At 40.9% G+C, this 62,675-nt stretch overlaps 1 protein-coding gene across 1 annotated transcript; it reads left to right on the forward strand.

The window, feature by feature from the left end:
• Positions 1-23,625: 23,625 nt before the first annotated feature.
• MTAP (methylthioadenosine phosphorylase) lies at positions 23,626-56,695 on the forward strand. The gene is made up of 8 exons (XM_059834037.1): positions 23,626-23,652; positions 28,299-28,385; positions 35,183-35,241; positions 37,590-37,757; positions 45,715-45,817; positions 49,481-49,720; positions 50,241-50,363; positions 55,790-56,695. The coding sequence occupies exons 1-8, from the start codon at positions 23,626-23,628 to the stop codon at positions 55,826-55,828; spliced, it is 846 nt and encodes a 281-aa protein (XP_059690020.1). The 3' UTR covers positions 55,829-56,695.
• The last annotated feature ends 5,980 nt before the right edge of the window (positions 56,696-62,675 follow it).

Consider the following 62,675-nt stretch of genomic DNA (forward strand, 5'->3'; position numbering starts at 1 on the left):
GACAGGTGATAGTACACCTCACTGATGTGGTTTGCTGATCTCCTCTGAGTCTAAAGGGCAATGAGGGAGAAACTCTGAAGATGTTTACCTGAAAAATGAAATGGAGCAAACTCTGGCACTGTGAACTACTCTGCAGTATCAATCACCTTATTGATACAAAAAGAGAGAGAAAGGTAGAGACTGGAATATGAAGAAACTTGACAGTGACAAGAAGTCACAGAATCACAGAATCATAAAGGTTGGAAAAGACCTTTAAGATAATCAAGTCCAACCATCAACCCAACACCACCATGCCCACTAAACCATGTCCCAAAGCGCCACGTCCACACGTTCCTTGAACACCTCCAGTGATGGTGACTCCACCACCTCCCTGGGCAGCCTGTTCCAGTGTTTCACCACTCCCTCAGTAAAGAAATTTTTCCTAATATCCAGTCACCTGTACTTGGTGAGAAAGAAGAGGGAAGCAGTGTCATGGTACAAAGAGTGAGGTTGTCTAAGCTGCTGTCTAAGAAAGTGATCTTTTGCAGCAGCAAAAAGGAATGGAAAGGCTTTATCTAAGCCCCTGCTTGCCAAAGTCAAGAACAATAATGTTGTGACGAAGGTGTGGGATTGGGGAAGTGGAAGAAATTAAATGTGTTGTTTGGAATGGCCGTATCCATGAGAAAAAGAAAACATTGCACAGCACAAGTGCCCAAGATTTGTAAGAGCAGACAGTGAGACTGTCAATTCAATATTACAGACTGACAGTCTGTGTGGCAGGTAAGCATAAAGAAAGGAAAGTGGGGAAAGCCTGCCAAGACAGAAGGGTGGCTCAAAACCTTGTTGAACTTGACCCAGTCATACAGAAAGAGATGTGAGAGAGACTGGACAAGACTTCACTTCTGAGAATAAAGCTGGCCTGGAGTAGTCTGTGGTTGCCTTGTCTCTCTTATGTAGCCTTGTCCTTGTGTAACCTTGATGGTTAAATAGAAATATCTCTTATAACATTTTAAAGAAAATAACATTCTACAGACTACTAGCAGCTCAAGTGGTCCTTATCAGACACAGGGAGGCCGACAGTGACACTGCAGAGAGGGAACGGCAGATGCCAGTCATCACTTGTAGTTGTGCAAGTAATGCCCCAGGGGCACCCTGTCCTCTGCCCAGGGAGGGAGCGGGGGTCCCATCAGAGCCAGGGGTCTCTCCTCCCGGGAGAGGATGGGGTGCGAGGGCAGGGGGCAAAGGGGACATAGCACCCCACACGATGCAAACTTGGCCTTGATCAGCTGCGCTGCTCACAGGGCAACTACTCCAAAGCAGCAGTTTTACAGCAAGGGTGAGGATCCCCAGGGGGCTTGGGTTCTGCTTCAGGGCTGATATGAACCGTGCAGTGGCCATGTGTGGGGTCTTCAGTTAGCCATCAGGAGAAATAAATAGCCCGTACAGTATGGTTTCCAAGGGCTTCTGAAAGAAGAGGAACAGTTTTCTTACAGCCGTTAAGTCTTCCCATCTTTTGCCCGCTCCCTCTCTACCCCTTCATGTACTGCCAAGTATTCCCTCTTTAAACAGATCCACATCTCTGTCCCAGACTTAATTCCTGTCATCAGCTTCACTTATCTGCAATCATCATGCTATTGAAATCACGTTCTTGGAGGCATGTAGTAAAATGTACAAAGTTCTGTTCAAAGTAAGTTTTACAGCCAGACACGCATCCAGATGGCTTATAAACACAGGCTTGAAAAGAGGAATTTTTCAGCCCATTCACGCCTCAGATTTTTGCAGTACGCAGCAGCTGTGCTGACATCACAGACGCTTATGGCTTTGGAAGACCTGATGTAGCTAGATTATTGACATCAGAAACCCAGGAGTGACTGCCTCAGAGGGCTGAGCCAAGCTCCATGCTGCCCACCACTTGCCTGGTTCAGGAGGTGGTGTTTGCCTCTGGCTTCTGCTCTCCCCTCCACCCTCAATTTGGAGAATTCAGCACCCTTCCCCAGACACAAAGTCATGGAAAAACAAAGACCATTTTTTTTTATTTTAAACATCATTATGGATCAAATTCACACAGATTTGAGAGGTCAGGACTACCTCCAGTCTCCCTCCTCAAAGCCATGTCCCTTTGAGCACTCACCGAACGGCATTTTGTATCTGTTTTCCAGCAGACACACAGGAGCTTTATACACTATGGATATACACCTGGCGATGAGAGAGCAAGGTAAGCAAACAGAGGCAGGAGCAACCTGAGCACGTGCATCAGTTTGTTGTGAAGGTGAAGTGCTGTAATTGTTCTTCAGAACAGAAAATCTAATGCTCATCTTCCTTCTCCCTGGAGGACTTTCTCCCAAGACAGCCAGTAAACAGTGGTAAGCAGCAAGGCGGGGAGTGAATATGTCATGGGCTGAAGAAGCCAGAGGACACTGGTGGCGGTGGAGCTTTCAGTAGACAGCAAACCACAGCACGAGCTACACCCTGTAGGGTGTACAACTCCCAGAAGTGTTTCTAGCCCCTACTCTCTGTTAAGCAAATGTCAAGAAGGTCCAATACTGGAGAACAAGAAAAGGAAAGAAATACATTTCAATTTCCAGCTCATGCCCTAGGCTATGCCAGTGGCTGAGGGACAGGGTTACTGGGGAATGGGTTGTTTAGAGGAAGAAAATAGCTGTGGATGTGACATATATGATACTGCAAACCAACCGATCACGACATGATTTTTAAACCCATGCATACAAAGATAACCCCTCACTTACAGATGATTGTTTTGGTCTGTATGCATTGACACAGGGACACATATATGCTGATGTGTGTACACGTGGCCATCAGGTACTCTTAGGAGAACTATGAAGCAAACTTCCTAAACAAATGAAGGTGTATATTTTGGGCTCTGCTCCTGCCACCCTCTCTACTTATCTGTAGTCATCATGCTATTGGTATCGTTGACTCCAAAGTACCCCTAACACTTCCTCTGAACTGGAAATACATGTATCTCCAGCATAAGCAGGATATAGAATTTAAGTCGATTCCAGTTACTAAATCTAATCCAGCTGATAAATACAATTACTGGTGCTTTTAATTTATGATATACAATGGTGGTGAAGTGCTGCATAAATAAAGATCACAGAAATTTAGACATACAAGGAACAAGACACTTGGGAAATGTGCAGTCATGTATTGGGTTTTATGTGACATATGTTTTGTAAAGTAAAAGGAGACTATCTAATACTTTCAACAAGAGAGAAACTCAATGTCACCAGTTCATAGACCCTCAGCGATTTCAATTTGAAAATAACCTTTTTACAAATCAAAAGGTCCATACTGCTGCTTTTACATACTTTGGCTTAGCTTCTCTTTCCAGTGTGCCCTAGCCATTTTTGCTACTCTGACAGTGCCAAGCACTCCTGAAGTTGATGGCTTGCTGGGAGGAAGCAGATATGGCCATGGTATTGCTGTGTCCTGGCAGTGCTTGCCTGGGCAACTGGGATGTCCCTTGGAAAGACAGACAGAGAGAGGTGAATCCACCCTCTGTGTTGCAGCTGCTGAGCGTAATGCCAAGTCTCCTTCTCACTGTAGCAGAGACAGCTTGGATACGGGTGAGAAGCCAGGCCAGTGCTGGGGTTCATGATAAGGACTAAATGAGTTCTGAGCATGCAAACATATTTGCAAGATGAAACAGTAATTATACCTAAAATGTTTGTGGTTTGATTCACTTTTTTAATCTGTCTGGCAGGAATAGACATAATATCCAGCTCCAGATGGCTCAGAATCTTTCTCTCTCTTTTTATTTTCCCCTCTCTTTTTCTTCTGTAGGCAGAGTGCTGTTCTGTTTTATATTTTCTAGATTACTTTGTGTTCATTTTCAGCTTCCTTTTTCACTGGGTGAGAATTCTTCAGGCAGCAATTTCCACAGTTGCAGCATCTGGTGCATGTTTTGTTTTTGTCCTAATTTTTGTATTGTTTACAAGAAGACTAAAAGCCATAAGCATTCAGGGAATCCTAAATGAAGCTTAACTGAGCCCTTCAGTGTTCTCTGAGGAACCGGAGAGACTACTTAACTGTTAATAGGACATCTTATGTATCCAAGTGAAATGCAAAGGAAGACTTGCTAAGTCAAGGATTTTCCATGTTTGCCATGAGATAGACTTTTCTCAAGCACTCAAAACTGTCAGGAAATTTTGCTCCCTTCTTTTATCATTTAAGAGGAGAGGAAAGCATCCCCAAATGACAAATTGTCTCTTCTCTATGAAAGGCAGACAATGAGGGTTTACTTGTATTTTCAGCACCTCACTACTCCATTATCTTGTTGAAGATGGAGCCAAAATTTCATGCCAAGTATCAGAGATTTGGTTGTGGAACACTTCAAGTGTTGGCATTACTCTATGAAACAGTCTGTGGTCAGCTTTACTCATCCCTTCCCTTCTGATCTGTGTCAGTACTGGAATGGAAATGGTTTCATCCAGATGTCCTTGCGTATTAATGTCTCTCAGGCAAGTGGAAAACTCAGCAAAGACAATTTTGTTGCTGGAGTCAGAACTGTACATTGGCATAAAAAAGTCTCAGTCTGCTACTCAGTGAGCTATGCTACAAGGCCAATGTATTAGCCCCCAAACAGCTATCCCAGAAAACAGTTGGGCTAAGAGTCATTCAGTCAAGCCACTAGGACTGTTAAGATTTCTACCTGGCACATCATAGAAAATTTTCCATATTATTGTAAATTTTTAAGTTATCTTTATGCATCAAGAGGCTCTCTTCATAGATTAAAGCAAATAACACATCTGTCCAGAGAAGAGGCATTTGAGCGTTGTGTTCATGTCAGTATTTGCAACTTCTCCATCAAAACAGGTTTCTCTAGTTACTTAGAATTAATTGGTAAATTTAACCTGCCATGAAACAAAACAGTAAGTCCATCCCTGGTATTCAAAGCACACCTTCTTCTATTAGTCTTTTCACTTAATAAATATATTTTTTTTAGTTTGAGGAGTTTACATCTCCCTTTTTAGACCACCTGGGGCATTTCGGAAAGGCAGACCTTGTTTGCAAATCATCTGCTTACTCTGGCATGTTGAAATGTCACTGCACATGCTGGCACAGTAAAGGGGATAAAATTTACAGGTGCCTTTACGGGTGGGCGGTGGAGGCACAGGCAGAAATTTTTGCACAGCTTGTCCTGGAAATTAACTATGTTGCAGGGGTAGCAAGAGGAGCTCTGGTTGCAGGGAGGCAGGAGCATGCAGAGGTATTACCCAGTAAGAAAAGCGACTGTGACTATGTCAGGTCTGTATAATGATGTTTAATAGCATGTGCAGTGTGATAGTTTATACAACTGTAATATATAAATATAATAATGCAGGCACGACAATAGTGGTCACACTATTATGGTTCAGCAGTATTCGACTGTAAGATAACTATGAGATAACTATGATCATGGCAGTGGATAGCTACAACAGGCTTAGCAGCATGCAGTCATGGAAGAGTTAGCAGCACACTTCTATGGTTATAATGGCTGCTCCCAAATCCCTGGATTCTCCAGGTACTACAAGGTCTGCAAGACCCAGCTTTTGTCCCTGAGCATCCACATTGATGGCACAGGGCCTCAGGGTGTCGCATGCGGTCAGGGTGATCTGGAAAAGAGGACAGCCACCATAGCAGTTGATGCTCATGACCCAGTGTCATCAATGCCGGTCCTCTCCTGCTGACCCCACCCTTGTCATCCTTGGGTTGCCCATTTAGCTGCTTAGGACATGAGGACCTGTGGCCCTCTGGGAGTCATTTCCTCCATTTTCTGGAGAGACTTATCATTACTGAGTCACTTGTTGAGCTGATCCAAAAGTGACGAATCACAGCATCCTCCTGTTACCGTGTCTTCATCCTGCAGCTCTTCCCCAGGGGAGTCCGTTCCCTGAAACAGGCTCAGAGGTGCCAGCTGCTTTCATCATTGCCCTAGGCATCCTAACCATGCCATTATTGCACCCTTTGTCCTAAGTTCTACAAAGCTTGTTAAATGAGCAGGCTGCTAAATCTCTTCATGACAATGCATGTCAGCAGTTTCACTGTGGTCTTAGAAATATTCTAAGGCTTTATAATTAGGCTGGGCCAATGGCACATTAGTATATTAGTCTTTCACGACAGACAATACTAAACCTATTTGTTATGTTTGTTACATAATATAAGCGCAGTTACATTAAGGCCTTATTGTGGCTCAGAGGTTCCCTCTCCCCTACAGCCATTGGGTTTCCTATAAAAATTCATACAAGGATTGATCCTTTGCTTTGGTTCTTCATCTGTATCATTTGCAATTTACAAAGTATGTGTCACCTTAGGTGCTATGTGACATAGCATGGACCATTTAAAGTGGTCTGAATTTCTTCTTTCCTGAGTAAGTATTGGTAATGAATCAGACACAGATCTGATCCTCCGTAAGTGGTAGCTGCAGAATTTTGTAGTCTGTACTAGTTTCTTCATTACAATGTGGTTTTGTCCTATTACATCTCCCATCAAATGCTGAGAATTATTTTTGTGGTGTGAGTTTTCAGGAAAATATACTTTGAATGAATTTTGTTGCAAAGTGTTATCCCAGTGATCTGATTTGTAAAACACTCAAAACAAAGCTTTGGGAGGTTTTCAAATCAGCCATAATATTTGCATGTGCAAATTTACCAGCCAAGGTTGGAAGCCTGAAGAGATGACTAAGAAGGTTACCTCTGCCCTAATGTATGTGCTATACAGAGTACACATGTCCAAGCCACTCATTTGTACCTGTTGTTCTCATGCAGGTAAAGAGCATATTTGCTATAAATTGCCATCGATTGGGATTTGCTGAGTTGTGGCTAAGCAGGGGAAAATGTCTACAGCAGGGTCATAACTCAACAGCTTGGTTTTGTTATAACAGGAGACAGTTGTTGTTGAAGGCTGCAGGAAGCAGGGCTCGGGATGCAGGACCCCCATCCCCGTCACCCCCTCAGGACGCAGCTGATTGATTGAATTCAACGGTGTTTATCTTCCCTCTCACCCTACCTGAACCCAGCGAGGCCCATGGGACTTCAAGCCTGATTTCACCTACTTTTAGGTGGTGTTTTGTATGCACTTATTGATGTCCCGTAACAAGAACAAAAAAACCTCATGTGAATGAAGAATGCCTCCCAGGTGGTGTTACTCAGACACCATGCTTGACCAACTAGTTTCCCGTACATGATCTTCCAGCATTCCCATATTATTTTTCTTGTTCTTCCTAGGCTCTGTAAATTAATATCTTTCCAAGTTGTAGTTAATAATGATCCCTGTGTGAATCTAAATGCAATTTCTAGGACACTAATTGCATATTTGGTGCCTACTAAAATATATGGCATATATTGTATCTAATACATAATTTCCTAAATGAATGCATATGAAGGTGCTTTGGGTTTTTTTCTCACTAGTCTTTCTAATGAAACTATAAGATAAAGAACTGTAAGTTTTCCCCAAAACTAACTGCTTTCCCTCCACCCCTTTCTCCAGAAACCGGAAATCGCATGTTTGTTCCATGCAGAAGCTGTAATTTAGGTGCCCCATATCTCCCATCACCTCTAAGCCATGTTCCCAGGGAGTACTACAGCTTGCATGACTGTCTCCCTCTGTTGCCTAGCTGTTTTTTGAGTCAAATTATCTCTCCTACCCCTTATCACAAAAACTTTTTTTCTTCCCTGGGAAGTTGACTCTTCAAAAAAATTTGGTTAAAAAGAATCATCAAATGAAAAATAAAATTGGTAGAAAAGGCTAAGCCATCTTAACAAAAGGAAGAGTAGAAAGTTAAGCTTATCCTGAAATACTTTCTTGATTAGATTTTGAACTGCACACGTTTCAAATTTTTATTGGTCTAACAAGGTGCATTTGATGGAAGTAGCCAATTTTTCCAAAAATAAGGAATTTTACCTTCTTTTTTTTTTTTCTTTTCAGTTGTAGAGTATTGTAACGTAACTACATTTTATTTATGCTTTTGTAGAAATGTCTCCCTGCAATAATAATTTCTTCTTGGGAACACGGCAATTCCATAGTGTTAAGTACATAAATTAATAGATGGGTATGTGTCCAATTTGCACAGAGACATTAGCAGGTCATTAATCATTTACAGGCACTTACTGTTTTAATTTAATTTATGCCAGCATTACCAGAACGAGCAGTCACACAGCACTGGTCACTTTTTTGCATACATTGGTGGTAGAGGAAGTGGAACTTCTGGGAACTATAGAAAATCCAAAGACATATTAGCGGTGGTGGCAGCTCAAATCCTCTAGCATGCATCTTTACAACTGCACTGCTCCCAGAACCTTTTTCATTTGATGCCTTAGTAAAGAGATGAGCATTTTAATGCGCTGGCTCTTAAATCTGAATTGACTGGGGTTTTTTTAAAAGGTCTTCTACCAGTGCTTTATCCAGTCATTTACCAGACTTGATAGCCTGACCTCCAAGTTGTCAATGAATTGGATAAAATCAACAATATACCACAACTGTCCCCCTTTTACCAATTTGTAAATAGGTGTCCACCGATAATTTCAACACTTCAATCATGTAAGTCCTGCTAATAAATCTGCATAGTAACAACCATATAGCTGTCTCACATATGAAGACTTCCAATTCATCCATATGTTCTTGAGCTTTATGCATTAATACAGAGGTAACTTATATTAATTGCACATGTTGCTTGTATTAGTTTTGCAGTTCAATTATGATGATATTCTTATTTTTCCTTCACAGACCTCAAGTTCCAATGATGCAATGAAATACTTGCTGCCTGGAAAAGCCCTTCCAGATTTGAACACAAAAGCGATCTGTGGAGGAATGGCTTAGTAACAAGGGACATGATCTGATTCCCATGAGCAACCCAGTCTCTGATAGAGGGAAGGCTCGGAGGAAACCGTTAACTGTCCTTGAAAGCCTGTTGTGATAAGAGACAGTGGAATGGTAAACAAGAAGAAGGAGCTACATCCACGAAGAGAAGAAGTGCTCCTGTGCGTGCACAAGAGCACTGTACCAATCACACTCGCCGCCTTGGCGCGTGAACAGAGGCTGTAAGCCAGTTATACAACTGTTGCGGACGCGTGTTCTTGGCATCTGTCTATATATACTCTGTAAGCTTGAATAAAGGGGAGAACGACTATACTCATATTGAGATTTCATCGTTACTCCGGGTGGTTCTCCCACTCCAACATCGATCAGAGTACCAATTGGTAATTATTAGGTGAATGCTTTAAGTAATGTTTTTTGGATACATAAGATCATAAATTAACTCATGTGAAGTGTTAAATAATAGTTCTTTCTCATGGTGGGTGGTTTATCCACGGGGAATAATTCATAGTTAAAAGTAGTGTGACATGCCTTTTATGCCCGTAAAACAATTATGTTCTTCCTGTATGTAAACAGGGTTTCAACAGGTGATCCTGCATAATATACTGCTGCTTTTTTCTGCAGGTTTCTATTTTACAATATGACACCAGTTCTTTAGGGCTGTTAAAAGAATGTCAGTATATTCTGTAAAAAATCAAAAAGATATGGGTCAGACTACCTTGAGGAAAAGTCAGGGTAGGGCAGCAAATGATGCCATACAATACCACCAGCATTGTACTAGTTCCTTAAAAGACATATTTTTCAATTGTAAAGCATGCTGCTAGTTACCAATTCCCCACCAGTGTATAAAGGTACTAACTACACGTGCAGTACTTGTGAAACTTCCTGTTCTGCATCAGCCAAACCCATTTCATTAGGAGTTTCCCAGTGAAATCCAAAGAAGGAATCTGTGAAATTATGCATTCAATAGTAATTTTTTGTAATCACCCAGAAAGGAGAGAAAACAAGCACATACTGTTAGACCTGAGCAGCTGGTGTTTTTCACCATGTGCTTTGGTAATCAAAACAAATGCTCAGAACAATAAAACATCATATAATGCATGAGTACTACCAACCTCTATCACCCCCTATTCAGAATGGCTATTTAGGAAGTTAATTTAAGCATTTTAAAGCACAAGAACAGTTATAACTGACTCATTTAACAGATTTTATTTTAGAGATTTTTTTCTCGTCGTGAATGACAGCATATCAATAAGCCTAGTGGGGTGGTAATACAGGGTTTTTTCTCTAATTCTTGCATGAATATATATTGCTTGAACAAGAGCTGGTTGATTCAGCACATGACTTTGAGTGCTGAAGCTAACACAACTATTTGCATGCTTCACGATCAATGTGGATTTAATACTCATGCAGACTTAGTCATATAAAACAATCATCTGGACAAGCAAGCAAAAAATAATTTGATTCCCATGCTTCTTACCAGTCTTATTTCAAAATCCTTGACAAGTGCCAAATATTTCAGAAAAAAATTAAGACATCTAATCTGAATCTTGTAGGTGTTTATGATTTCAGAGATCTCATAAAAAGAATGATTTTTACAGTGATTAGGCTTAAGAAAAGTAAAGTAAGGCATATGTGTGCAATTTAAGCTGCACAAGAGGTCAGTGAAGAAATTATTCTGCTTCTAATTTGAAGTAATAACATTCTCATCTGCTGTTTGTGATATCAAATCAAAGGAACTCACAAATAGTGCTGATTGCTTTCAGTAATACAGCATTACAAAATTAACGCTACTAATGGATGCTTAGCAAATGTGGTGGGTTGAGCTCAGTGCCAAAAGATGAGGAAGGTGAAATATTTGGGGATTTTTCTTTTTTTGTGGAATAAAATTTAAGGCAACTCTGTCTTTGTTTTCTACTTTGAACATGGCAGACTTTTTGGACAAAAGTACTTCCAATTTATAGAAATTATTAAGTTTTGGAGAAGCAGATCCTGAATGATTCTGCTAATCATTCCTCTTGTAATAAGTTTTTCTTGAATATTAGATATCTTCAGTTCAAAGGCGAAAGACCGTGGTTCTTCTTTACACCAGCTTTCCCTTCTACAAGCAGCTGATGGACTGTGTTCAAAAAGCTTCACATAATATTGTTGCTCTTTGCCCACAAAAATCTAGTCTATTATTAAGAATGGTCTCTCTATCTCCATTATACATGCATGAGACCAAATTACGTACTAAAGAAATACCCTGAAGCCTCTTTACCACAAGTCTTTACTATGGCATTTATACTGTATTTATGTGGACAGGAGCCTGCTTTATGTTCTTTACACCACCTATTTCCCTTAATGCATAATTTGATTCTTTGCATATGTGAATTGAGCTGCAGACGTAAATAGTCTAATCATGCTTCATAAATGAATGGCAGTTATGCACCATAATTGTTTGACTAGATGAGAAATTATTTCTATTTATTGGGAGGATTTGGGTTTTGTGTCTGTTTGACAAACTGTCATTCTAGCGTAAGGAATACAGTCACATTGGCATTACTAAGCAGTATTTAACTTAACTGTGAAATTCATATAATGCATGCTAATACTGGATGGTTGTATGTCTTATTTTGCAAAACCCCAAACATGTCTAACTTCCCTACAACTATCCACCAGCTAGACATGAGTGTTAGGCACCCACTTACCTTTAAAAATCTTAGATTTAGCCAACAGGTAAGTTGTGAGCCTATTAACTGCTTAGGTTAATATTGTTCTGTGTTATAACCAGCCATTTTGCCCAACAATTGCCTTCAAATTTGCCTGGAATTTTGTCATCTTCCATGTTTAACATGAGCCCTTCTCTAGAAGAATTGCTCTAGTATAGCAAAATAAAAATTATTGAGTTTATTGGTCATATAATAATAAAAGAGGCATTTGACATTTTTTTTTACTACCTCTGTAACAAATATCTTGAGAAGAGAAAGCCTCATTTTTAACCGTTAAGCAAAGACCTTATGCCTTGGATATTTTTTTTTTTAAAGTCTGATGAGTGTTTTCCGGGTCTTGGGTAAAAGAAAAAAACCCGCTGAAATAACAAAATGCAATATATGAGTCAATTTCCTTTTAAGGAACAGTTTTCCTTAAAAAGCTTTCCTTAAGAAGAGTTTTTCTGCTCATGCACAAAATAACATGTTGTTATGCACACTTATGAATAAACTTCTATCAGCAGATACTAATTAATCAGCCAAACAGCAGCTCCATATTCTGTTTAGGATGATATCGTGATATTGCGATACAGCTGACAGCTGACTGGAGAGACAGACAGTATATTTAAACAGGATGTCAACTCCATTTCTTCAGCCGAGTCAGAAAAGGTGTTGTGTAATAACAAGAAGTATTTCCCAGGTTGGAAGGGCCAGTCAAATGATGCCAGGTAAGTTTGCTGAAAGCTTGTCAGGCAGCAAGATGTTTATTTAGACTCAATAAGACCAAATATCAACACAGCATTAACACAGAATGACGAAGTTGCAGGAAATTTTTCCAGTGAACAATCCAGACTAAAACTTATTCCACTGCATAATATCTTAGAGAAAGCTTGCTGTATGTATGTATTTGCCACTGTACTAGAAGCAGAGTAAGGCACAGTGACATCAAATAGTTACATGAAGAATTGGGGGGTTTTCTGTGTTTCTTGGGCTTTTACTTTCCTTTTTTTTTCTTTTTTTCCAGAAACCTCAAAATAAAGGTGGAAGAATTCATTAGGCAAATTGGGAAGACAGAATGAGATGGTCAAAACAGGAGCCTAGAAACAAAGGAGAATGAGAAGAATATATATGATCTAAGCTTTACAATGAAAGAGAAGGAAAAAAGTACAAAAAGGAATAAAAAGTAATGTGGTAAATCTGCACTCCTTGTGCCCAAAGATACATTTTTTTCTCCAAGTGCCTCTTAGCTTGTGGTTTAGATCAATAAGAAATTAGATTTCCAGACTTTCCATTTCCTTTCATGTTGTCCAGTCATTACATCCTGCAGAGATGAAAAAGATTACCACAGTTGAGACAGGCTAAAGAGAATTTGGACTGGAAGCATCTCACTAAAACTGAACCTGACCCAACAGGTCCATCCTCTCAAAGAGTTACCCCTATTCTTAATGATGAGCATGCTTATACTGCTGCTGACTTCAGCTTAATGTGTTTTAACTAAGTAAGTTGCGCACTTACAGGTGATGGAACCCTGTTGCTTCTTTGGCCAGTAATAAATAAATAAATAAATAAATAAATAAATAAATGTAGCCATCCGAATAGCAGAAACACTGAAGCCTGGTTTCCAGTACATTACAGAAGGATTTTCCGTTTGACAATAAAAGGACAGGTTTTCAGCCTTTTCTTCTGGAAGAAGAGGTGGGAAAGAGCGGATTATTAACCGGCTCTCCCTCTTCCGCCCAGCCACGTGTTTTCACGTATCTTAAAGGAACCAGTATCTTTGAGACTTCTCTCCCTCTTGGATCAGATTAACATTGGACAGTAATATTAGTCAAAAGTTAATGGGAGGGGGTGAGAAAAGAAGGTGCAGATACACACAAAGGTGAAATGGTTGAATATGTCCAATTCTCCTTAGGAAAATCCTCTAAAATAACTATGTGAAGCTTAAGCATTACTTAAAATTTTTCTACCCTCATGTCCCTCCTTGGTCTTCTTTGTGGAGGAATGTAAAGGCCAAAAGCTATTAAATGGCTATATCTGTCTATAAGGATCACAAGCTGCTTTCTTTTCTCCCTCTGTGTGTGGTGCAAAGACCCTTTCACAGAGAACCAGCAAGCGCTCTGTTTCCATAGGCCTTGACATCTTCTGTTGTGGTCCAGGACATCAGAGCACATACAGTGCAGAGCATCCACTCATCGCAAGAATATTTGGTTTGCTTTCTTTTCAGTTCCTTACTGACTTAGAGAGATAACTAAACAGAAATTTCCCCTAACAAGAATATCAGCTGAAAAATATATTAGGTAATCAGGCCAAAGTAGCTAGACGTATTTGCTGTGTATTCTGGTTTGTTGCTTGGGTTTTTTCCTTCCATAGCCATTATTTTCTGTCTTATATAAGAAGCGATTATCATAAGGCTAACTTCACTCAAAAGTCTATGACACAGCTGTTAATAATACCGAAGACAAAGAAGCACTTACTGCTGGCTTTCAGGTGGGTTTGAAGTTACTCTGTTCCCAATGAGTCAGTAGCTCTTTGCCAAGAGCTTTTGAAATCCCCCACTTCTCTCCTGCCATTTTTTTAAACTAGCACCTTTTTCACAACAATAGTAAGCAGCACATTCAGACCATCAGTATGTACATGCACACAGGATAGCACTGTGTCCTGCCTGCTCACACATCGATTTATATTTATTTTGTTATTCTGCCAATCTTTCTTTATTCTCCGAGTCAATCTTCCTTTCTGCAATTCAAATGAGTCATGGGAACATGCAATCTGTTGTAGTGTAAGCAGTTTTTCTGCATACTTGTTGAAAATGGTTTCCTTAGAGCCCCCCTAAAGGCAGTGACTTTAAGTACTTTCTAAATAGGGCATTGAGAATTACTTCTTTAGATGTCTCTTCATTTAGCAGCTGAAGTATCCCAGCTCCATAATGCATCCTCCAGCAATATTTTTGTCTGTCAACTCCTACCTAAATCCATAAAATGTGGTATATCTTGTTTCAGGACTGCCAAGAAATGCTTTTCAACTATGTGGTCTCTCAGACTCTACAGGTCTTAATTTTGCACAAATCACAGGCCCGCAGTATGTCTATGCAGTGCATTGTTTCCTCTAGCCCTCTCCTTTTTTTTCATGGCAGGACTATCAATACACAAAGTTTCTTTATGGCTGCAGGGTTTTACACTGCTAACAGCTTTTGACAGTTTGCTAAAGCTTGTTAAACTCAAATGATTTTGATAATGCATTGTAGTAACACGGCAAATCAGTTACCCCAACATAACCCTTCCCCTTCCTTCATCCAAAGATTTATATTAGTTGCTTAGAAAAAGATGATCTTGTTAAATAAATCTACTCTTATTAAATCAGAAAACAGGAAAAAAGACATTTTTAGAAGCACAGTGGTGATTCCACAGGGCTCACAAAACTATTAAACAGTTCATTCTATCCACGTGGGGTTTTAGGCTCCTAAAACTATTCCCATTTCACTTAGTTCAGGCTGATTAACTCAAGAGACAACCATGGCTGTCTGCTGCTTTCCTTCTGCGTTCCACAATCGTTTGAGAGTTCTTAGAAGTCATTAAAATTTAAATCTGTTCTTATGCATTGTCCTGAGGAAAGTTGAGGAAGCTTTGGCAAAGTCCTTTTCTCAAGGCAGGAGGGGTACAAATGGTTGAGCTGTTAGGAGGATGGAGGGACATTGAGTGCACAGCAGGATCAGGATGAATTCTTAATGTAAACGAGCACAAAACTAGGCTTTGGACCACTATGACATGTCATTGCTTGAGGAAGCTCGGTGGCTGTAACTTAGTCTGGCTCAGTGGAAGAAGTATGGGATTGGGAGTCAGGAGACCTGGATTCTCTTTCTGTATTTTCATTGCTCAAGTAGCTTCAGTTGCTTCCATTTCTGTCTCATGTCCTCTCTGCCTGTTTGGATCTGTCCAAACAGTAAGCTCTTTGAAGCAGAGACCATCTCAATTCATGCTGCACAGCTGCAAAGCACTGCCCTCACAATGAATAGCATTTTTGCTTGTCTACACTAAAGAGTTTTCCTTGCAAAGTTACACTGGTGGCTACAGCAAGGCACAGTTTCAGAAGAGAGACACCCTGCACAGTGATGCTCTTGTTGATCATGTTCTACTTATTACAGCAGCTAAAAAATAGCAGCGAAGGATGTTCATCCCAAGAACTGTGATTTTTACCTTATAGCTGTCTCTTAAGTCTTGCTCAAGGGCAAGCAGTGGAAATTAGATAGACTTTTCTTCATAGACAAAATTTCAGCTTCTGAAAACTCCTTCTGTCACATGAGCATCTGATGGAGATTCCCTGCCACAATCAAGGAGTTGTTTTCCTTGTGTCCGAGTCTGGGTGAGACTCAGATGCCTGGGCAGTGATGTCTCAGGATACACATCTGTGTTTGCTTGAGACCCAGAGAATTCTCCTGGAAAAGGGTTTTTGGGGAATTCTTTCCCTTTTCTTCACAGACGTGACCGTGGCAGCCCTACTCGCTGCAATTGCACTGCCCTTCTGCTCAGGTTTGCCAAAAGACTCAACCTGTGGCAGGGACAACATCGAATTTACTCCGCAAGCTCTGGGTGATGTCTCCCTTGGCATTTGGGATACTTGGAGCTCATTACGAGGTGTGCAGCTCTCCCCGTTAACTGATACCTCCATAGAGACCTGAGCACCAGCTGTGGTCTTCATATTTTGACACCCTGACCTCTTTCTTTATGAAACCTTTAGTGTATCATCTGTGAGTAGCTTTCCCATCTCATTTGGGTGTTGTTAAGAGGAATACTTTTAAAATATTGCATGTTTCTCAACTACAGTAAGATGAATGCCATACACGTAATGGATACCAGAAGACATGACCTCTTTGTTCAAAGCATTGTCCCTTTACTAAGCTGGAAAGTAATACGTCCTTTGATTTAGGGGTTTTATTTTCCTCCTCTTACTACATTGTGTTAGTCACCCTATAATGAGACCAACTAAAATATTAGGTATAAACTTTTAAATACCTCTTTAACTTCACTCCAAATCTTTTACAATAGTTAATGAATTAAACTCTTTTTCAAGTTGTCACCTTCTTACCTCAAGCCTCTTTTATTTATTTTGGAAGATGGCAATACAAAGAAGACATAAATCTCCTTTTTTTTGGGTAACATGCATGGACATAATTTTTAATTGCTATTTAAAGCTGGATGATGAGCTAGAAGATGACGTATACATCAAGGCTTAACCAGTGTTGCCACACAGGCTACATTAGCAAAGAAGCCACTCATACAAGGAAAAGGAGCTATTCCACTGCTGGAGTGAAATCACATTGCTGAAGGACATAAGCTGTACCTGCAATGGACTCACACGGAAGAGTGATGTGGGTTTTATTTGGCACGGCGTAGCCAGATGTTGGGGAGAAGCACCAGCAAACCTCAGAACGAAGCGTTAGATGCCCATACACCTACCCACCTCCACAGAGGACCTGCCGGACCACGCGTCTAACCGTAGAGAAAAGGGACTTCGAGCCCACCTGATGGGAGCAGGCAGAGGCACGAATGAGGTGAAGATCTGGCCCCACTCCCACTACTCACCATCCACAGCAAGGCTGTGTGGGATGGGCGTGTAATAACTGAAGGATGCATTAGGCCAGCAGTGAGTACCTGCACGCCCGCAGCCGTGAGGAAGTGGGGAGGCAGTCAGGAGGCAGTCTGCGTCAGACGCCTCTGAGTCACCATGCCTCCCAGGCCAGGCCTCTGGGGTGCAGTTTACAATCACCAGGACCTAACTTTTAGTCATGAAAGTCATACAGAAGCGGTGCCTAAGCAGAGCCAAGGAAGGCAGCTGAAGTCAAGATGCAATCAAAGTGGGGTTATGTGTAAACAAAATCCAGCTGGGGTTCCAGTAACTACACCTCAACATACACCAATGGAAAGTTTATGCCAGTCTTTTTCATTCTTCCCCTTTTAATATTTGTGTGATGGATGTAGATCTAAGCTGATGCGTATGTTAAAAAAAATGCTGGAAGTAGAAGCATGTGGTAGATGAGCAAGTTCCAGCAGAGCCACATGGGGAGGCAGCTTGTACTACAGCTACCTAGATTAATTTTATAAGCACTTCTACACGCAGGTGATACGGGTGCATTCATGTACTTCATGCACAAAAACTAATTAACTGGTATGGGGGCAGTATTAGGGAAAAGCATGCACCTCTAATTTCTAGCAGACCAGTGCAGCTATTAATTGAAATAATGCTCATCTTCTGTAATCATTCCCTGCGCGATCTGGAGTTCCCTTTTCTCTGTGGCATCACTGAAGGTAACGTGGACTTTGAGGCTGTACGCTGCAATTGGTAAGAAAAGTACGACTGCTTAATTGCAGTATGGATTTTATTTTCTGAAGTAACTTGTAACATCAAATGTCAAGGTTCCGGACCTCACTATCTTATCTTGTAGCAGATTTTATATACCTGATCTCATACAGTGTGCGTTTCTTTGCATGGAAGGTTTCCAAAACACTACTACATCAGTAAACTACATGGAAGCTGAAAAATTCTCCTCCTTTCACCTGCAATTGGCAGAGTCCCTCTGTCAGAGGACTGTGCAATCTTCACCTCGTTAAGGTTATTTAGTGCTCAAGGAGCACATCACAACTTTGAAGCTGACGAGGTCAGCTTCTTGACGGTTCCTCCTTGAGAAAAAAACATGCTAGGGAAGGGATTTTCTGGTGCTTCTGTGTTGCTAAAATTATCCCCTGAAGATACTTCCACTTGTTGCCAAGTAGGGAAAGTTCACTTTGCAAATGGATGGACCAACGTAAAGTGTTATAGTCCCATAGCAGAGTCAATGTAAAGACAGCCATCTTCAGTTCAGCGATGGATAAAGGTTGCTTGAACTTCCTCGGCTAGCCTTTTGCTGGCATGCTTTTGAGAGTTCTCAGACCTTTCTGCTCCACAAGAGAGCTGTAGAAACAGTAAACTCTAGGTAGTGGATCGTAATAAACAGCTGGAAGCTTAGGTTTTCAGATATCCCTGAATGTGATTCTTGGATGCTTCCATACAGTAGCCTTAAAGTTCATTTATGTTTAAAAATTATTTGTCCTAACACCAAACACAGACATACATTTTTCTCTTAAGTCAGCTGAAATCTTAAATTATTACTTTGGGGACAGGGTCCAACAAATTGTTTCCAGTATACAGGAGAAAACATAGAATTTACATGGAATGCGCAAGAGAAAGCTAGTTTCATAGTAAGATCGTATGATAAATACGGGCTTCCTCTTTGGGTCAAGTCTTGGCTAACATAGGACACAGAGGATGCTCTTCTTTTACCATGTGTGCAATACTTCATCACTATTGAAATAGATTTTGTGAATTTGTAGAACAAAAACAACAAAGTCTACAAGCAGTACAGCATAATGGGAACTCTTGACCCCGAGATGTGCATGAATGAATGCAAAAGGTAAACTTGACTGAGCCTTTATTTTCCCCTCTCTTCAATGCGAATGTTGTTTCTTTGAAGTGACATTAGCAAAAGCAATTCAAAGCTCAGCTGTGTGTACACAGCACTGTTATTTCTTTAAAGCAACTTTTGTTGTAATAAAAAAATAGTAAGACTTTTTACCTTGATACAGTCCTTTTCATCTTCAAAGCATTTTCACAAATACACTCTAGCTGATCTGAACACCCCTTTAACATAGTTAAGGTTGATTATTGTCATGATTATGACTTTACAGGACGGACAGAGTCTAAATTACTTAAATGCACAAAAGTATTTGATGTCAGAAGAGGGATTAAAACTCAAGGGTCACGATGTCCTAATTATCTGCCTACAACATCAGACCTTCTTCTCCCAACCTTGGTTTGCACTGTGAAGAATTATCTGCTTATACATAGACTATTTTCTATACTTAACTAATATACTATTTGTGTAATTAAAGTGCTTCTCACACAAAAAAGAACATTTCAGTTCATTTGGCCAAGATTTCACAACTCTGTCAGACATACGAGAACTGTTAGATAATTGCGGGGACCTTAAATTTTCAGACCTTCCCATCAGTACTTCTAAAAAGGACAGGGTTTCAGGTATTGACTACATGTGGACTTTCACCACGATCCTCTCAAGGCATAAAAAATGACAATTTACATTTCAGCTTGAAGGGCCTTAATCCAGTGTATAAATTACTTTCATCTAAAGGGCTCTTGTATTTTTTGAGTGGTGGAAGGTGAGACTTAGTTCTTATGCGTTATTTTAACTTAAGCCAAGGAAACAGAGCCACTTGAAATACTGAGAAATCAAAGCAGAGAAACTCCAAGTCATTGTGCATTTATTTTGTTTTTGAAAAAGTGAAATGAAACTCCACTAAACGACTCATTTTTATTCAGATAAATGGATTTACATTCCATCATTTAGAATACGAAGTACAAAGTGCACCCTCTGGGAAAATACAAAGCTATAATTTTATTTCAAGGTTTTCCATGATGTCATAAATGGAATTGTGAACTGAAATTGCAACCTCTCCAGTAATCCTGTAACGGGTGTCTTTTCAGTAGTGTATGTTCATCCTGAACATCCATGTTCACAATGTTTTCCTGAATATTATGGTGGTGGTTTTGGCAGCGTGGTGTTTGAATACCTGCTTCCGATTTCAAAAGCTGACTACTCACAACGACAAATGCTGCGTTAAGAGTTTCTAGATTACAATTTACCGATGAACAGCCACTGAACTTGACTCCATCTCTCAGTCCTATAACAGGATTTTAATTTTAAGCATTCAAAACTGAGTTACCAAAAGCATATTGTCTACAGAAATGAAAGCATTTTAAAATGTTTATGTCACAAAGCACTATCTCTTGCCCCTTATTAAACATATAAATCATTTTGAAGGCTTAAATGCATTTATGGCTCAACCAAGGTTATAAGCTGGTGCAGGTAATGGGAATTCACTAGCTGATACACAGTTAGCTCACTTGAAATGCAAAATTTCATATTGATACAGGTTTTCCTTACTAGTTAACTGCTAAATTTAAATTAGCATGGTATTATATTATGGTATTATATTTGAAAAGGTACTTAGTTTGTCTGCAGGAATACAGTTTTTCAGCAACTTTCTCTGATTCTGCGTATAAGCTGTCCACCCACTGCCTGAAATGTGCCAAAACAGTGCCTCAGACTAGACATCTTTGGAAACCCCATCTAATGAAGCTTCTTTTGAGCTGGAAGCTCAACATTTCTTGAAGTATCTATGTCATTAACAATTCAACATGAGCAGGCTTTTCTGCTTGCTGTTCTGTGTTCAAATCTACCCTGGATATATAGAGAGCTTTATATATGGTAACACTCCTACAAAATACATATAGTGCAGAGACTCCATAAGCATGAAGTTGGAAAGCTGATACCTCTCTACAGTATCAAACTCCCACAGCAACAGCCCATGCAGGAACAGCTAACACAAGTTTTAAATGGGAGTAAGAAAGGTCTCTTTTAGCTTATGGTCCCCGAGAGTTCAAAGAGTGAATATTTTCACACTATTTAAACAAAGTGAGCTTTCTCAAATAGAACCAGAAAAGCAAACAGATTGCACGTAGTCGTGGTAAAAGATGAATACTGCAAGACAAGTGACACAGCTTTTTACAAGCAATTCAATGGAGCAAAATTGTAGCAGAATAGAATACAAGGAATTGCCAAAAATTACTCACTAAAAGATTCTGTGCACTGAAAGTAGAACATATACCTTCAATAGAAAGGTCAACCTAGAATGCGAAAAATAGGGTAAATTTCAGTCTTAATATGGTATTATGGCTATACTGCATCACACTGAAGAAGTTAACACATAACTTCACCCATGTCCTTCTTTCTCCCTCTATTAAACTATGATCTTCCAAAGTCCATTTCTCATCAGTACAGTCTCACATTTTGAACTGCAGTAAAAAGTCTTCAGCCTTTGTGACAAACATCCCAGTTGTGTATGAAGATCTCTAACATACACTGAAGACAAGAGGATAAAGTGTTTAAAGCTGCACAGAGAGCACATTACAGCTGAAACACAAGTTCAACACTAGCTGCTACTGCCTTAAGTTATCAGGAATATCCTTTTTCTGGTATACAGTGAACTGCCTCACAGATCTCAGCAGATTTCTCAGCTGCGATAAAATGTAGGACATATGTTCAGTGATGAATCTGAGTCTACATTTACTAGCAGATACGTGACATTTTTTAACAGACAGGTAGCACTGAGTGCCACATGAAAATGGCATGTCTGGATCGCAGAGGTCTTTCCGATAGATAGAAGTTGCTTTAAAGAAAATCTACGACAAATACTTTTAAAAATAAGTACTTCCCATTAACAAGATACTGGCTATTTTTGAAAGCTCTACATTTGATATTTAAATCTATCTATAGTAATAAAATACATAAATATATAAAAACTACTGATGTTTCTCAAAATGTAAGATCATGTTATGGTAAAACAAATGTTCTGCTTCAATGTATGGATCTGTGGCAACTAGAAAAATACCACAAATAGGAAAATTGTAATTATTCATGTATAATGACATCATGTTTACCTTTTCATATCACTTAAAGATATATTTAGCTTGGAGAGCTAAATATATATACTTTTATATATGTGTTCTTCAGAAAGAAAATAAAACTCCTTTTTTTTTTTTTTTTACAAAACATGCTCCAGTTTGTTCTCAGAATAATTTTTGGATATTGAAAAGACCACCCTTAATTTAAACTGTATTAAACCTCTAAATTAATCGCTTTTCAACTGAAAACAAACCTCTTCCCCTTACTTACAAATACTGTAAATCAGGAATTTTCACATAGGTTAGAATTGGAATTTTGGTCTCATTTTGCCATTTCTGGCAACCCAGCGCTAAGAAACACTTTTTGCTTCATGGCGCGGTTTTATAGGGTGCTCAAGGGATTTTCTGGTGCTGTTGACAAACTGAGGAATTTTGGGGGGAAGTCAAATAAATCACAGTGTCTCCAGGAATATGGTAGGTGGTCTGGCTGAAATACGGGCCATCTGAAAGTTAGTTTTCAGAGAGACCAAGCCAATGCTTAGCATTTTTAGCACATGTTTACACATTTAAGTAGATAAATTATTCATATTATATCTCGGTATTTGTGCAATAGTGTTTTCTGGAACTGCAGCATAATGTAGAAAAAGTATTTACACACCATCAGCTGCAGCATCGCTCTGTTTACATGCAGTCAGTGAAGACTTCCGAGAGTCGCATGTAAACATGCAGATCAGAAGTATTAAAAAGAAAGCAGGATGAGTATCCTGGCTGCGATTTCAAGAGGTATTTAAACATAGCAGCATTCTCATTGACTTAATAAAAGTACTTCCAAGATGAAAACTTTTTTAAAAGTTATTAAAACCTTTACTGAGGACACATTTCAAAGATGTAATAAAATTTCAGGGCTTACGGACCAGATGATAGCACTGTTTCAAAAGCACGCTGGAGACATCCTGATGAGGCCACTGGTGAAGTGCAGGAACAACATATTAATAGAAACATTCAGAACTAACGGAATGGCAATATCCACTTCTGGAGAGGAGATATCCTGGGTAAAAAAGGGGGGAAAAAAAACAGTTATGTCCTATGCTGTGACACAAAATCACGACAAACCCGATTTTACTCCAAGGAGCTGTTCTGCATCGTTTCTTCCTAATCGTTTCCTGAAGAATTCCACCTGTGTGACTATCTCTGACCAGCTGTGTGACAGCTACCACCGGGCTCACATGCGGAGACCGGCCCCTCAGGGCCGGGGAGCGGAGTCCTCGGCCGCCCCCGGCCTCTCCCACTCGGGCCGCAGGCACAGACCTGCCGCGACCGGGGCTGCCGGGCCTCCCGTGCGTCTCCTCGGGCCGGCGGCGTCAGGGGAGAGGCCCCCGGCGGCGCTGCCCGGCGCGGGCTCCCCTCAGCGCGGGCGGGCGCTGCCACCTAGCGAAGAGCGCGGGGCGGCGGCGACGCTGCACCCACCGGCCGAGGCCCCGCCAGTGCCCGTCTGCGGCGCCGGGAAGCGGCGGCGGCCCCGCGGGGGCGGGGCGGGGCCGGGCCGGGCCACACGCTTGCGCGCGGCCGTGGCGGGCTGGCCTGCTGCCAGCGGCACCGCCCCACCCTCGCCCCCGCCCTTCCCGTCAACATGGCCGCCGTCGCCGCGGCCGTGAAGGTAAGCGCGGATGCACGCCGCCATGGGCTTGGAAGGAGGCAGCGGTGGCGGCGGGAGGCGGCGCCCACCGCCGCCCTCAACCCCTCCCTGTCTGTCGCCTCCCCCCGTCCCACACCGGCTGCGCGCCTGCGGAGCGGGAGCGCGCGGTCCACGCCGCTGCTCTCCTGGCGCTGCCTAGCGCATGGGCGGCCGCGGCGCCGCCGCCGCCGAGCACCCGCCGTGTCCTATCCCGCTCCCTTCACGCCTCCTCACCGCCCCGCGCGCCCGCCGGCAGCGGGCCCGGGAGCACGGCGGCTCTCGGCGGTGCCAGGCGGGAGAGGGGCCCCCACGGCGGGCGGCGCCGGGCCGAGTGCCCCCCCTCAGGCCGCCGCCTAGCCCGTCTGGGGCCTCTCCGCCGCGAGGCGGCCGGCCCCCGCACGGCGCTCCCCGCGCCTCAGGCGCCACGGCGCTGCCGCAGGCGGCGGCCCTGCCTGCGTCTCCCGGCCCGCTGGGTCTCCCGCGGCCGTCCCGGAAGAGACGATTTATTTTTCTTTAATTGAAAGCCGGAGGCCTGTGCTTCTCAGGGTTTACGACCCGGATGCGGCGTGTCGGATTTGTCAGTGAGCGGGAGCGGGGCGGGTTTGTAACTCTCGCAGGGTGCGTAAATCCCGAAGCTGCCGCAGAAGTCAGCCGGTGCGCAAGTTTGGCGAGACTTGTCCATCCGGTGTGTTTGAAAAGTGGCTCGAAAAGTGACAGCCAGCGTCAGGGCTGGGCAGGCTAGTTAGGCTGAAACTCTGGGTTTGTATTTCGACCAAAATACGAATTAGTTTTCTGAGGTCAAGTAACTCTCCCAGTTGTTTTGGTGTGTAGAAATCGATTATAAGCTGTCTTTATGTTACAGAGACAGTAGGTTTATTAACTGTAAATTGTATGCATCTTGCTGTTTATCTCCTTTTAAGTGAAAGTCTTTTTAATGTCATCCTCTTCTCATTATCCCCAAAACAGAAGAGAGGAATACAGATGTATTCATTGGCTGTTAGCTGTCACAAAGACTCATAGCTGATCGTGACAATGTTTAGCATGTACTAGTGTTTAAGACCCTCTGATGGACAAGCGTAGACTGTTACCGCACTGATACTTCTGTGTCTTCTGCTTGAACCTATTCGAGGAATTTCACCAGACAGCAGGTGAAGAAAGGCATACACTTAAGTGTGGTCATTATTTGGACTCCCATGGAGAAATGCTTTTGATTTTGCAGTTACTGGTGTGATAACTTCTTGTTAGGTTTAATTTTTGTTGCTTTTCATGCCAGTGTTTGAGACTATACCATAGTAAAATACTTCGTTTCATTCCACTGCAATGCCATTTTAATTTAGATTTAATTCTAGATAACCTTAGCTACAGACTCCATTAATTTTTGCAGGTTATGTCCTTTGTGTCCCTTTGTAGGATCAAAGACTAGAATGGAGCATACAGTCTTGCATCTTTCCATTCTTCATGTCACTCCTAGATGTGACTGTCTCTTCCTTTTGAGGAAAGGTGAGACTTTTCTCCCTCAGTCAACACAGAATCAGTTTTTCGGGTCTCCAGTCCCCACGTGCAGCTGATATTCCTGGAGATTATGTAAACTGGAGAAAAAATAATTCTGTTGCGGAGAAGTAAAATTAATTTCAGGGTTGGAGCTACCAGCTCCAAGTTGGCATTACGTGGTTGGAGAAGCAGGTGCTTCAACAAATCTCTGCTGGCCTAACTTTCATTCCACTGTAGTAGGACTCCTGTGAATTATAGCAAGCCCAGCATTTCTCTAGCCAGTGTTGCCTAAGGTGGCTTGAAGGTTTTCCAAACTGCTGCTGAGATGTTTTGCAGGGAAGAAGGCAAAAGCAAAGTCAAGGTAGTTTCGTTCTTCTTCCATGCTGTGGGTTCTCCACCCTGGGAGCTGTGAATATTTTGCCAGCTTATTGCACAACTACCATTTCTGACAGCATGGCCGTCGGTGTAAAAGCCTGCTCTGGAACTGAACTGTGCAGCACAAGCACGTATTGATGCCACTGCAGCAGCAGAAGGGAGCCCAAGAGCAAATCTGAAAGCAACGACACCAGGCCTATGTTGCTATGAACAGATCAAGCTCTGTGCTGCTTTCAGATCAGTTGTGCTGCTTTCTGGTACAGGAGCGGTCTGTTACGCTGCTGGATCTCTGTGCTCATAAGGACCTTAAAGCATTGCAATTCAAAAACAACTTTATGTCATGTAGCTGTAGCTGGTATCTCTAGCATTGCACTGTTTTCCTCAGTCCCAACAACTCACTTTGCCAGACATAAAAATTCAGACAGATAAGCATTCCCTTTTGAGTATTCTCAATCTTAAGTCATAGGTCACTAATTAAACAAGCATTACACCAAACTAAAACTAGGTAAGTTACTGAAGGAACCTTTTTTTTCCTAGGTTAAAAAAAAAAAGTCACCATTTTGATCCTGGCTTCTGTTAATATAGTAATCTTCTGTCTTTGAATGCATGCATGAACAATGTTAAACGTGGTCTTTTGTTGACTTTGAGTTTTATGATTGCATCTGTTGCACACTTCTTACATGATTCTTAAGGCAAAAAAATGTTCTTCCTAAAATTTATATAGTTTTGAGCGCTTTCATGAGCAATCTAACAATCTAAACATCTGCGATAAATAAGCAACATGAGTAACATGGGAACAGACCCATCAGTGCTATGGCAAACAATGATCTAGGTCTTTGCTAATGCTTGTATACCAGTAAAAATTTCCTTTGCACTACTCCTAGTGCTCCACAGGGGGGTAGCAAAAGGAAATAGGAGATCCGTTAAAACTGCTTCAGCTTATCTGCGTTTACACCATCTGGTGTTGAAAGCTTTCTCAGAGAAGTATTTGATGTATAACAAAGAACACAGAGCCGCTGCTTGTTGAAATTAAATGCTTGGTGAGCTAACTAATATAGTGGTTGAACAAATGAGGTGTCTATGAATGTGAAAGTTAAGAGAAAGCTAGAGTAAGAGACAGTTGAGTGTGTGTTATAGAAGGGGAGTGTTTGTATGTTGAAGCCTGGAGGTTTAACTTGAGAAATTTTCTGTCTTTAAAAATAATAAAAAATGGTGGAACCATGCAGTAATAAGTCATGCCAGGATGGTTCCGATTTTTTTTTTTCCATGATAAGCAACTGGGCCTCGATATGAATTCTTTAACTTAAAAGTGAGACAAACTTTGCAACAACTGGTCACATTGGAGGAAAAAAAAAAGCTGTAGCATTTTCTCCGTGTGTGATAAATGGTGACATTATTTTTAAACACCATTAAGCTTGAGGTTGTGGCAGTACCCATTCCATCCAAAGAGCTAGAAGTGTTCTGAACTCAAGGGAGAACTTGACTTGATTGGAACTGGAATTATCTCTAGAAAGACGAAAACAAGATATTTTGCAACGATGAACTAGAAACAAGAAAATTAAGATACATTCTTCTTTAGCTGGAGTATGAAACCACAGGTGAGTTTAGTCTCAGTGAGAATATATGTTTCAAATTACCTTTTTTTTTCTTTCCCCTTTTTTACAAAAGAACTAGAACAGAGGAGCAATGAGCAAGAACAAGATATTGGTGATTACTAAAGCACGACAGATAGGTGGTGATTGTGAGTCACCTCACACTTCTTCATTACAAGTTGTATCAAAACACAACAGAGGCTGTTGTTGAGCCTAATTTCCTAACGAAATAAAATACATTTTATTTAAGCAGCCCTTTGCTTTGCTCTCTCTTTTCCCTTTCCATTATACTTTGAAACTGTTAGTCAATTTAATAAAAATTTAGGAAAAAAGTACTTGAGAAGACTTCATAAAAAAAGTAGGAGGAACAAGAGTCTGTTAAGTTCCTCCTTAGGGAAAGGTGGTGAGTTGAATAAAACCTGACACCAGTGCATCTACACAGGAGACAGTTAGTGACCCAGCTGCAGGCAAAGTTTGAATGAGCACTTGCTTAGGTACCAGATGACCTAATTGTAAATATGTGAAGGAACCCAGCAGTGCTCACAGCAGTTGAAATCGTCAGCAGATTCTTTTTATTTCACTTGTGAAGATGCTGTTGAGCTGTCCTGCTTTTCCGAAGCTGTACAGAGACTACTTACAGAAATGGGGAAGTTCTTAGATCTTGGCAAGTCAACACAAAAACCTAATTTTTGGAAGAAGGTCTTCATTATTTTGGGTGTATAATACTATATAGTAATGCCTGGTATTCAGTATGGCTGTTATGTATAGGACTGTTTCTCCCCATGTAAACAAGAAGCCTTTGTTACAATATGCTTTATACAGGTATTTCTCACTCATTACAGGCATTCCTGAATAACACCCCTCATTTTTGTATTGGCAATAAATGATGAATTGTCACATCTTTGTGAATTTTCCATAGCCTTTTAAATTTGATATCTTTAAAGAGGAGGATCATAGTGTAAGATATTGGCAAGTTAAATATAGTTATTTAAAATCAGTCATTTGACATTTTCTTCTGGGAAACTGCTGGGCATATTATGTTTTGTTGATCTGTAGTCTAGTCCCATGTCAAGCAGAAAACACATTTTGTAGCTGCCTAGTTAGTTTTTCAGACATGCTGTTAAATGGAGTGTAATCTCAAGAAGACTAATACGTACTTTTCTGTGTAAGATCGGAATTATTGGTGGAACTGGCCTGGATGATCCAGATATCTTAGAAGGAAGAACAGAAAAATATGTTGATACTCCTTATGGCAAGGTCTGTATAACCTATTTTTTTATTACTCAAACTTTTTGCTGGTTTTAAAGAAGTTTGTATGCTTTAAGAATTTTCAGACTGTTAAATGATTGCATAAAGGAGGTACTATCACAAGAATATTTCCTTCTGGTTGCTATGTATTGTGTGATTCTTAGCTTGTAGAAACAAGGTGTTACAAAGATGATGTGCAAAGGAGACTATACCTCTTATCGTTTGTAGATTGGATGAATTTACAAATTCAGTCCTGAATTTGCAGTCAAGAGAGATAAACTCTGTCTTTCAAATTTGTGCTGTTGTGTGACCTGTAGTATATGTCAGATCGCTCCAGGAACTTTTCTGAATTGCAGAAAACTGTCCTTTGAGGTATATGAGCCACCATTTTCCTTGTAACCACTGAATTATGCTTTACATACCAATGCTGTCCTTACAGTCATGCTTATAAACACATAATTCGAAACTGATTTGAAAGTGAAGCTCTGAAACTGGTTTTGTGGCACAGGTATTCTTGACCAACTCTCCTTCACATTGCTTCAGCCCTTTTCCTCAGCAAAAGGGAGTCAAGGTTAGGGGTGTTGCTCTGTACACAGTGCCGAGTGTGTTGTGAAGAACAATTCCTGCCCCAAGATATTTATAGTAGGAATAGGCAAGACAGTGGATGAGAGAGCATTTTATAGGCAGGAATTCAAGGGGGAGAAAGGTTCTAGTTGACACAGGAAGTTCATAGAACTGGATCACAGATACTCTGTCACGTCATAAGACCAGGGGAGTCTCGGTGTTTTATAATTGCCATTGGAATTCTGTCTTAGGAAATCTACCAGTGTAAGCTAGTACACACAATATAAAACATCTGGCATGTAGTAGCAAGAGCCGTTTTATGGGTAGAAGCTGGCCAGAAAGCTCAGCGCTGTGGGGTGTGATTGAAAATCTGAATCTGTTCCTCCATTCAAAATGGTTTAAGGGGGAAGTAAGAGTGTAAAGAGCAAGCAGGGTTTGTGTGCGCACCATTCAAGAAGGGGAAGGAGGTAAAGTTTAAGAGAGGAGAAAACATAATCAGAAAAATCATTTGACTTTTCCACCATCCTTCAAGATCTGTTAACAAACTGCAAGAGAATGAAGGGAACTTGCCTCCTGCATTTTCTGTACCATGCTCTCCAAACAGTAGCCAGTGTTGGTCTGAAGTAGAATCCACTGACTAAACCAAACTGGTTGTCATTGTATTCCCTGTTTTTTGAGAGTCATGGATGGTCACAACATGGCTGTGTCTGGAGACTGCTCCAAAGCAAAAATAGCACTATGCTTTTAGCAGATATTAAATGAAGCCTTCGTATCCAGGAAGGATGAAACACTCTTCTCCCTTACAGGGGTCTGTTCAGATCAGAGTTAAGGGCACAGTGGTAGCACAGCATTTGGAGGGCTGTTTTGTCCCAGTGCTGGAATGCAACAGGATTTGTGTGGCCCCAATTCTGCAGTGTGGTGGATGGCCTACAGCAGGGTTTAGTTTATTGAGAAGAGTAGGACTGCCTGCAGGATGGCTCCTGCACAAGAAAGTGGAAAAAGTTTCCTCAGTCCTGCACCTTTGTTCAGTACAGAAGGCTTTTTAAATTTCATTTAGGAAGCAGCTTAGCTACTGTCTTTTTTCTTTCTTCACAGAATGCAGCATGAATAGGGGAAAATAAATGTTGGTTGACTGTTGGGGTTTGTGAGAAACCTTGATCAGTGGACTGGCTGTGTCTGAGCTTGTGTATTATGCATTTAGCGTAGGCTCAATTTAAGGAAAAAGCTTGTGAATATTCTGTATCTGAGGCAGGGTGGGAGGTTATAACTGAGATGTCATGGTAGGAATCCAAGCGTGGATTCCAGATACTGTGGTGAGCTGAACTGGGACTGTTAAGCTGACATGGATGGAAAACTGCAACTTTGTGGAGCTTCTGTATCTGTGAAAGGGAGCACAGCCGAACAGCAAGCTTTTGTCCTTACCCTTGCTGGCCTGTCCCTCTTCTGTCTGCCTGTAGATCTGAACTCCTAAGAACTCAGGCCGTCGGTCTGATGGTTGTTTCATGTAGATTCACTCCTGCATAGAATTGCATTAACTTCAGTGTTTGAATGCAGTTTTTATCCTCGTGGAGCAACTGGTGAATCAGCCTTAGCCTAAGATGTGCAGGGCTCAGACCACAAGTTACAGTGGCATAAAGTGCATTGAGTGAGTCAAGTTCATGGACTTCAATTGAAGCAGAAACAAACCTCACGAATTTAATTGGTATCATTAGGTGGATCAATGTTTGCTTATTCTGCTGCTGTGACTTTTTAGCATTCAGGAAGGAGGTGTTACACAGCTTGCCTCTGTCATTTTAGAGCAACAGAGACAAGCATCTATTGCCAAATGCGAAAGGGCAAATGGGAATTTTTTTTTAAGTGTACTTGGAAAAGTTTAGAAATCTGTGGTTTATGTTAGTATTTTTTTCTAAAGGTATGTCTTGTTCTTGATTGTTACTGAATTAAACACAAATCGGGATTTTTCTGCAATAAAGATGCTTTTTCATAGAGCTGTGACATCAGCGGAGAGAGAATCTGCCTGAAATTTTAAGAGGTAAAGGACTTAATCTAAATAAACTGTACAGAAGTTTGTGGTCTTTTAATTGCTTAGAGATGCAACATCAAGCCTATTTAGTTCAAGCAAAACTAAGAAGAATGAAAATGAATGTCTGAATGCCAAAAGGAAAATGCAAGGCATAGTTAAAAGAATGTACGTCCATTTCATTCGATCCTGTAAAAATGCAAAGTGTACAATTGTACTTTCCTTAAATTTTGGGGTTTAATTCTTAAGTTTTTTGCCAAGGACATAGCCAAAAGACTTTTAGCTGAAAACCTTCTGGTGGTAACGTTCCTTGGCACCTTTGGCAGTTGACAACAGCAAAATAGAAGTTTCTTTAATGCTGTTTCTTTACTTTTAGAAGCAGAATAATAGCTTACAGTCTGTTCATATAGAGTCCTTGAATTGTCATCTGCTTTGGCCTTCTTGAATCATAAGAATCATTTAATAACTAAGTTTATATCATTAGGGAATGTGGGGGTATTTTGTTCAGGTGAAATCTGGAAAAGTTTAAAGGAAACTACTATGAGAATTTTTGCAATTCTCTACATTGGCATTGCTCCTCCCATGATCTTTCAAGTTACATTTGTAATACTGGTGAAAATGGAGTACATTAGTTTTCTAAAAAATAAATATGCTAACAGATGTTAATATTCCAGCCTTCTTTTCTCTCTTGTCTGCTTCCACTACTTTCATTGCATAAAAAAATGCGGTAGTCTATGGAAAATACCCTAAAACCTTTTGGCATTCCATCCCCGGATATGGAAAATACTGTTCTCTTATAGGATAAGAAAATTGCTTGCAACAGCATGTGTCTTCATCATTGAATTTTGAAGCTACTAATAAAACTTTGATCAGAATATACTTTCGGTTAGATTGTTTTGTTTTCTTGAAGCTTTCTGAATCACCTTTCCCCAAATTGGGAAAATATCTTCCTCTTCTAGAAAATGATTTTAGGTGCCCCCCTCTTTTTTTGGTCATAGGTATATCTGGCAAACAAAGCGGGGGGAGGTTCCGCCTTGCAAATGAGCTTTGCATGCTTGCATCAGGAAGATCAGACCATGTGACGTAACCTCATCTGCCTCCCCGAAAAGATGTACGTTGTTTGGTTCCTAAACTAGATCACAGGTTAAGTGAAGGCTTGGGGAACCTGTGAGATACTTTTCCATCTCAAGTTTTCCTTGGATTATTTGGCTTGTTCATTCTATTTTCTGTTCCAGCTTGCTTCTGAGGTGAGACCAAGGAAAAAATTAATTCTGTAAGCACCACATGAACAATACTTTATGTATATTTATGTTGCAGACAAAGGGGATTTATTTCGATTATTTGTTACTGTCATAATTTAGGGTTAACTGCCCAGGGTTCTTTGCTTCCTTTTCTGTTTTGCAATACTGAGTAATACATATCTGACTTGGATTTTGTGGAAGGGGGAAGTATATGTATATGAATTATTAATGTTTGAGAACTTTTTATTGGGCGTCTCATTAAATCCTGCTTTAAAAATACTGTATTACAGCTTTAAATTCAGATTGTTCCATCGGAAGTTTTTATTACTTTATCAGCATTTCAAAGCTCCTGACGACAACTGGGATAACAGTAGAGAGGTACAGCACTGGAAAGAACGTGTGGGAGAAAAAGAGCGGAACAGAAGCATACACTAACTCTGTTATGTGGTTAACACATAGTTTGAAATTTCTGTATCTTTCACTTCCTTGTAACTTTACACATGCTGATTTATCCTTATTTCCTCTCCTTTAATGACCCATGATGCAGTATTTGCAAGCTGGTTTCTTAAATTGCCCGTTCCTCAGTCAGCAGCGCATTCTTTGTTCTAAATCCTTCTTTTTCTCTGCCATGTTTCTAGCAATCATGTGCAAGAAAGGTATCCAGGCAGTCACCTGGCAGATGCCCTGCATGTGTTCTGTGGAAATCTGTATAAAGATGACAACTGGTCCTGTTACATGGCCACCCGTGACTAGGATGGCAGCAGATAGGGAAGGAAACTCTGGCTGCTGCAACTAGGTTTTGAAGCCAGTTGGATTTCAGAGCTGTTACATTCTTGCTGGGTCAGCAGTGTATGCCAGAATTCAGTGGAGTTCTGTGGTGGGGATGAATATCAAATAGCAGTTAAATTGCACCTTTCTACCCCAAATCTTTTGGAAATGGATATAAACTTGAATCTCTCACTTGCAATAAACTTGAATCCATCACTTCTAAAGCAAAGGGTCCAGTCTTCAACTTAACTGATCTTTACTTTTCATTTTGGTAGGAGGCAAGGAATTTCAGCTGAAGTCCTCTTTAGCTTTTAAGAGTATTTTTGTATCCTGCTGTGAGCTAAGTTGCATGTTTATTACTTCACACAGCAAATGTGTGCTCTCTAAACAAAGCAAACGCAAAAAACAAACCCCCAAATGCTAACTGTTGTAAACCGTCATTGTTATGGAATGTTGCAACATCAAAATGCCTTGGCAACTAGACAGCAAGGTTTTCACCCTGTGTGAAATTTCACTTTTAAAGCTATGTCTGGTTTAGAAGAGTATGTCTAAAGTAAGGTAAATAGATTAAACATTTAAATGTCAGTAGGTTGATATTAAATGGGGACTTCTAAAAAGAAGGCAGAATACACTACTGTTCTAAAAATAAATATTTTGGAACATTCCCTTCGTTAAAAAAAAAAGTGGTAAATGTGTGTCTGGCAGAATTTAAACCTAAGTAATTAAGTAAATTGTGGTGTTCTGAAGAGATTTCACATCAAAAATTACCGAAAAGAGCTGTGCAATAGGGAATAGAAAGTGGAGGTTTTATTAGAAATCAGTATCTCTAAAATGCAGCTGTGTAGGACTCGCATCTTACTTTATTCTAGATACCTGCAAATTTTCATGTCTGTAATAGAATTAACAGCTGTAAAACTAAATGATAATTGAAATCATGCAGCTAGCATTAAAATACAAATAAGATTATATCAAGTAGCAGGCCACAGAACATTTCTAAATGCAAATGTGTGAGTCCTTCCAGACACTTGCAAACTTGTGATTAGTAAATAAATTGTAATTTTGTTAATGGCTATTTCAGCTTTAAATCCAAGGGCAGGGAAGGAGCGATTGCCACAGTGTGGCTTCCAGCTTATTTAGTTTCTTCTATGGTGCAAGAAAAAAACTGAAATGCATGCAGTTCTGAATTGGGCAGGAGAAGCAGCACATTCAACTGCACCACTGTTGAGCACAAATGCAATTTAGCATCTAATTAAAGAAAGGCCTTGCATTTTTTAACAAAAAGGGAAACTAGAAGCATTGTGTATTTCAGATCCCTGATGCATATAGCCCACGAGCAGAACATAGCCCACAGAGCAGTTAATTTGTTGTAGGGGCAGTTGATGCCCCACGTGGACAATATGACCATCTCCAAAGCAGAGCACATGTCCCAGCTAGGCAGCTAAAACCAAAATGTTCTCGCTTCCTGACTGGTTGGTTAGTCAGGAGGAATGCCTGTTCTCATTGTACAGCTGTGAGAGGAGGGCACATGCTGTCTCCTGGTCCCTGGGCTGACCAAATACAATACTATTTCTGTTGCTAGTGGACCAGAAATTCTCTGTCATATCACAGTTCACTTTCCAAAAGCGGGACTCTCAGCAGCAGGGAAGAGGGATTTTATCAGGAAGCTGGGGGGGAGTGAAGGGTGGGTTGGCAGAAGCTAGAACATGAGTATGAGCTAGGGGACCATGGTAGAAAGGGGACAGAGAAGAGAATGGGGAGTGTTTTGGAAAGGGACAGATTAAATGTCATTTCTGTTGGGAGGGGGCTATTGGTAGCAAAAAGCAACCAAAGTTTACAGGAGAGAGACGTGCTAACCAATTTAAGGCAACATGTACATGCTGCTTTTTTTATGTTTGTGTAGCACTGTTTGAAATACTGTTTCAAAGTATTGGTATTACTGTTTCAGACCCTAAAGTAAGGAGTTGCAATATTAATTTTAGTATGAACACAGAAAAATTGTGACAATCCTGATGTCAAGTTTGATCTTGCTGTTCCAGACTGTTTTATTAATCTGCCTTATCAAATTACAGGCTTATTCTAAGCTGAAGAAAATATGAGACTACAGTGGTGACCAGTATTTCCTTTCATAACTATCCTCCTTACTTTTAAGTAACAGTTAAGGTTTCCAATGTGATTGTCAAGCTGTAACTCATTCTTACTTGCTTGTTTTGCAGCCATCAGATGCTTTGATATTGGGAAAGATAAAAAATGTGGACTGTGTGCTGTTGGCAAGGTAAATGAGCATTTTAAGGGATTTTATATGTCTTTATGTGTCTTTATATGTATTTATGTGTCTTAAAGTTTTCTCAAAAGTGTTTTTACATTAGGTGAACTGAATTTTTACTCTGACTTCATCTTGCTCTGTGTGGTTGCTGGCAAAGTCCAGCAGAAGTCTGGGTTTTTTCTTGAACAAATTTGATGCTGCAGGGACTGCAAGTATTAAAAATACCATCTAGGTTAAGAAAGCGTAATCCAGTGGGGGGTGCTACCCTAGTAAGAACAGCAGCCTGCAAGGTTGCCTGCTCTGGTGGTGGGTAGGTGGCGCCTGTTAACCTCAGTAATCTGTCTGCTCCCTGTGTTTGCAAATCTCCTTTGTGAAAAGTTTCCTGTTTCCAGTTGAACTATATCTCTGTTACCACTGCAGACTCTTCCAAATCATTCCCTTTGATTATTGAGTCCTCTGGCTATTACCTTTATTGGTTAGGAGGCTGCATCCCATGTAGTTCTTCCTCCCTGGGTCATTTTTACTCAGATATCTCTTACCACACTCAGAAGAGACTCTGGAAGCAGGATCTACAGATGAGTGCATGGAAATTTCACACTAATGTAACCATGGATATCTAGGATCAATGTGCTATGAGATTAAATATATGAATACTAACACTTCTTAGCATCTGAACAGCATGGGCAGAGCCAGGTGCTGATAACAGGGTCCATCACCAGTCCCAGACAAATCGAGGTGATGAATCAAGTCCAGTATCCATCCAGGGAGTCCAGGCAGGAGCAGTAGGAGGTGGGGCCAGAGACAGAGTTGGATACAAGGCTGCAGCGTGTGTACAAAGTCCATCCAGAAAACAGATCTGGACACAAACTACAGCATAGGTCTGAAGGCCATCCAGGAGACAGGGCTGGGGACAGGCACACCTGTGACATAGCTCAGGCCAGGAGTGAATGCTGGGGCATGAGCTTGGAGGCGGGAGGACCTAGGCTCATGGGCACTGGGTGTTTGGGTGCAGGCCCAGGGTGGCCAGGGCAATTATGACCCAGTGGTGCACTCAGGGCCCTGATCCTTTTCATCACAGTATTTTTCCGTTAAGCTGCTGTTACTAGCTCTACAACTACACTTCTATCTGTGGCTTTACTTTTCTTATCTTGCATGGACTTCGCTTATGTATTTTATTACACCTGGACAACATTTTTCTCATTTTCTCAAAAGAAATGCTAAGCCAAGGTGTCGTAGCTGTGCTGTATCAAATTAGGACTTGGGCTACAGATGGCTGGACAACTTGGCTGTGGTTTACATCCTCACTGGGATTTATGACCATTCACATACAACCCCCATGAGTTTACTTTTGGGGCTAAGGTACCTGCAACTTCACTTTGTGTTTTGGGAAAAATAACAGAGTTGCTCGTGATGGCCGGATTGAAAAAAAAACCCAGCATGTGTATTCTAGAAGAGGATCATGACAACAACTGCACTTTAAATGATAAATCTGCATGCCTAGTAGCTTATCAGAAATGCTAATAACAACATGGGAATCCTGCCTGACAGTGCTTGGTCATGTTGTGTGCAACTCCCAGTTCCCAGCTGATAAAGTTCTGAAGACCTTTTGGTCTCTGAAAGAATCAGTTGGGAAACTAAGTTCCTCCTTTCCTCTTACATGGTTGAATATAATTTTCAAATGTGTTTAATCATTATGTGAGTGATGCGCCTCTGTAGCAAGGACAGAGATAAGACGAAAGCTTGTGCTTGTAAGACTAAGTATTTCCTGTCTTGGTGAAAAAACATACTGTAACAGTGTGAAGTCATTCTTCTAATTTATGAAAGCTGTCAGATCATTTTAAGAGCAAAGAGAAAAATGTGATGCTTCTACTGGGGTTTTTTTGGGAAGGTGACAGATTAAAACAGTGTGTTCTTTCTGTTTTTAATTTTCTGTGATATGCTGCTCTTTTCTGGGTGGGAGAATGCAAACAGCACTTCTGAGCAGAAAATTTGTAGAGGTGTATATAAATCTTACAGATCTGTTGTAGTGTATGGAGGATTTAATTTGCTGCGTCTGGGTTTTCAGAATCTATGGAACTGACTTACAAAATTCAGAGAAGAATGCTTTCTGTATTCTTGAAGCTGCTAAAGTATATTTAGATTGTATTTTCAAGATTCTTTTCATTACTGTCTTGAACTCTCTCAAATACTGAGAGAACCTTAATAGGAAAACAAGCTACACTGGAAGTAGCTGAAATGATCAGTTCCACTTCCAATGTTGTTAGGGAAATTACATTTCCTGGTATTCTCTTTATCTCGGAGAAGGAAGGCAATTTCAGTCTGATTTATTTACTGTCTTGCAACACGTATCTTTGCAGACATGGAAGGCATCATACAGTTATGCCATCGAATGTCAATTACCGTGCCAATATCTGGGCATTAAAAGAAGAAAATTGTTCTCATGTATTAGTGACTACTGCCTGTGGTTCATTACAAGAGAAAATACAACCTGGTGATCTTGTCATAATTGACCAGTTCATTGACAGGTGAGTAACATTTGATTTTAATTGTGTTTTTAGTTTTGGGGGAGAAAAAAGGGGACAGTTGGGGTTAAACCATATAAAAACATGTTAATATTAAATTAAGGTTTTGTGGAATGAGGTGATAGCCTCGATTCTTATAGCAAAAAGTGAAATTCATACAAGTCGTGATAGGAAACAAGAATGAGATTACAAGAAGTTCAGCTCTAAGAGACATAAAAGAAATACCAGGCTTTGAAGCATGGCCCCGAATGAACTGAAGTATAGCTCCTTGGGAAGAGTCTTCTGAAGAGAAGAGATCTCCTATTCTCAGATGTGGGGGAGGAATGTGGATAAGAGCTGTTCTAAGTTTTAAGAAGAATCTGAAATGAGATGGAGAGGTGCTAGAAAGCATAGTAGGAGCCAGGCAGGAGAATATATGCAATAATAATGAGGCTCTACTGAAAAGAGATCAAATGCAACACAGTGGGAAAAGGAGAGATGCTAATATTTTTTATTTGCTAAGGATCATAAGGAAGTAAAATTTTTTCAAAGTCTGTGTACTCCAGTCAGTCCTCCCCTCCTTGATTATCTGATGTTTAGAAAAATTCAAGCAAACGGGAAGGGAGGAGCTACATTTAAAGATCACCAACTACACCAAATATTTCAAAAATATAGATACACATTTTAAGAGGTAAATTTATTATTAGTACTTACAGGTGTATTGTATCTGGAGGTCTTATTGGTATTCCACCCAATTTTAAGTTTGGAATGGTTTTATGCAGCTTCTTTGTGCTTTTGTGAGGCTGCTGGCAATATTTCATTGCCAACTGAACATGTATACCTAGGTTTGTTCTCTGCAGTGCAGTGCCATTCAAGTTTTGACTTACATTTTTTTTGTGCGTGTAGCTGAAATGATTTTTCTTATAAGAGAGTACATTTTAAAAACAGTATTATCTAAATGACTAAGAACCCTGCAGGAGCAAGCACCATATAAACTGCTTCCTGTTATACTACAGTTGATTTATAGGTGGAGAGCAGCTGTATTGCTGACAATGGCTTTTTTTTTCTTTTTTTCAAGTCTAAAAGTATTAAGCTAATAACTTTGTATATTCAGATTAAATCATAATCATCCTTATTCTGCCAGTAGTACTGGGACTGAGTAATTTTAGTATTGATATTGATTTATGTAGGAAAGATAATAAAACATACTTGGGTACTCAGTTTGGATGACTGCGAGTAAAGCACCAGTTATTTTGACAGCATTATCATCTAGCAGACTCCTAGGTGGGTGCGGGGAGCCTAACTGTGCTAGGCTATGAATTGCATGCATAGTAAGAAGTGGCCTCTGGCCCAGAGAGCCTGAAGTTTTAAACAAGAAACAGTTGGAATGATTGCGGAGTTATCTGCTATGGGTGAGGGCTGGAAGTACGGAGAAACTAACTCTTGCAGAGGTCAGGCAGAAAGACATTAACAGAGCCAGGAAATGAACCCAGATACGAAATCTGAGACCATCTTTCATCCAAAATGTCATTGTCAAAAGCAACAATTCAGTCTGAAGCTAGCTAATCTCCCACAGCTTTAAATTTCCCAGCGTTTGCCAGTCTGCATCATAACTTCTGAGCTGGAAAGGAAATAACCAGCTTGTTTAAGTTTGCGTTTTAAGAACATGTCCCTTTCAAGAAGACGAAAAAAAATAGTGTGGAACAAATCAGTATATTTATCTGATGTGAAGATGAGTGAAAGGACAGGTATCATTTACATTGCAGCAAAGAAGGCAAGTAGTATCTTGGGCTGCATTACTAGGGGTGTTGCCAGCAGGTCGAGGGAGGTGATCCTTCTTCCCCTCTACTCAGCACTGGTGAGGCCACACCTGGAGTACTGTGTCAAGTGCTGTGCACCCCAATGCAAGAGGGATGTGGACATACTGGAGAGAGTCCCACAAAGGGCTATGAAAATGCTGAAGGGACTGGAGCATCTCTGCTATGAGGAAAGGGTGAGAGAGCTGGGTCTGTTCAGCATGGAGGAGAGCAGTCTCGGGGGGGAACTGATGAATGTGTATCAATATCTGATGGGGGGAGTGCAAAGAAGATGGAATCCAGGTCTTATCAGTGGTGCCCAGAGACAGGAGAAGAGTCAATGGGCACAAACTGAAACACAGGAAGTTCCTTCTGAACATCAGGAAACACTTTTTCAGTGTGAGGGTGACCAAGCACTGGCATAGGTTGCCCAGAGAGGTGGTAGAGTCTCCCTGTTCAGAGATACTCAAAAACTGCCTGGACATGGTCCTGGGCAACCAGTTCTAGGTGGCCCTACTTGATCAGGGGGTTGGACCAGATGACCTCCAGAGGTCCCTTCTAACCTCAACCATTCTGTGATCTGTGTCTTCATGTAGAGCTTATTCAGATGGTCACCAGTAGTAATGGAATAGCCCATATATGAGCAGTGTTTCATTTGGGCAAATGTATTGGGTTTGCGTGGCAAGGTTTTGGTAGCGGGGGGGCTGCAGGGGTGGCTTCTGTGAGAAGCTGCTAGAAGCTTCCCCCATGCTCGACAGAGCTAATGCCAGCTGGCTCCAAGACAGATGCACCACTGGCCAAGGCCAAGCCCATCAGCAATGGTGGTGGAGCCTCTGTGATAACATGTTTAAGAAGGGGGAAAAACAACTGGGCAACGGCAGCTGGAGAAGAGAGGAGTGAGAACATGTGAGAGAAACAACTCTGCAGATGCCAAGGTCAGTGAAGAAGGAGGGGGAGGAGGTGCTCCAGGAGCTGGAGCAGAGATTCGCCTGGACCACGGTGAGGCAGGCTGTCCCCCTGCAGCCCATGAAGATCCCCGGTGAAGCAGATATCCACCTGCAGCCCATGGAGGACCCCACACCAGAGCAAGTGGATGCCCAAAGGAGGCTGTGACCTCGTGGGTAGCGTGTGCTGGAGCGGGCTTCTGGCAGGACCTGTGGACCCATGGAGAGAGGGGACCCATGCTGGAGCAGTCTGTTCCTGAAGGACTGCACCCCATCAAAGGGACCCACGCTGGAGCAGTTTGTGAAGAGTTGCAGCCCGTGGGAAGGACTCAGATTGGAGAAGTTCGTGGAGAACTGTCTCCTGTGGGAGGCACCCCATGCTGGAGCAGGGGAAGAGTGTGAGGAATCCTCCCTCTGAGGAAGGAGGAGCAGCAGAAACGTGATGAACTGACCTCAACCCCCATTCCCCCTCCCCCTGTGCCACTCAGGGGGAGGAGGTGGAGAAAATCAGGAGTGAAGTTGAGACCAGGAAGAAGGGAAGGGTGGGGGATATTTCTCATTACCCTACTCTGATTTGATTGGTAATAAATTAAATTAATTTTGCCCACGTCGAGTCTGTTTTCCCCATGACAATAGTTGCTGAGTGATCTCTCCCTGTCCTTACCTCAACCCATGAGCCTTTCATTGTATTTTCTCTCCCCTGTCCAGCTGAGGAGGAGGAGTGATAGAGCAGCTTTGGTGGGCACCTGGCGTCCAGCCAGGGTCAACCCACCACAGCAAGTAAGTTTTCATTTCGATGTAGAAGAATGGGAACTTGTGGGGACTTGTTTCATGGCTTCCGGAAACCAAGAAGCTTCTCAGAAAAGCACATGAGAATGTTTCAGTGTGGAAAACAATATGTAAAACAAATTTTAAAATCGTGACTAGCTTGCCCTTCAGAAAACTGACAAGTTGTAATAGTCTGTTTCATTTGACAGTTTGATTTCTGTGGTAAGTCTGTTTCCCTGATGGTTTTTGCCAGTGGGTGTTAGACTGCTGGTTCTTTAGAGGTAGGGTCTGCATTTTTGCCTTTCACAGTGGTGTATCATCTGTAAGAGTGATTGCATTATGTATCATAAATCATTATGAAAACAGTACTGCTGACGGGAAGATACTTTCATGTGATAAAATAGAATAATTGTCCACCGAAGTCTGAAAAGATGCAATTTTTCTGAAACACCTTCTAATGATAGATCAGGGTCCTGCAAACAAACTGTGTCAGCAGTCTTGGAAAGAAGGTACTGGTTAAAGCTGCAGAAACAGTTGATTATTTTTGTGGAAAGGTACACTGGCTTCTATATAGTGATTAACCCATGCCAGGCACTGCACAGGAAAGAGACTTGGGTCTAGATGGGAAGGATTTACTCAAGCTGCCATTAAAATCAGTGCCTTCTAGATGTCCAGGTACCTTTTAGTATCTGGGCTCTAGTTCTCAATAAGGAGCACATCATGGCTCTCCTTTCAGATATGAAGCAAGAAGAAGGAATAGTGAATGGGAATGGGAGAAGACGTAGAATTGAGCAGAAAGCTGTAGGCAGCAGTTGTAATGTGCTTCCCTTGGGCATTCACACTATAGCATTAATGACAGGATCTCAATATGGAGTTGTGTAGGACTTCTGCCTAGTTTCGGGCATACGTTTGACTTGTAGTGGGAAACACTGAATAGGTGTAATTAGAACTATATAGCATTTCCAGACTTCTGAGAGCTTAATTCTGTAGATCATTAGCACTCCTAGTAAGTGTTTGATTTCATATATAGAGTCTGTATTTTCTTCATGCTTATCTATTTGTGTGTGTGTTTAAACAATAAAAGATACATTTTGTTAAGTAAGTACTAAAATATTTACATGGTGTTCTCCCTACTTCCACATCCAAAAGTAACCACAGGTACTATTATGGGCTACAACATTTGTTCTCTTCTTTGAAACAAGTGACAAAAAAAAATCTGGAAGAATTTTTTTTTATGCCTTTGTCTTCTGTTAGTTTATTACAGCGCTGTTAGTCACCTGGCTGGATCAGACTGATTAGGGGCTTTTTAATACTTTCTGTTTGGTTTGCTGCTGATGTTTGCTAGGAAAAGAAGAGTAAGAAGGTAACTGCTTGCTTGGATGACTCAGTTCAATCAGGAAGGTGCAGAAAATAGCTTCATAAAGAAATTCTGTAACAGCTGCCAACTTTATTGTTTGAATTCTTTGTGTCACATGCACCGCTACAATTATTACAGTATTGTTATACTCTAAAATTTTTAATGGGAGAATTTTCTTTCAGTGTCCCTTGAAGTGGCAAAGCATGCTGAGACTGCTTTTTATGCAGCAGATACCAGTGTGAATTTTAATTTTGTTCTTTAATTACTAACAGCTTATTGATAATTCAACATTACTGGAAGAAAGGGGAAGGTGATAATGCAAGTGATAGAGGACTGTTTGTCACAGATGGAAATGATTGGTTTGTTCACTCTTATTTGAGTTGGATTTTGCTTCCTAGCATCAGTCATAGTCAGCATTGCCAGAACATCTTGTGTTACTGTGATAAAATCAAAATGAAGGAGCGAAAGCCACCTTACTGACTGATGAAAAGTGTGGCTATTGCTGCAGAGTGTGGAATACAAACTCTGGGCACACTTCAAAATTGCCGTACATGCAGATTCGAATTTGAAAAAGCGGTAAGGGCAAGGCAGGCACAGCAAAACTATGCAACAGTGCAAGGGTTTGCTTGCACTAGGAGTACCACTGTCTCCTTGAGCTTGATACACAAGCGGTTATGCATAAAAACAAACATGCCCCTTTTCCAGGGAAAGAATTCCCTTTTATCCTGTACCACAGTCCACTGTTTGGTACAGAGGCAGCATGAAGGTCTGGTGGGGATTCTCCGTAGACCCCTACAGAGGTCAGACAGCCAGCAGGAGCTACGCAGCCCCAGCTCGCAGCCCCAGCTCTTAGCTGGTTGCTTGCAGTTATCAATCCAATGCTTTCAGGTGCTGCTTCTAATCTTCCCCACTGGGGGCATCTCTGTACTTTCTGTATTTGTGTTACAAATAGTGTGGCTGGTTTCTAGGCAGGCACTTGGTGACTTCTTCCTGCTTTAATGTAAACAATCAGGCAATTGTATAACATTCAGTCGTGCCCTGTTGTTAAGCAGGCTTTCCTCGCGATGGAGAGCATCGGTACTTCTCCACAATTAAAACTGTGAGATCTGAGGAGCAGATTGTCTTTGAAGAGTGGCTGTTGAGTTCCTTATTTCTTGTTTCCTGCTGGCTCCCTAAGGAGTCACTCAGGGTACTTAGGGAAGGTCTTGAAACCCCTGTAATGAGCAGCAAACCTTAGGCAGATACTGTTGTTTGCTCTCTGGCTCTTGGTCTCTGTGAGAGTAAGGCAAGGAAAGCATCTGTGATTCCATAACCTTCATTCTCTCCGCAAGGGATACAGAGAAACGGTATTGCAGTGAAAATTATGTGCTGCTGCCCTGTGCCTTGCAGGCAGGTGAGTGGGACAGATCAGGATGGCCAAACGCCTGACTTGAGTAGCAGGGCTACAGAAGGGAGGAAAGGCTAAAAGGCATTCCTCTGAGCCAGCCATTACTTCACAGATAGCAAGAATCAGAGATTGGTTCAAATCTGCCTTTATTCTCACCCTAAGGCTAGCAATGCACAGACACATCAGCTGGCCCCATATCAAATGACCGTGGCCTTTGCAGATTTGCAGCCTTCCATGCAGAAGAGAAATTGTTGCACTGAGTGCAAACACATGTGGTCCATTGCTCAGAGCAGTCACAGGTCTTACCGTTTTTACTTATTCCCATGCAGTTTTTATGTATGGTGCTAAACATAGTGGGTTTTCTTTATTAGGTTCTCTCCAAAGAGCATAGCGTATCTGAAAGTCAGCGATTAATATTTCTACATATGTGATCTTTCCTCAGGGCTTTTCTGAGTGAAAAGGCCTGACTAACAACATCTGAAATACTATAATGCAGGAAATGGATTATGACTTTTCCCATTTCCTCCAATTCTAAATAATTCATTAGCAGACACTGAAAAAAACTATGTAAAATCAGATATATGCTATTTGCAGCTCTTCATTATCCCATCAAGGAAAAGTTAATCGTAGTGTTTCAACCGATTTTAACAGCAGTATCCCATTTTGCATATGTTCTTAATTTGCTGATCTCTTTTCCTATTTTATAATCTCATCCTTAAGGCTACCCTATTGTGTTTTGTTTTGGTTTTCAAGTCTTCTCTAATATGTAACTTGTATTTAAAACCTTCTTTTAAATATTTGCTCGTGACTTGGGTGGGGAACTGTTGTGAGCAGTATTACCAGCAGAGATTTTGTATTTTAAGTGTGGATTGAACTTGGCTGTTGTCTTACTTTTCTCCTATAAAGTATAATATGTGACATACTGGGGGGAAGAAGGGAATGTCTGAAATTTTGTTCCTGAGGGTTTTCACCACCCAGTTGGCTGAATTAACTTGAGGCAGTGCATTTGAAGGTAAAGTGATAGCAGGTAACAGTTCCAGTAGTTGTCAAAGCGGCGTGCTGGATAATAATTTCTGCAGCATGTTTGACCATTTCCATGCAAGGAAACAGTTTCTCAATTGAAAGAAGGGAGAAAAAGCATTCTTCTACTTGGAAGCTGCCAATGCATGTGCGTAATGTTTCTCAGAAAATGAAGACATCCTGTTCCAGGTTTTTTCTGGTTGAATTCACACCTCTTCTGTTCAGGAAGCTGTTCCTATGCATTCCTACATTGAAAGGGTGGGAATTTAATGATATGAACAAGCTCTATTTTGACTAGCTTTGTGGTAATTCAGACTGGATTCTTTCCCTTCCTTAAAGCTTACTGTGCTCTTTTTTCTGAGATTACTTGCCTGGCTGTTAAATTCAGCTGATTTCTTTTGGGTAGAATCACAGCATAATGTGGCTGTTTGTGTCATTTTGGAACAAATCAGCATTTCAGCATCTTGTTAACAATAGATTTTCTCTAATTAATTGACAAAGCAGTACTAGAGTAACAGTTTTATACTCTTGAGCTCAATTCTGAAAGGTTTGTATAGAGGCAAAACAGGATTAATGGTGGTCATTAATATCATACTGATATTTTTGGTCCCTCCCAGGAATGCTATGTTTTTGGATTTGTTTGAATTTCTTGCTTTCTTTTATGTTTTATCCCTGTTCTTCTCTCTGAGCATGTTTTCTGCTTTTCTAGGACAACTAAGAGACATTGTACTTTATACGATGGGCAGCATTCCACTCTTTCAGGAGTATGTCATATTCCAATGGCAGAGCCGTTCTGCACCAAAACCAGAGAGGTTAGTGAATTTTGTAATAGTATTTAGCAATGTTATTTTTGTGGCATTTATTCATGATATAGTAGTGTAATTTCCCAACATTGGACACTTTTAAGATTCAGCTGGACAGGGTGCTGGCCCATCTTGTATAGACTATGCTTTTGCCAAGAAAGGTTGGACCAGATGATCCTTAAGGTCCCTTCTAACCTGGTATTCTATGATTCTATGAATTATGCATTCTTAGAATACAGAGGCAATCTGCAATTCTTCCTTCCTGTTTCTCAGATATGTCATGGTATTAAGGAAAAATGTAACATTTGGAAGTCATGGGAAGTAAAAGATCTTGTGTCCATAGGAGCTGTCTTCCTAAGGGTGGTATGCAGAAGATGTCAGTTGGCAACCTAGCTTTCCCTGGGGTCTTAATAACAAGACAAAAGACCTTTATTTATCAGGTAACAAGCCAATAGAGCAACAAAATGGACAAAGCAGGAAAATGGAATTAGTAATTAGTTCCTTTTTGTTCTGAATAAAACTACAGTTACGGTAGAGGCACTTTACACACTTAATACAAAGAATTAAATAAATAGTACTACAATATTCACAGAAATTACAATATTGCATTCGAGCTTTTGTGCGTTTTAGCAGTGGGTGGTGGTGGAGAGTCAAGGCTTAGTTAAACTTAGAAACAAGCCAAATTACAGTAGCCTTTTAGCTGTTGCTCTTAGTTTTGCCACTTCAACATTTTCAACCTTCAAAAACACTTAGACTAAGCAGTGTGAAACACTGCTCTGTTTTTCAACACCTTTATAAGCTTCTGGGAGGAGTGTATCTCTGATTAAATATGCCGGCTTAGCTTATTCTTAGAACTGAGGAAAAGGGAAGGTGAAGATTGAACTGTGCATTTTGTGCTGTTGTGGAATGCTCTGATCAGAAGCTTCAAGGAGGTACATTCTCCAGGGGCACAGGAATGCTTACAGAATCAGTCATATCCATCTAAGGGGCTTCCTCTCTCTGCAGTCAGTTACTACACTGAGTGGGACAAAGCTGAATTGTGAAGCAGGTAGCCCAATCTGTACCCAGAGCATGTAGAAATATTTGTACTACTGAGCTGTTCTGCTCCTGACACCAATTCACTTCAGTGTCATTAAAGGCGATTTTTGTTAATTGGCCAGACACAGTGTGGTTTCGAGATACCCACCAGCAGGTCCACAGCACTATTAATAGAACAATGCTTCAGTGCACTGGGAGTCAAGGTGTTTTGCAATGAAGTAAAGACATTTTAAATCTCCTGAGGAAACAAACCACTACATATTATACATGTGCATGCTTTTGCCCTTCTTCCATTGAGCAGCAAACTACGCAAAATACTTTGCATTTTTCATGCAACAAGAGCCTAGCACATGCTCTTACCAAAGATTAGTTGGCATATAGTTGCTTACTGACTTTGAGCATGATGTCATGTCACAACAGATACAAGGACTTTATTGAGAGTTAACTGTACACTTTCTGAAATTGATTAAAAACAGTGTTATTACTTAAGTGTTTTGCAGTACTTCACACTGTGTCTCTTTCTCATTTTTTAAAAAAGGTAAGTAGATACGCATAAGCCATTTCCTGAGGTTGCAGGAAACATACACCAGGGCTAGTTTTCATTCAGTTGTTAAGTAGCTAGAGACAGTGTTCTTTGGGTATTACATTTTTTGAAAAGCCAACAGAGAAACGCTCCTTTTCAAACAGAGAAAAAACATTTAGGTACTTCCCAGTCTCACATGTGATCATTATCTCATTAGCTTATGCATTCTAATCAGCCTGACAGATGTTTTAAAGAACATGTGGTTTTGGGCTTTTAGTGAGGCTGAAAAGGGATACTTTCACTTCATTTGAAAATACCAGATAAAAGTGACTTTTTTTCCTGGAACTATCCCTGAAAAGTGTTGGGATCATTTCAGCCCAGTTTATCCTAATTCAGGGGAATTTCATAGATAAAGGCAATAATAATAAAGCCACAACTGTTAATGGAATAGACTAATTAAGGAATTTGGCATGAAAACATCTGAAAACTTTATATTAAATTGCATTTGTGCAAATACATGAAAATACTCGGTTTTATTTGGTTTATGCACTGTAAGTTAAATGAGAATCTGAAAGGAGTTTATCTTTTCTCTGACATCAGACTTTTGAACAATGAATGGTTCCTTGGTTTTTACTGCTTTCAGGAACTGGGGCTCACTGCAACATCTTATAGGAAGTAAAGTTGGAACTTTGTAAAGAGTTTCAGGGAAATACTGCTCAACTGTGGTTTAAGTCAAATGACAGTTGACGTTGTCTATTGATTTATTAGCCATGTGTAATTAACTGGCAATCGGTGAATCATATATTCAGAATGAATATCAGCAATAAACCACAATATTAGGTATGATTAATACTAGATTAACCTACAGAATGTTAATAAACACCTATGAATTTCTAAGTGTCCTTCTGTGGCTAATCCCCAGAAGCTCTGCTTTACCCCTGAATGCATATTCACGTATCTGTGTGCACATTCCCCAGCACATGTGTGTTACAGGCACACCCACCCTCTTCTGGGAGTGCAGGTTTACCTATTTATACACATCTGCAGTGGGAGATCTGGGTACTCCAGCTTTATGTGAACTTGTGCTGCTTCACACCAGCCACTGATACATATGCCAGCGAGGAGGCACCTGGCAAGGTCACATAGCACACTTGAGGTGTCACTGCTTGTTGCACCCATGTATGGCGGGTTGACCAACCAGCTGGAGTGCAGGCTTCTCGTGGCGTTTTGCAGGGAGGCTGCTTCACCTGGCCTGTGTGAAGGTCATGGTGCTGACAAGGCAGCTTCTAGTGGTGTCAGACTAGGTTTTTACTGCTGCTGTGTTATGAAGGTCTCTCCTGTCCTGTCACAATTTTGCATGCATTTTTTACTTCTTTTCAGACTTTTCTGTTGATGGTCATTTTAAACCGATGTTGCCATAGTTACTTTCCCCTTCCTACTCAGGATCGTTACAGGTGTCCCATTTGCACATGCTGGTACACTCTTACTCCTACTGTACCAACTGGTGTTACCCAGGCCATTTACCAAGAGAGAAAGTCATGATCATTCCGCCATATACAAGGTCCTAGCTGGAACTGTAAAGACTAATGTGAAGTACACGGTATATGTAAAGTGTACAGCTCAGTCACTGGCTTGGGAAAATGTGGTAATAATTTCTCTACAGTTTCCCGGGGTACTCTTTGAAGTATATGCTTGTAAAGTTTTGCTTTCAAAAAGTAAATTTCCTATTACTGTTCTCACCAGCTCTACTCCAGCATGTGGTGATGTAGTGCTCAGTGGAGCGTTTTCACCACTCTGTTCTCAATGTAAGCACAACTTAAATATCATGCAAAAATTTTCGGTTTTCCAATCTTCTTGGTCTGCATTAAAAAGAGTAATCCAACTGATACTAACAAAATCAGGTAAGTTCAAGATCATTCCTGTTAGTAGGACTATTCAGTTTTCTTGCAGGATGAAACTGAAACTGATCCTTGGTTTTGGACAGCTGTAGCCATATGAAGTTTCACTGTTTTGTATAAAGCTGATTTCTTTTCTGTGTAAGTTTTTTGGTGGGATGCAAAAGCAATGTACCAGGGGAATTATTCCTTTTCCGATATTGGCATGTTTTGCAGGTTCTTATTGAGACTGCCAAGAAGCTTGGGCTCCAGTGTCATTCCAAGGGGACAGTGATCACAATTGAAGGCCCACGTTTCAGTTCTCGAGCAGAAAGCTTGATGTTTCGCAGCTGGGGAGCTGATGTTATCAACATGACCACAGTGCCTGAAGTGATTCTTGCGAAAGAAGCTGGAATGAGTTATGCTAGTATTGCCATGGCAACAGATTACGACTGCTGGAAGGAACATGAAGAAGCAGTGAGTGAAACTTTTTTTTCCTCTGGGTCTTGTCCTGAGGGATCTGGATGAGAACCTGTAGGTTTTGATAAGAGATCACATACTGAGCTAAATCAGTATCACTGAGTTATTCTGGATGAACGATTGTGAAAGTAAGAACAGAATAAATTGTTGCTACCTCATTCATTTTCCTATAGCTGCCTCACTGCTAGCAAACCTTTTGTCTCCTCTTGTCTGAATCAGGGGGTCTGTGTGTATGAACCTCGTGAGCTCTGTGTATGAGCTTGTCTTCCCATAATTTGTCTGGTGTTTTTTCTTTTGCAGCTCTGTGCAAAGTGATGTATCTGCTTTAGTTCTCGTGTGAAATAGAATCAGACATACACCCACAGAGAAAGGAAGTTTTTACTGGCTAAAAGGATTATGACATTTTAAGGCTTCACCTTTTCACTTAGAGATGTATGAGTTAAACAAATTTATTTGGGAATTTAAAACGTGTGCCATCAAAATTGAGAGACACCACTCAGTTTTATTGTATTTCTAGGTTTCAGTGGATAAAGTTTTAAAGACGCTGAAAGGGAATGCGAATAAGGCTACTAGCATACTCCTTACTGCTATACCTCAGATAGGTTCCATGGAATGGACTGACACCCTGCACACCCTGAAAGTAAGTACACACATGAGGTTGGTTAGTACTGGGGACAGTGTATGCATATGTACACATAATATAGGTGTATGTTCCAACATGTTTCTGCTTAAATCAAAATTTCTTAGCGTACATGCTTCAACAAAACAAATCCATTCAAGATGGGCAAACAAATTCATTAAGATTCTCACAAGCTTTATTGCAAAGATCTTGCTTCAGTTTTACAAGAAGTGTTTCAAAAGGTGAAAATTTAAAGACATCCATATATGGTTGATGAAGTGTTACCCTTCATAGCACAGGTAAGATACAAATCTATGTGAGTATGCAAATGAAAAACCTGTACCTCTGCTCAGCTTTAGCTTAGATCTTAGAACAATGGAAAGTCAAGTGGAGAAGGCTGAACCAAACCAAAAACATTGTGTTCTCTTTAATATGTAGAAGGAGAGGAGTCTGTTACAAGATATGGGTAATAACCAGTTTGAAATTACTACAACTGTGTACTCCCACAGGTTTCAAATCCACAGTGCATGGAAAAAAAAATGGAAAGGAAAGACGTTTCAAAATATATTGGTGAGGGAGTTCTGAGGCAGAATTTTTCTTAGGCAAGAGTTTGCTTTCATGTTTTACATCATCTCTTATTTCACGCTTGAGATTTGTTTCTGGCTATAGCACAGAGGGAAAGAACAATGCTAAAATAGTTTGGATGTCTATCCAACTTCTTGACAAGCTTTTTGTGACAACTAGCCACTTCTAAGAGTACAAGAGCGTGCAGCACGAGAACAACTGAGGATTATGTTGACATGGTGTGGGAGACAGGGAAAGAGAACTGGAATGTGAAAGATGGAGAGCAGACAGATCTCCATTAGTGGAACCAGCAGCAGTCTGAAAAGGAGGGAGCCTATTGAGGAAACTTCTGAGAGAGTCCAGTCTCTGATGACTCTCTCCTGTCTTAGGTTCTTTCTTTCTCTTTTCTGAAAATCACTGTGTTGACTGAAATTTGAATGGGTAAGAAAGACGAACACGACATAACTCATGTCTTCATATACCTGAAAATGTGTCCCTGAAATTCAGCTATCCACGGAACTGTATGTGCTGTAAAAATCTTCCATGTCTTCTGATTGGGATCAAATTTCCAGTTTCATTTACAATATGGTTCTCTTGTTAGTGACTGTAATCTCTAGTTTAGTCAGTGTCCTAAAGGGAAGATGTATTAAGCAAAATTCACCCCAGAGACTTTTAAGCATACTTGACCAGGTCAGGTTTGTGGAGGTCCAACCCAAATCCTTGAAATGAGTCTTTTGCTGATTCTTCACTAGGAAACCTACTTTTTATTAGGAGGCCTTGGATTATGTTTATGACTCTTCCTCACCTGGTTATCTGAAAGAGCTATTTTAATGTCCCCTCTGTACGTTTGTGAGAAGTAACTGACTTTTCCCTTTCCCCTTTGCAGTCTTTAGCAAGTTGTGTCGTGGATGGATAAGGGACACAGCAGAATCAATACTCCTTCTCCCCTCCAATCCACAGAAAACATTTTCAGAGGACTGGGCCACACTTTTTGTTTAATACAGATGCCTAGCTATTCAAAAAAACTAAGAGTTTGAACAAATAATCAAAAAAATGTGCTAGATATTCCTCAGCTACTTTGGTCATGCTGGCATGCAAGGAAACTTCCCAAGTATGTAATCCTGCTTAGGTACTAAGGGACCTGCCTCCAATTCTGGCAGGTGTACTTAAGTAAACAGCGTCCTGTTGCTTTCCCTTGCATGATTGTCTTGATTCTTCATCGGGAGTGAAAGAGCAGGTGACTGGAAAGAGCTGGCACTGAGTTCGCAAGATTCGCCTTTAATGAACCCTAACCCTTCTTTCAGTTCATTGTCAGCTGTTTAAAACACTGATGCAAGTGCTTCCTCCAGCTCAGTCCCTGAATTTGCTGAAAGAAGAAAATACGATGCACCAGCGGAAGGGTCATTCCATTCTAAGGTAGCTTCTTGCACTCTTTCTCTTAAGCATCTGCTACTGCCTGGTATCAGTAATGAATATTGAGATAGTTTCATCTGGGCTTGGCAATTCTTACGTGTTTATGCTCTTTGATGATAGTGGCTTGGTTTGAGTGATAATACACTGAGAAAGTGATTTGGTCTGAAGGCACTAGAAGAACTGGAAGCAGGAACTATGTGTTGGTAGTGGGGCTTGAGATTTTATGTCAGGAGAGTAGGAGCCACAATTGTTTCTGATTTAACACAACCAAGTACTCTGGAAAACTGACAGGAAAGTCTGAGGCTTTGGAGGCTTCCTCTGATTTTACTTAGGAAGGGCAGGAAAGGCTAAAAATCCTTCTGTTTGAGGCATTAAATAATGATAAAGTAGGTGAAGGATTGGTCCTAGGTTTCTGTGTTAGTGAATAAGGAGAGAGGTAATTATGCAATACAGCAAACAGATACATATGTATGTGCCTCTGTAGTGTAGTTGAACCATAAAGAGTTTTTAAAAACTGTTCTCTATGTAGCTGTGAAGTGTTCTTCTGTATATTTTACTTTGGGAATTTTGAAGGCCAAATGGTGGGGTTTTTTGAATTGGTCTTTTTTGGAGGCACCTTTTCCTAGAGCTTGAAGGCAACACCTCTTGCATGCCTTGTGGTAAGGAGTGCAGACAAGGGAGGAGCTGAGCAAGACTGCAGCTGGTACTCTGCGATCAGTGGCGACGTAAAGCCTTCCCAGCCTGTATCCAGGCCTCAGCTGGGCATCTGAAATGGGCATTTGCCGGTGTCTGTTTCTAGTGTTTTGGGGAAGCAAGTGAAACCGTAAAGCTCTACATGGACACAGCTTTTCCTTTCTGAGCTCTGTAATCTGGCTGTTACGACTGGAGGAGCTTCACCAGGCAGAAGAAAATATGCTGCCAGTCTCTTTGTCCAGCTGCGTTAATCTGTCTCCTCCCATGGAGGTATGCATCCCACCCACCCACGCGCATGTGGTGGTGTCACCTCCGAATCTCACAGTAGTCTTTAGGAAACCCTGGAGTGTTGAAGCAAAGATGTCCAAGGACTGTTTCTGCTAAAGGATAGGCTGCTTGCCTATGTGTCTCTTCATCCATGATATGCCAGTGAGTTTAAGTGTAGTTTGAAAGTTACTATTTTTTAACTGCCTGAGATGTCTTTACGCCAGTATTTCCTGGCTTTGTCGCTGTAAAAAGAGATCATTCTCCAGGCTCAGGTTACATGAGCTTGAAAAAAAAGTTTGGAGCAAACTTTTCTGCAGGCACAGCATCTTCCTACAGCCTGTCATTTTGAGGCATGGCCAGGGTACAAAGCCCTTACTCTTTCAGAAGAGGGTATGACAACTTTGTATTTATGTCACGGATCAGGAAAACAGATGATGCTATTGATCACAGTGGTGCAAGTGATTTCTGGCTGGTGTCAGGGAAATTTCTGGATAGGATGGGTCAGCCGTGGGTGATGTACAGCTGAATCTGCTGTTCACTGGGAAGAATTGTTTAGTGAGGTGATAATCACTGGCAGTTGTTGCTGTAATGCTCATGAAATAGTGGCATTCAGCATCCTGTGGGGAGCGAGGAAAGCAAGTAACAGAGTACAGATGCTGGAGTTCAAGTGAGCATACTGGGGTTTAACCAGTGGACTAGTAGGTATCACCTCATGGGAGGCAGTTCTGAAGGAGCAAGCAGCTCCAGAAAGCTAGCAGGTCTTTAAGGGCAGCATTCTCCAAGCACAGGAGTGATCCATAGAAAGACCAATCAGGAGACTGACTTGGCTGAACAGGAAAGAGAGCTCCAGTGTGAAAATGCAGCATTCAAGGGTTGGAAGCAGGGACAAGCTACAAAGAGGGAATCCAGAAGCAAGAGCAGGCATGTAGGGATGGTTTCAGGAAAACCAAAGCTTGCCTATAGTTGACACTTGGAAAGGGACATCAGAGGCAACAAGAACTTCAGCCACTGCATGGATATCAAAAGCTGATCAAGTAAAATGTGGGCTTGTTGCTGAATGAAGTAAACAAATTGGTGACAGCAGACAATTTCAAAAGGGAACCAATCTAGTATATTCTTATCTTTGGTAGGAAAAGCATTGGTGAGAGAGGAAAAACTGTCTTGTTGAAAAGAATTTTAACTCGTAACAACTGGGAATTGAGCTTTGTACCTTTATTACAGTAAGGTTGAACCACATGAGGATCGGGAGAGAATCCCCACGGGGATGGTAAGAGGAATGTTATGTTAGATATGATTTTTCTTACAGCATGGGTGTAAGAAAATCAGCTTGTGGTAAGGTGTCAGAGCTTCTGTGAATGCTCCTCACATAAACTTCTTGACCCTGTGAGGAGACCTGCTGATACTGCCTGCCTTTTTTGAACTTCTGTACTTGCCTGTGTGAAATTATATTTGTCAGAACTCTGACACAAGGAATAATGTTGTACTTTGATAAGGGAGCTGTGGTAAATGAATGCTGTGGGATAGTTTAGATTGGGTAAGGTATCTGTAGATGTGTTTCAGCATACTTCATCGTTGACATACTTGGACTTTAATATGTTTGGTAGCTAACAAGTTGAAGGGCATAAAAGTTAACATTTTTCAGTCATTTTTTCTAGTCTGTCACTGAAACTGACATTCATAATTTATGTATGTAAAGCTTTGGTCTTATAAATATTCTGGAGTAATTTTCTTAAAAAAATATCCCAATGAAATCAGTGAACGTATTTATGTGACTAGAGCAAATTGGCTTGGGTGAATAAGGTGGATGGGGAAATTCTTCAGTGCTTCACTTCAACTGTAGTTGCTTTGGTCTACATCATGTGGTTCTTGCAGGCTAAGGTCCTTTCAAAAGAGCTGAAACTGAAGTGTTTCCCAGGTCCTACCCTTGAATGTGGCTGATGTCAAAGTTGCCTGTCCCTGCATAACATGAGTGTTTCATTCAATCCCAATCAGTTCACCTTTAGAGAAAGTTTTCTGTTCTTGATAGCTATACTTCAAAATTGATGAAGAAACCTGTAGAAATGGCTTCTTTTTAAAGGAACTTCATTTTCAGAACATTCTGATTATATTTGTAAAGAGCTTTCTGTGAATGTGATGTGTGTAAGCCAGTATGCTAGCCTTAAAAACGAAAAGCAAGCTGCACAACTTTTCATTTGTAACCTGTGAGCCTAAAGTCCTTAATTCAGTGTTTCTGCAATGTGATTGTTGTTCTCAATACCTGTGGTTCTCAAGCCTATTACATAGGTTAAGAAGTTACAATGACAAGTCCTTGAACTGTTGTAGGGTATGCTCTCCCTGTATTTCTTTTAACTTTTGTGGTGTTGGAGGAAGTTGGAGATAAAATGCACATGCAAAGAGTTACACATCTTTGTAATCCAAACGGAAGCTATGTAGCCTGCCTTTATGTTGAAGAGTAATTCTGCTCTGCATTGGCAGAGGAGGCATTCATCTACTTTGATTTTGTATTTCAGACAACAGTGCAGTGTTCAGTCATCCTGCCAAAGCAGTAACAACCTGGATGGACCTTGAAATTTGGGTGCTCACAGGAAGGAGTGTTACCACTTTCGAATTCCCAGAGGTTACAGTATCTTCAAAAATTGTTACAAGCATAAAAGGATGGAGTAAATGTTGACCAATTATAATGTATAAGACAGCTTTTATAATCTTTATCATGCTTGATAGTGTATAAGATGGCTAAAGTTAGATTTTAAGTATTTTTTAAACTTGGAATAGCTTTACTGTCAAGCTGGATCAGACAGGGGCCAAAGAGAGAAGTCAGTAGTGAGTTAGCATCCTCTATTCAGCGATACCTTTTCGTTGATGGAGGAAAGGAAAGGCTAGGTAATACTCTGTTGCAGTCTCATCAAATAAGATCTAAGAAAGCAGATTCACAGATACGCTATTTGCTTTGCTATTTCTGCCTCCCATCTTTTCCTTTGACAAGGCAAATGGTTACGATTCGCTTCAGAAACACACCACACAAACTGAACAGACAACTTCAAAATAAAATTATACTATTTTTATACATTATCCATATTTTTTATTTCTGTCTTTTTTTTAAAAGCAGTATTTTTTGTTTGTGTGCTAGAAGACATGGTTTAATAATTGTGGTGGTTCTTTCACAGCAGCAGTTGTGTAATGAATGAATGTTCTTCTTAAAAAAAATCAGTCCTAAGCCAAATTTGTGCCTGAAGATGTACTTATGTGACTTACAGAACGGTACAGAAAAGTACTTTGCTGCCAGTGTCCTGAACACTGTGCTGGCATTTTGCTGCTGCATTGATCTCAACAACTGGTTTTAGTTTCTGTTTTAAGTGATGAATGTGCTTGACTGTTTTGAATGTATGCATTTCATTTTTTAATACAGTTTGACTTCAGTAAAATAATCTGCTGCTTCTTGTCTAGTAAATAAAGTAAATGAAACCTATGCTCTACAAACTGTGTGGAAATTGTTTTTTTTTTTAATTTACTTCTAGTCACTAGTGAGTGAATTTTGTTTGTCTGACAATGACTTTTACCATTCATGGAACAGGTTGATAGTAATACCTTGTAAAGACCTCTTTTTTATAGAAAGATCACTTTTTTAGAAAATACTGTCCTGCTTAGAACTTAAGGTTCGAAGTCCTTGAAACAGCAGGGATTGCTGAAACAGAAGTGGATCAGAATGCAATCCAAGCCAAACAAGGGGAAGATTGGAAACATGAAAGGTATGGATTCTCACAGTAATGCAAAAAAGAAAAAAAAAATCCAAAGGAAAAATAAAAAAAGCAGGTACATAAGCTTTTTAGCTTGCTAGTCTTGTTCAGTTAGACACTCAGTCTCCTGCTGTGAAAGCCTTTAAATTTGGACATATTGTCCCTAGCAAAAACAGTACAGGTGCTTCTCAGATACTGGGGAAAAGAGCTTAACCATCTTTCTGTATTTCTTGGTGGTTTTTTAAAGAACTTAAGCAGGAGCCAGAACTTGCAGCCTGACACTAAGAAGGCTACAGATCTAATATGCCTTTTACTACCTTTAGTATCTAGCCAAATCAGATGGCTGGCCTTAAAAATTGTTTTCATTGTTGTTATCTTTGCCCCCTAGGCAGTTTTAGTGAAATGGATTGGAGCCATAAAGTTCATATTTGGATCTTCTAAGAGAAAGTTGTTTCTGGGTTTCCATTTTCAGTCCCCCTTGGTGTTTTTTTTTACATTCCATAGTGGCATATAAAGGTAATTGTAGCGTTAGTTTTCTTGTTTTATATACTGAGTACTTAGTGTCACAGGACAGTATGGCACAGAGCAGGTCCATAGTTAGTGGTTTTTATTAGGCATTTCTGTTCTAAATTCTTCATATGCAAGGCTAGATGGTAACGCTAGGGAAGGATAAGGAATCGGCTGGATGGCCGTGTCCAAAGAATTATAGTCAATGTCCAAGCTCAATGTCCAAGTGGAAACCAATAACAAGTGGTGTCCCTCAAGGGTCTGTACTGGGACTAACACTATGTATTCACTTCATCAGTGACATATGATAGTGGGATTGAGTTTGTGGATGACACCAAGCTGAGTTGTGCAGCTGATTTGCTAGAGGGAAGGGATGCCATCCAGGGGAACCTGGACAAGCTTGAGAAGTGGGCCCATGTGAACCTCATGAGGTTCAACAAGGCCAAGTGCAAGCTCCTGCACCTGAGTCGCGGCAACCCCTGGAATCAATACACATTGGGGGATGAAGGCATTGAGAGAAGCCCTGAGGAGAAGGACTTGGGGGTACTGGTGGATGAAAAACTGGACATGAGCCAGCAATGTGTGCTCGCAGCCCAGAAAGCCAACCCTATCCTGGGCTGCATCAAAAGAAGTGTGGCCAGCAGGTCGAGGGAGGGGATTCTCCCGCTCTGCTCTGGTCAGACCTCACCTGGAGTACTGCATCCAGCTCTGGAGTCCTCAGTACAGGAAAGACATGGACCTGTTGGAGAGGATCCAGAGGAGAGCCACAAAAATGATCCTCCTATGAGGAGAGGCTGAGAGAGTTGGTGCTGTTCAGCCTGGAGAAGAGAAGGCTCTGGGGAGACCTTATTGCGGCCTTTCAATACTTAAAGGGGGCTTACAAGAAAGATGGGGACAGGCTTTTTAGTAGGGCCTGTAGCAATAGGACAAGGGGTAATTAATGGTTTTAAACTAAAAGAGGGTAGATTTAGACTAGGTATAAGGTAGAAATTTTTCAGCATGAGGGTGGTGAAACACTGGAACAGGTTGCCCAGAGAGGTGGTAGATGCCTCATCCCTGGAAACATTCAAGATCAGGCTGGACAGTGCTCTCAGCAACCTGATCTAGTTGAAGATGTTCCTGCTTATTGCAGTGGAGGTTGGACCTTTAAAGCTTCCTTCCAACCCAAACTATTCTATGATACCTATTTGCTCTGTCAACACAGGCTTGGTATCTGAAGGTGTCTTATGCAGAATTAATACAAAGTCAGTAACATGGTGGTAGTGTGTAGTGTGTTTTTGCAAAGTTTAGCATACATTTTATACTCTTTTTAATGTACTGGGAGATATTTATCCAGCAGACTACATGACAAAGATGGTAGCTGGCAAGAAAAGCATAGATAATGTTTAATTATATAAAGATAGGCCAAATAACCGGTTTTAATTGTCTTTCTAAACAGTCCTAAGAAAGGTATTGAATTTATTGTAAGAAGTACCGCAGGTATGATAGAGAACAAGAAGATACAAATTTAATGTACTGTGTTACTAAAACCGTTAGTAAACATTCTAGCAGAGGACAGTGGCTGTTCTTAGACTCAAAATGTCTCTGGTTTGACAAGAGTGAGACAATGACGTGCAGAGGACTTTATTGATGGAAATTACCTCTTTTCTGTTTTGACTGGGTCTCCATGACAATTTTATTTTTTACAACCATTATTCAGTCCACTTGCTGTGATAGATTTGGAGTGTCTTCTTCTGGTGCATTGTATTGACACTGCTCCTATATCGTAACATCAGAATCAGTGTTAACAAATACTAACTTGAGGTTCTTGGAAAATCCCATCTTGGCTTGCTAAAGGGCTTAGCGGCATACAGGATGCTAAATTGTTGCTGTTGCATAGTTTTTGAACATCTCAGGCTCCAAAATTAATGCCTCTAAAGGTTGACTGCTGTCATTGCTCCTCTTACAGAAACCTTGTGTCTTCTGTGTGTTAAACATAACCTGTTATACAGTTACTGCTACAGTTTTACACTGACCTCTCTTACACCAAATATTGTCCCTCACAAAAATTAACACAGCTTTCAGCAGGATCTTTCAGGAGCTGGCTGGTTTCTCTGTGTGTGTTTCCCAAACTGTTACATTTTAAAGCCTCGTTTAAACAGTGACTACTTCAACACAGGTACTTAAATAGTGAGTGCTGAAGCAAATGAAGCAGCTTCTCCGTGGGTAAATTGCATGTCTCATGCAAGATGGATTAGAACCGTGGAAAGCCTAGTAAAGTATTAGCTAATGAAATGTAACCTTACGGTTTTCAAGCCTACTTCTCATTCTCCAGTGGAATTGTCCTAAACAAACTCATTTGTATGGCTGGAATGCTTTCAAGGCTTTTGGGAGGAAGAGATCACCCCTAGAGCCAGCAGGAGCTGCTGAAGAACAGGTCAGTCTCATGTTCCTTTGCAGCATTTGCCTTGGGGAAATAGAGAAATGCAGCTGCAAAAGAGTGGGTATATTAGAAATAAATGCTGAAAGCCTAATTTTCTTCCCCATGTATACAGAGGGGAGACTGAATAGAAGTGAGTGATCGTAAATAGCACAGGTGCGCAAAGCAGGAGGCGTGCCAGTGTTGGCCAAGGACTTGGAAATACAGAATTGGTAGCCAACTGATTCTTTATAAAATTTACCACTGGGCTCCAAAGGAAAGGCCAGAGCTTGGAACTACATTAAATGTCTAGATCCACACAGATCACAAGCAGAATTGTCACTGCAGAGTAAGTTCAACATGCAAGTAACAAATGCAAGAAGAAGATACACACCCACTTGCAGAAGCTTTTGTCTGACTGTCCCTCCAGTGGCGTTCATTAGGAGTGCTGCTTTGTCTTGGTGCACATGTCATAAGTGACAGGTCTCCTTCTGCTTTGACTGAAGAGACTTCTGGATCTGGACTCCGTAGCATTCAGACCCAAACAGCCCTTGTCTATATTCCAAGCCAGCACCCAGCACTTTCTTGTATAATGAGCATTTGCTTTCTCTGACTGTGGAGCTGCTATTGCGTCCTACCCTGCTTCTCACTGATTGTTTGGATGTTGTATTTTGCTTACCCCAGTTATCCAAGGATTTTAAAGTCCTTTTCTCTTGGGGGAAATCTCCATTTATTTTGCTCAAAGCATTCTCCAGTGTGTGTTAACAGTGTAATTACTGATGCCAATGCAATAGTGCAGGTTCAAATATGGTACAAACTAGACCGTGAGGCAGGCCATTAGATTTACTCTTTTTCTCCCTTTTCTGTTTCCTCTAAATCATTCTGTGCAGCCAAACAATTATCTATCTTGCTATCGTAAGATTGCCCACTCATATCTCATTTTCACTTCACATGTGACATCAGAATTTAGTTTTTATATTAGTATTCAAAACAGACCCGAGACCAGTTGGGATTCCCAGAACTGTAACCAGTAAGAGAGTATTTTGTTTATCAAAACCAGCTGAATATCAGTAAGAGGAGAAATTAATTCAGGAGGTGCTCAGCACTGGGTGGGATCAGCACTGTAAGACGGAAACTGACTTAACTGTTTTAACGACTGCTTCCTCTCCTCACTGTCATTGCAGTACTGACTGAAGCAGGACAGTGCACGAGAATTGAAATTAACATTCAATCACTCTTTTGCAAAAATTTGAAATTGTTTGTTTAGATAATTATCAAATTCTCCACCATGCATGACTAGACATACTTGGAAACATGTTTTCTGTCTGAACATCAGGGTGTCACGGAGGAGGCCCCGCTGTATGAATTTAGGAGATTACAAAGATTCTCATCTGGAATCATTCACAAGTATTGGTGGGATTTTTCAACTCCCTATGGTACATCTTGGGTACTGATGGGGCTGCTGTTCCCCATCTCTCCTACCACCTCCCCCCCGCCCCCTGCCCCGCTGTTATTTTTGTTCTGGCTCCTATGCACATCAAACTCCTCTCTGGGTTTCATCAGCTCACAGAACCAGCAAAATAAAAAGATGTAGTCCCTTCCTCAAAATGGAACAGCTTCCACCATGTTAGTGAGTTAAAGCAGGTCATGAAAGGGTGCAATGTGGCATCAGCACAATGGGGCTGCATGGCCAAGTGGCAAGAGAAGGCAGCTTTTCCTTACAGCACCTGTTAAAAATGAAGTCTGCCAGCTGCCCCAGAACTCCACTCCAAAAGAAAAGCAGTTTAGTTTTCAGCAGTGTTGAACTGATTCTGGAATTGACCCTATTTCTATGGGAAAAAATTTAAGCTGAAAAAACCAACCTTTGGATTGTCTGTTTTCTGCTAATTCTTGTAAATGAACAATAAAGTCATTGTTCAACAGCCTAATTCCTAACATACAACTGGCCTTCTGGATCTCTTGATCTTCGTTAAACTGTATGGGAGAAACTAACACTAGTTTGGTGTTTCTACTGAAAGACAGTTAAAAGATTCTGTGTAGGTAAGAAAGCCCACACTTAACTCTGTATTTTCTATTGCCTTTCAATTTTATTCTCATGAAACCAAGCAGTAAGTAATATCATTATTGCTCTTGTGATTACCACTGAATACATAACCTGCTTCCAGAAACCTTAGGCAGCTAGAAACAACACTATGAATCTTATGACTCAGTCTCCTACCAAGGGCAGAGCAAGATAAATGCCTTATGGTCTCAGTAGCAATATCAGAAAACAGAATGTTTTAAATACATATGGAATAAATATGAGTGGAATCCAGAAGTTTCTCCATTTTTTAATCAACATCATCTATTTTTTCCATGGCTGTGTAGACCGGAATTTTCTAGAAATTGTTGTTGACTGACATGAAATGCAAAAGTAACTTCTGCGTATAATTTTTGTGAACCAGCTTGCTGGACGAGAATGTTTGCAGGATGTTCTTTTTGGATGCACACACCTCTCTGTATTTTTAAATATCCTGCCTTAGGGCAGGCATTCCTCATGGAATCACGTTTCTTCTGCACATTATTTAGCCGGACATTTGTTGAAACAGCTTGCCTTGCTACCAGTGAACAGAACTTCATGAACATTTACTGAAAACAACCACAGAAGGAGCATATATGCAAATTAAGTACATTCATAAATCATAATGGCTTGTGTGCTTCTATAAATCTGTAGAAAAGAAATGGATGATGCAAATCGTAGAATATCTTGATGTCCAC

Source organism: Gavia stellata, chromosome Z, assembly GCF_030936135.1.
Source record: "Gavia stellata isolate bGavSte3 chromosome Z, bGavSte3.hap2, whole genome shotgun sequence".
NCBI lineage: Eukaryota > Metazoa > Chordata > Aves > Gaviiformes > Gaviidae > Gavia > Gavia stellata.

Bases quoted from the DNA above. Each gene is read 5' to 3' on its own strand.
- MTAP (XM_059834037.1), top strand. From the start codon at position 23,626: ATGGCCGCCGTCGCCGCGGCCGTGAAG. The intron at 35,242-37,589 runs GTAAATGAGCAT...GTATCTTTGCAG, and splicing joins GACTGTGTGCTGTTGGCAAG to ACATGGAAGGCATCATACAG. The intron at 49,721-50,240 runs GTGAGTGAAACT...TTGTATTTCTAG, and splicing joins GGAAGGAACATGAAGAAGCA to GTTTCAGTGGATAAAGTTTT.